General features: G+C 34.0%; 6 protein-coding genes, 1 long non-coding RNA gene and 1 pseudogene across 11 annotated transcripts; 5 read left to right on the forward strand and 3 right to left on the reverse strand.

The window, feature by feature from the left end:
• Positions 1 to 9,394: 9,394 nt before the first annotated feature.
• Positions 9,395 to 13,437, reverse strand: LOC108211697 (uncharacterized). 4 transcript variants are annotated; one of them, XR_001805096.2, is made up of 8 exons: positions 13,176 to 13,436; positions 13,036 to 13,086; positions 12,136 to 12,187; positions 11,991 to 12,049; positions 11,788 to 11,833; positions 10,817 to 10,981; positions 9,963 to 10,012; positions 9,395 to 9,882 (listed from the first exon to the last, which is right to left on the reverse strand). XR_001805096.2 is itself a non-coding variant. In XM_017383368.2 (8 exons), exons 1-6 carry the CDS (start codon positions 13,299 to 13,301, stop codon positions 10,839 to 10,841), a joined length of 477 nt encoding a protein of 158 aa, XP_017238857.1. In that variant the 5' UTR covers positions 13,302 to 13,437; the 3' UTR covers positions 9,395 to 9,882; positions 9,989 to 10,012; positions 10,817 to 10,838. The 4 variants fall into 4 exon arrangements, 3 of the variants coding, with proteins under 3 accessions (XP_017238857.1, XP_063947041.1, XP_017238855.1); XM_017383368.2 differs by having other exon boundaries at positions 9,989 to 10,012; positions 13,176 to 13,437; XM_064090971.1 differs by having other exon boundaries at positions 9,395 to 9,902; positions 9,989 to 10,012; positions 13,176 to 13,437.
• A 1,324-nt stretch (positions 13,438 to 14,761) lies between these two features.
• Positions 14,762 to 17,057, forward strand: LOC108210937 (large ribosomal subunit protein eL21z/eL21y). Its single transcript, XM_017382401.2, has 2 exons — positions 14,762 to 15,121; positions 16,603 to 17,057. Exons 1-2 carry the CDS (start codon positions 14,885 to 14,887, stop codon positions 16,858 to 16,860), a joined length of 495 nt encoding a protein of 164 aa, XP_017237890.1. The 5' UTR covers positions 14,762 to 14,884; the 3' UTR covers positions 16,861 to 17,057.
• A 131-nt stretch (positions 17,058 to 17,188) lies between these two features.
• On the forward strand, positions 17,189 to 19,888 carry LOC108213841 (uncharacterized; annotated as a pseudogene).
• Positions 19,889 to 20,017: 129 nt separating this feature from the next.
• On the forward strand, positions 20,018 to 20,992 carry LOC108213887 (uclacyanin 1). The gene is made up of 2 exons (XM_017385673.2): positions 20,018 to 20,294; positions 20,394 to 20,992. Exons 1-2 carry the CDS (start codon positions 20,126 to 20,128, stop codon positions 20,882 to 20,884), a joined length of 660 nt encoding a protein of 219 aa, XP_017241162.1. The 5' UTR covers positions 20,018 to 20,125; the 3' UTR covers positions 20,885 to 20,992.
• Positions 20,993 to 21,875: 883 nt separating this feature from the next.
• Positions 21,876 to 31,606, forward strand: LOC108211499 (formin-like protein 5). The gene is made up of 7 exons (XM_017383108.2): positions 21,876 to 22,383; positions 23,814 to 24,109; positions 24,231 to 25,125; positions 25,207 to 25,409; positions 29,289 to 29,524; positions 29,836 to 30,721; positions 30,959 to 31,606. Exons 2-6 carry the CDS (start codon positions 24,037 to 24,039, stop codon positions 30,601 to 30,603), a joined length of 2,175 nt encoding a protein of 724 aa, XP_017238597.1. The 5' UTR covers positions 21,876 to 22,383; positions 23,814 to 24,036; the 3' UTR covers positions 30,604 to 30,721; positions 30,959 to 31,606.
• A 4,152-nt stretch (positions 31,607 to 35,758) lies between these two features.
• Positions 35,759 to 38,988, forward strand: LOC108214756 (STOREKEEPER protein). Of its 2 annotated transcripts, none has more exons than XM_017386927.2 (2): positions 35,759 to 37,089; positions 38,105 to 38,988. In XM_017386927.2, exon 1 carries the CDS (start codon positions 35,854 to 35,856, stop codon positions 37,057 to 37,059), a length of 1,206 nt encoding a protein of 401 aa, XP_017242416.1. In that variant the 5' UTR covers positions 35,759 to 35,853; the 3' UTR covers positions 37,060 to 37,089; positions 38,105 to 38,988. The 2 variants fall into 2 exon arrangements, with proteins under 2 accessions (XP_017242416.1, XP_017242417.1); XM_017386928.2 differs by having other exon boundaries at positions 38,569 to 38,988.
• Positions 38,989 to 40,276: 1,288 nt separating this feature from the next.
• On the reverse strand, positions 40,277 to 54,038 carry LOC108214211 (histone-lysine N-methyltransferase ATXR3). The gene is made up of 20 exons (XM_017386075.2): positions 53,747 to 54,038; positions 51,449 to 53,581; positions 51,264 to 51,320; positions 49,276 to 50,454; positions 47,772 to 48,142; positions 47,141 to 47,668; positions 46,957 to 47,057; positions 45,328 to 46,357; positions 45,158 to 45,229; positions 44,930 to 45,040; positions 44,741 to 44,841; positions 44,232 to 44,331; positions 44,029 to 44,124; positions 43,600 to 43,767; positions 43,396 to 43,521; positions 43,218 to 43,271; positions 42,159 to 42,406; positions 41,963 to 42,071; positions 41,519 to 41,818; positions 40,277 to 40,691 (listed from the first exon to the last, which is right to left on the reverse strand). Exons 2-20 carry the CDS (start codon positions 53,490 to 53,492, stop codon positions 40,515 to 40,517), a joined length of 6,972 nt encoding a protein of 2,323 aa, XP_017241564.1. The 5' UTR covers positions 53,493 to 53,581; positions 53,747 to 54,038; the 3' UTR covers positions 40,277 to 40,514.
• Positions 54,039 to 59,473: 5,435 nt separating this feature from the next.
• Positions 59,474 to 60,550, reverse strand: LOC108213198 (uncharacterized). Its single transcript, XR_010289713.1, has 2 exons — positions 60,024 to 60,550; positions 59,474 to 59,729 (listed from the first exon to the last, which is right to left on the reverse strand). It is a non-coding gene; the product is annotated as an uncharacterized LOC108213198 (long non-coding RNA).
• Positions 60,551 to 60,948: the final 398 nt, after the last annotated feature.

Below are 60,948 nucleotides of genomic sequence, written 5' to 3' on the forward strand. Positions count from 1 at the left end.
CAGGAGTCTGTGTCTTTTTCAAAGACAAGTTCATTTAAACCTTTTATGCATAGATTCAGACTCTCGTACTCAAACCAGTTTTTAATGGAAAACTTTGATTCTTTCATCGATTGTGATTGTCATTCTTTATGAAAATCATTTTTACAATCACAACTGATTCATTTTTCCTAAAAAGATTAAATGCAATTGCTTTCATTCAAAATCATAGATTTTCTAAAATGCATTTATATCTCTTTCTGTTCTTTGGAACTTAATCAGCCTCTTGGCGCTCCTAGATAGTCATAAGGTTGAAAACCAACAATCTTTATCCCCGACTATAAAACCAAATTCAGAACACATCCCAACTTTCCCCCTGGAGTAATAAGGAACTTTTCAAACAAAAAGTCAATGAGGGAGAAACTGTACTCGTTGCAGCAAATAAGGATGTGAGGGATAGTGTACCCACAGCTCTACCTCTCAAGGAGAAAAGGTGTTTTTGAACTTGAGGTAAATGTTGCTCATCTGTATTTTCTCAAAAGAATATAGAGCTGAAAAGGCAATAAAACAGTCTCTGGAATCATTCTCTCAACAGGATGAGTCCATTGAAATTCGCTCGTCAGCCAGAGCATCTTGTATTGAGTCAAGCACATCATCAGTAATCACTCTGATGAAGAGCCTAAACAGAAAATCTTATGGACACAATACAAGAGAGTGCACAGTAAGGTTAAAGGTTTTGTTCCAGAAGCAACTTCTTCATTTACCATTTTACGGTAGATAAGATGGTTGATGCCTTTACAGGTGTAAGGAGGAAACGAGGATCTCAATTGCCAAATCTTCAGGATTCTCGTCTCCCTCCCCAGATAAGAACAGATCTGGATCCAATCGGAATGGATTTCCTATTTATAGGAGATCGGCAACTCTCTGACTATGAGTCAATTTATTGATAAGTCGGTTGAGGATCGGGGATTTACGAAACCCCATTGCACCGCCAGTGACCTCTCTTGAAGGGGCTATGGTGATTTTCTCATGCAGGTACAGAAGACCATACTTTGAGTGCTGAGAGAAACACTATGAGCCAAACACTAAGAGTCAAACACTTGGTGAGATTCTGAGAAGATTCAGTGAGATATGAGAATGAGAAATATGTGAGCATGAGTGAGTGCAAACACATAGGAAATTGAGAAGAGTGAAACACTTGTGAGGTACATATTATAATATTTAGTATCGAAAACTCACATGTTGTTGAAAGAATTGACGGAAGCAACTACGGTTCATTCCATTTCACGTTGTGAACTTATGGTTGATGATTCTCTTGAATCAAGTGTCTTCACAGACATTGAGGAGGACTTAGGCCTTTGCCATAATTAAGCCTTTGTCTAACCTCCCAGAGCAAACAACTCTGGATCCTTAATTGGATAAGCCACTTAGTGGTTGGCAACTTGTGGACCATGATTCGGATTTATCTGATGAGTCTGCAGGGACTGGGAATTACGAACTCCCATTGCACCACCGGTGACCCCCTTTAAGGGTGGCTAAGGTGATTTCATTGCAGGTACTCAGCATTTTGGAAGCTCAGTATTTGTGTGGAGGGATACACTTACAGAACTCGTGAGTGACACCCCTACCTAAAAACCGAGAGAAAATTGAGTGTTGAGTGATACACCTGCAGAACATTTTAGTGAGACACCCACTAATTACCAAATTTATACCTAAAGACAAAGTGGATGTTGTTACTGGAATGTCAGTTTTTATTCCTTACTTTTCTGTTTGGAACCTATTCTTTCAGCATAGGGACCAACCCAATCAAAGTAAACCCTTCTTCTGAACTCTTTCTTCGACCCCAGCTTTAGCGTTGTTTAGTTCTCTATGGGGAGATTATCTTTTGGTACAGGAAGTATTGTACACATTCCTTGACCTATTTGATACCACATATCCTTGGAGGATTCCACAACTAAGGGGGAGAATATATTTAGGGGGAGAATATATGAAAGGGGGAAGAAAAAGTAAGTTAGCTTTCTTCTATTGTCTACAACTAAGGGGGATTAAACTACTCTTTAGCTGTGTACTACTGAGGGGGAGATTCTTCTTCAACTAAGGAGGAGGATTGATCTTTCATCTAAGGGGAGATAGCTACTTATCACCAAGGGGAACCTGATCAAGGTAACGGGAGGAGAAGTATAAAGTGATACATCTATTCTTCAGTAAGTGGTAGACAGGAACTTATTCATTACCACTGGAGAATTCAATGAAGCTGCTGATTATTCTTTGCATAATGGAATGTTTTGAATTCTCTTCAAGACAGACTATGAGGATTATCTGGCAGGTAAGCAAAAACCAGAGAAATAAAGGTGATATGCACATCTGTTATTTCTATTCATGAAATCTGGAAATGTATTATATGATCCAGAAACTTTGTAGCATTATTTACTAGTCCAGGACTTTACCTTTTCTAGTGTTAGTTGAGTTATCCTCCAGAGGATTTGCTTGTTATGATTAACAAACAAATAGGGGGAGATTGTAAGTCTAAATGTAAAGACAACCCTATCTGTTACATAGGGATGATAACTCAACAATAGAACAGGACAAGTAAATAACACTACACCTGCACCGGAATCGGAAGATACGAAGACAAAGGTTGAAGAAGCCATCTACAGTCTTGAAGGAATAAGTTCACTGGAAGAAGTTCATTAATATGTTCATGCCTCAGTGAAGAATAAAGATTGAAGCATTCAAGATTGTGGAAGCAATGAAGATGTTGTCCAAGTACTCGAAAGATTTCAGTGCAACCCCTGAAGCAAGATATGTCTATATCTTGGTTGGTTATTTATAATCAACAAACTGAAGCATAAACTAACCCGGAACCGACTGATCAATGTTTGCTGACAAAGACGGTACAATGTTTAACTTCAGTGTTTGTCGCTTGTGAACCAGACCAGTGCACTAAGCGTCAGCACGTACGGAGTTTTGCAAAGTATTTATCGATCGAAGAATTGATCCAATTATATCAAGTCATTTGTTCCACAGCTAAGCCAAGCCAAACATCAGCTATGCCAAAGTCTCTGCTCAAATCCATATGTCAAGCTTCCACACAAAGCCATCTCAGGAAGTGACCTATCTTTTATATGTGTGCACTTATATATTTGTATATGTACAAATATATTTATATATATATGTATATATGTATATTTAATTAAATATAATACATATAATATATATGTATATATGTTTTTTTTAAAAACATATGTATATGTATATTTATATGTATGTATATTTAAATAAATATATATGTATATAATATATGTATTTATATTTTACATAAGCAATTATATAATTAAGTGTATATATATATTATATTATGTGCATAAATATATGTATATTTAGAGAGAGTTATATATATCTTTATATATATATATTTATAATTATATTTACACATAGTTATATGTATATTATATATATTTAAATATATGAGAATATATTTAAATATATGTGTATATATATGTTACTATATGTTTATATAAATATTATATATATGTATATATTTATATATACTTTTCTTTATATATATTTATGTTTATATTTATATTTATAAATAACTATATATATCTCTATATATATTTATATATATTTACATTTGTATTTACATATAATTATATATTATATATATTTAAATATATGAGAATATATTTAAATATATGTACATATATTATTATATGTTCATATAAATAATATATATGTGTATATATATTTATATATACTTTTATTTATTAATATAATCACAACATAATATATTATATTATATATATTATGCATGCATGTGATGATGTCAGGTGTCTACTCTACCCTAGGGTTTGCATGTGCATGTGATGTCATGTGTCTACACCCAAACTAGGGTTTAATCGCAAGAAAGCTATACATACAAAAGATGAAAATAAAACTAAGGCACTACACAGTAGAGTCACACTGGGATGGATGGAGCGCAACTTATGAGAGGAGTGATAACAGGCACCATGGAATCTATCCTTGGCGCAAGTTGGCAACAGTGTGAATGTATACATATATGGCGCAAGTTTGTTTGGTACTTGGAATAATTTCTAAGTAAACACAAGCATCCCCTGTGGCGCAACTTCATGTGTGGCGCAACTTTTGGAGAGAGAACTGTGAAGAAGATGTCACTGTGGCGCAAGTACAAGGACTGGCAAAATATTCTAAGTTGAAGTTACTGGGGTGTACTAGCGCAAGTTCATTCTTGGCGCAAACTTTGATCGAGGAACAACCTTTGACTCTCAGATGAAGCGCAAGTTTGAGTTATATATGTGTGTATATATATACTCGGAGCAGGTTTGGCTTTATGGATTTAACCATGGTTAGTTAATGAGAAGTCTATAAATACTTGAGATGTGGGTTCATTATCAACACACACTCTTCACCACCTTTATGGTGGAATGGCTTTGTGCCTTGCACACTACTACACACAAATAAATCATAGCTTAGTTTTGTAATATATATATATTTAGAAGCTAGGGTTTGTGAGTGTACGTAGTAGTAGCCATTGTAGCCAACCTTCGGGTTTGGATTTATAGCACCCTTCGAGGTATTTATCAATATACAGATATACCTTGGAAAATATTGTGTGTTGGTTCAATATTCTCATATCCTCAGAAACCGACCAGATATATATCCGGAACACAAAACCCATTACAGAACTGCAATTTGTTTATCCGCAAGATTCGAAAGAATTTTAAATTGTAGTGAGTATCGTATTCAACCCCCCCTTCTACGATACTTTGGACCTAACACAACTTATTATTTATTTAGAAACATACCACTGAATTATAATTTTTTTTCTTTTTTGCCACTAATGTTAGGTTCGGATTTTTTTTTTGTCACTGACGCTAGGGGTGAGCATAAAAATCCGAAATCCGGATTATCCGATTTTTCGCTCCGGTATCCGATATAAAATATCAGGAAATATGGAAATCTGATCCGAATAAATCGGACCGGATATCCGATCCGGTTTTTTTTAATAAATTCGGATTCGGATCCGGATCACATATATATACAAAAGCGGATATCCGGATCCGATCCGGTTTATTATTTTTAATTAAAAAATATTTTTATAAATAATATATAATACTTTTTTTAATCTTTTAAATAGAATATTTGTTACAAAATTTTACTTTGTGCATCTATGTTCTTTTAATAACAACATTGTGTGAAATTTATTCCCAATTGATTTTAAGATGTTGAGATTTAAGTAAGCCGAGACAGAATCTACTTATATATATAATAGCACAACAGGTTCGTGTTAAGCCTCCCTCCTGAGCAAATAAATTACCTACCTCTTATATATATAATAGCACAACAGGTTCGTGTTAAGCCTCCCTCCTGAGCAAATAAATTACCTACCTCCGAACCCGAGCCTAACTCCGAACCTGCCTCCTCCTCATATATATAAAAAATTGTTTTTCATAAGACTTGAACCCAAGATCTCTCCAATACAAATACATCACTCAAACCACTTGAGCTACATAAGCTATTAGTTTTGTTATTCAAAAGCATTAACCACGTGCATTAAAACTGTTGTATTTACATTCTCTTCAATTTCTTATTTCTTTGAGATAAGTTATTATTTCAGATAAGTCTCATATATTGCTTACATGATTAATTAATATCTATAAATCAATTATTTACGTAAATAAATTTAGAATAGAAAAAGAATCTGAATGATCGGGCTCGAATCATGATTCAGATTTCTAAAAATAGATATAATTCATATTCGAATAAAAATGAAAGAATTCAAATCCAACTTAATACTCCAAACGAGTACGAATACAATATTACAGAAATTTTTAAGTCATAAATGTGAGAAATAAGCACAAACACTAAGGATTTAGTTAGCATCTTTGAAAGAAATAATTGATGTACTTTCAACATGGACAATGTCATATTAATTTATTTATTTTTTATAAAAGGCGATTTATAAAGAGATTACAATATTTTGAATAACACGAAATAATGTAACTGAAAGAATATTCTTACTTAGAATATTTTTTATGTTAAACTTATGAATTCAGAATTCGGCGTGTAACTAAATTTTTTTTTTTGAGAAAATTATAAATATAAGAATAATGACAAAGACATCAAATTTGGTGTTAGAAAATATATCTAAATGATGTAATTTTGATGATAAATGAATTTGAAATATAGTAATTTGTGATATGAAGGTGAATTTAGAAAAATTCTATATTGTTAATCAAAAGTCAACTAAATAATAATAAAAAATGTTTATGAGACCAACTAAAAAAAATTGAGTTATAAATTTTATTTGGTTAAAATAAAATAACACAGAGAAATAAGTCATATATATTAAAGTCTTAAAGCTATAATTTTAACACGCCATCAATCAATATATAACATACCAGTTAAATAAATTGATTCAAACTACAATTAAATTAATTAATCATTTACAAATTAAACTAATAAAATATAATTAATTCTGAGCCGGATAATCCGACGCGATATGATGAAAACTAATATCTTACTAAACGGGACTAGAACAAGGATAGTTTTTCCATAATCCAGAATATCGAATACCTGATCTGATCTTTAACAATTGAAAATGATATGCTACATTGCTCACCCCCAAGAAATACGAGTATAAAAATATTTAAAAAATGTGAGTTTGTACAAAACTAAAAAAAGTAATTACATTTCATGTTTTTATGAACTTGAGGCCTAACTCATATATACTCTCGTTTTGCTATTTGAAATTCCAGAAAATTATTTTGAGATCTGGTTTATAACAATTAAATGGAAAATCATTAAAAGTACTAATCAACAAGCTTAGATAACTAATGATAAAAATAAAATTTTTGTAACGAGACAGTATTATAACATATTAACAATAAAAATCTAAGATATTGAAATACCATATAATTGAGATGAAAATTAAAAGGGTAAGCCATATCAAAGGTGTCAGAATTTTTTTGGGTACAACTATAAAGTTAGTATTCAATAGACACTTTTATAATAAAATAGGGTATGAGTCTTTTTACATAGTTTAATTTCTACTTATACAAGGTGTGTGCAACAATGCTAAAAAAGAATATGTTGATGATATGTCACATCATGTATCACTTAATTATTACGCAAACTTACACTTAAAAAAGAAGAAATAAATATAAAACAATACGGACCACACATCTTCATTTAGTCATGATTTAGGATATCGTAATTCACATATCAAGAACAAGTTTAAATCAAAATCACGTTATATTAGATGAAATAATTTAATTACAGATACTTTTAATGATGTATAATAAATTTAAAATTTAAAAGTTTCAATATTAATTTCGAATATAATTTTGAATATGTAGATTGTACGGTAGTGGCCTCTATATCCTAACGACTTTGAATATAGAAAAATAAGTTCAAATGTAGTTTCTGATCCATAATTTTTTTTAAAAATATAATACTTATTATTACTATTAATGCTATTAGGTTGCAAATATTACATTTTCATATTTACATACTTTGTCAATGAATAAAATGTGATAGTTACACTCGAAATAATATTATTATTTAAAACAGAAACACAAACTAGAGCCCCGTGCCTCGCACGGGTTTTTATGCTAGTTTTAGCCTTAATGAACATTCGCAGAAAAGAGCCCCTTAATAATGCAGAAGTAGAGTGACAAAGATGTTAAAAACTGCAACTTTACGCATTAAGAGCGGTAGTGCTTAATAGTTTATTGGAGATCAACAAAGAGTTTCTGTTGAATGCTAATTGTCAAAAGATGGATAATCAGCATATTGCCTAAGCTACTGGTTTTTTTTTTTGAAATTGCCTAAGCTACTGATAACAGTTCTCCGTTTTATACTTGTGAAAAAAAAATTAAACATTACAAATTTATGGAATTAGAAAGTAATACATATTTGTTTAAAAGAAACAGGATCCGGATTATCCGTTTTCCGATCCGATTTAAGAGGATATCCGATTAAACCGGAACCGGAATGAAAATTTAGCGATCCGAAAAACCGAATATCCGATTTATAATTCATAACCGGACCGGATATCCGGTTTTGCTCACCCCTAACTAACGCTAGGTTCGGATTTAATTATCACCACTGAACTATAATTTTTTTCTTTTTTGCCACTAATGTTAGGTTCGGATTTTTTTTTGTCACTGACGCTAGGTTCGGATTTGATTATTACACTATGTTATTCTATTTTTCCGACCATCTAAACGATATTTTTCGGAAATCTATTTTTTGATAGTCTGCAATATAATAGTGATATGTGTCTATATCTTTATATGTAGTACTCCATGTGTGTCCCATGTAGTTTATCTTGGAGGACGAGAGTATGGATTTTTTTTAATCAGAAAGGAAATCTCAAAATTAACTTATGGAACTATATTTATAAAAAGTGGGAACCTTAAAATACGTGACAAGTAGTGGTAAAGAACTGTAAAGTCAATTGATATTATATTTTTGTGGAGTCCCAAAATAATTTATAAAACTAAATTTTTTACGTTCTTAAAATGCTTGTTAAACTCTCATGCTTCAAGGTAAACTAGCTAGGGGACATATAGATGACTGTATATAATGTTATAGACACATATCATATCATCATAATATTGAAAACTACCACTATGTTTTTATAATGCTAAAAAAATAACATATTGTTAATAATCAAATCAAAACATAACGTTAGTGATAAAAAAAAAATTCGACGTTTTCTTAAGGAAAAAAAAACCAACATTAAATTTTATTCAGAAAAAATAAAATAAAATAATTTTTGAAATTTTTCGGAGTCTCAAAATGTGTGTCCAACTCTCGTCCTCCAAGGTAAACTACCTAGAACACTACATATAAAAGATATAGACACATATCAGATCACCATTATATTGCAGACTAACACTATATTTTAATAATGCTAAAAAAATAACATGGTGTTAATAATCAAATCCGAACCTAACATTAGTGACAAAAAAAAGTCCAAACCTAACATTAGTGACAAAAAAGAAAAAAATTATAGTTCAGTGGTAGGTTTCTAAACAAATAATAAGTTGGGTGGCAGAAAAATCTATTTTCCCTGAAATTAACTAGGATATTTGTGACGACTTTCAAGTTTGGTATTTCAATTGATTCTTTTTAAACTCTAATATAACAAGTAATAATCAAAGTAAAAGCACACAAAGCCGCTAAAAAACATACAGTACTAGCAAACAATCCAGAATATTGTTTCCAGAAATGTAGACCTGTAACTGCTGAGCAAAACAGCTTTCTTAGTGTATGATCCTCTGAAAAATAACTTGTTCGAGAGATTAATTATACCTCCTACAAGGCTACAACCAACTATTAGAGAATCTTATCCCTTATCCAGCTACCAACAACACAAACATTGGGTAACTATTTTAAAGGACAATAATCATTCAACAAATCCCAAATGGGTTTTTACAAAACAAACATAGGATTAAATTTTTTAAAATATTATAATCCTATCCCATTTAATCAAATGAAACAATCATGGTCCTATATGACTAGGACTTTTAACTGAATTCGATATTAATCGGGAAAACTTTTTATACCCGGATATAAATATCTACATACATACAAAAAGTATCAACTAACCCATGCCTTGCACAAGCTGCCCAAACTATATGATGAAGATAACCCGAGACCTGAATTAGTATTCACCAGTGCACTTGCTAAAAACCTGAAGGAAATCCAGTTTACTGCTAGTGTGCAAAGCATGTTTGTATCCCACAAGTACAACAAGATTAAAAAAAGAATTCCTCCAGAGAACTCAGAACTGAGAGCTGTGTTTAGAAACTCATGCCATTGCATTCAGTTTTGTATGCTAGTGTTATGCAAATGAATAGTTTAGAATACATGCACCTGCACCAGGAGGCCACAGACTAAAATAAACTGATCATAATTCTCAAAATTATTGTCCAACTATAATATATAGCAGGAACCTTTAAAAAGGAGGGAGAGCTAAAACCTTCTAATGAATGCACCGCATAACCTGCAATTAACCATGATATTCTGAGTTTTGAGTACTGTGCATTTCAGGAAAACATTTTATTATTTATGTTAACAGTTACTCCCTATGTCCCATAATTTTTGGCTTGTTTGACTTTTGATGGTCAAATTGACCAAACTTTGACCACAAATTACACATATAATATGATTAAGAACAATCATAAAAATTATATCATTAAAAAATATACTTTACGTACTTTATTATGCATATTTTATATTTTTAAAATTACAAGAGAATCACATGTAATTTGTAGTCAAAGTTCGGTCAATTTTACCATAAAAAATCAAACAAGCCAAGAATTATGGGACGGAGGGAGTAATAACTACCAAGAAAGTTTATTAAAAGATGACCAGCAAAGTAAATTAACATGCAAGATATTGGACAAAATATAAACATGATGAAATCAATGAAACCACTCCCACAGGCCACAAGTAGCAATGTAGTATAAAAAAAAAAAAAAAGAACAGTAAAATAAGGTTATTTTAAGGATGAGGGGCACTAGTGGGACACTTAATGAAAAGTTAAGGCTATAACATACTTCAAACTTCCAACATGGTTTCTACGGATCAGGCATTTTTCAACCTTAGGCTGATGTAGAACCCTTTGTTGTCTTAAAAGGAAATGATATATAAGGTACTTGTTAAAGTTAGGTGTTATACCGCAATCATGGCAAAATACCCTACATGGCAAGGAAAACTACCTAGTGGTCATCTGCATCTCAAGCAAGAACACATGGGTAGATCAGATATTGTTAGCTTAATTTAAAATCGAATCTGATTTGTGCACCTGCAGGTCTGCCAGCAACTAGTCATCTAATCCTTTCATGCGGTGAATGGGACGTGTTTGCATCTTCAATGTGTCTCGTTAGCAATGAGATACCATAATGTGATGCACTTGAAGCAGCATAATATGACGTCACAGTGAGTAGAGTAAATTTGGGAAGCACATATCCTGAAATATCGGGTATATAGGTATCCTCATTTCCCTTGTCGAGTCTTTGATTCATAAACAAAGAGATAATGCATGATAAATCATATTGAGAAGTGAGAATCTACACATTCATTATTTCATTTACGAATTAATCCTATTAATCAAAGAAATGTTTAATTGCCTTGTACAAGTAATATGCAAACTAAACTAACGAGTCCAACAAAAGGGTTAAAAGCCATTCAGAAAACGATATAAATTGCCAAAAGGTTCATTTTTCTTTTAAGCTTTTAAGTATCCTCCAACTTAATAAATGGGAATAAATAGTTTTTTTTTCAGGACGGAGGGGGGAATAAACCCATTCTAATTAATTTTATTAACTACTTTACATTTAATTAGAATTTGCTATATAGACAAATTCCAAATCATTTTTACCGGAGTTGTACGGAAGAAAACAGTAATATATAACATCATAACCTTGCTCAAAATGTACATAAGCTCATCACTTTAATGAAATTTTCTTACAACATTATGTGCAACTGATGCACAGCACAGTGAGTAAGATTCCGGCTTTTTGTCTTTTCGATAGATCTCATAAATGGGCTTATTTCAACCAAAGAGTGATTCTGAGACCATCGAGTTTAAAATTTATTTTTCGATTTCACGACATTATTATAGGCGAATTCTTGTTTTTATACTTAAAAAACCAACATAGATTGTTTGGAAGATATTTATTGGATGGTTTGTCAATGAACTTTTAATTAATATACACTAATGACGAACTGGAGTGCATATGATGTTGGTTAAAATGACTAAACATATATCTTTACCTCCGAGCGCAGCACTTGCAGCAGAGAACATTAGAAGGGGTGGAACCTGCTAGGAAATTCCAGAAATAACAAGTGATATAAATCATAATGAGCAAAGAAGACACTAGAAAGACAAGTATTGTCTGTAACAACCAAGAATTTGAATGTAGGATTTCTGACATAAAATATTACTGGAAAAAGCTGCAAGTATAGTACTCATATACCCCTATAATAAAAGGAAGCCACTTAGGTCCCTTCACATGTTTCTGAACAAAGGGGATCCCTGAAACAAATCCATGTCACACAGTACAGAGCTAATTCAGAATGAAGTACTTGACCAGAGGAACACTGAACAAACATAAAGCATACCTGTGTTGAAACCATGAATTGCACTAAGCATTCCACCAATCCCACAGCCAGCCTATAGAATAGGTTGTATACAATGAAGTTAAAGGCGGCTAAAGCATACTCCCTCTGTCCCAGTCGTTACTTTTTGGCACGCGTTTTGAGGCTCCTACAAAGTATAGTTCCATAATATCTATTTTTTTTAAAATCCCTGAATAAAAGTTTGACGTTTGAACTTTTATTCAAAAAAAATAATTAAAAAATGGTTGTGGAACTATACTTTATAGGAGTCTCAAAATGCGTGCAAACAACCTGCTGGGACGGAGGGAGTATAACAGATTATTTAAATACCCGACTGAACAATTTATCCAAGTATTCTACATGACTAGGTTGCAAGGTCTATAACATATGCAGCTCCATGTATGAAGACTCGAAATTATTATTTACAAATGATAAAAAGAGCATCATTATTATAATTGATCATCAAGCAAATTACAGATGGTACTAGAAGTCTAGAAATCTGCCTGACTGCCTCCCAAGTCCCATCAGGAACAAACTTTCTTCACCCACCCAACATTCAAGCTTCAACACATGTGAAGGATCACAAATAAAATTACAGATATGTCATTTCTTTCTTTTTTTCCAATGTTAGAAGGTTTGAACAAAGACCCACCATAAATTCAGTCATTCATATACAGTACACACATACACAGGCTAATGTTTAGTGAGAAGCATAAGAACCAAAACATGGACTACTCTCATTTTAAGGGTTCAAAAAGAACATGTTAGCAAATTAAAAATCACTGAAAAGCAATCAAGTGAACATATAATCAACAAGCACAAATTCCATTAATAAACAAAAGATAAGTTTCTGAGAAAAGTATATACAACACAGCGAAAAGAAAAATAGAGAGGTACGGGTACCACAGCAGTGGCGTCATGTAGAACAGGGGTGATATTCCACTCCCCATTTTCCTGCATATATTAAAATTTTAAAACAAATTAAATCTGTAACAAGCAATATAACAAACACCTGAACTACAGGCAGAAAGATGGAGACGTACGTATTCCGGAGCGAGGAGAGACAGACAGCGAGGACAACGAGGGTTGCCGAGACCAGGATTAATGGTCGGATCGTGGTCTAGGTTTCCTCTTCTAAGTTTCTCCTCGTACACTTCTCGAGTTCCCATTTCCCTATTCAACTTCAACGATCAGAGTTCAGACCCCTGAATCTGCCAGGGTGTATTATGTATCACTAACGGTCTTTCAGCGCCGCAGGGTAACTCAAAGAATTTTTGTTTTCCTTCACGAAATACAAGTGAATTTTGGATATTCAATGATTTTAAATTTAAAACGAGGATACATATTTAATTGGAATTGTTTAAAATATGATAGTATTCAAATGTTGATAGATTTTTTTGAACTTCGTAAAATATGGATTTTGTGATAAAATTTGTGAGATTTGAAAGTATTATGCTTAAATACTAAAGAATCTGTAGCCAGATTTTTATCAAAAATCCGCACAAATCAAAATCATATTCAGTTTATTAAAATTTATAGATTAAAGATAATTATTAGAATCTCAGTTGGGTACATCCTCACAGAGGAGCTTAAACCTTGTAAAACTCTTAGCTAAAAAATAACGTGATAATAAAATAATATATTTTATATATAATAATTTGAAGGGTCCTGATCTCTGACAACTGGTTGTCATAGACAGGTTATTTAACACACACTTCCAGAGGCGTCGGATCTATATTTTAAGGGTTCAGATTAAAATCTCATTTTCTTAAGTATCCGCGGAAATTAGAAAAATTACTATCCGCGAAAAATTATAGCAGATGCTTAAAAATACATGTTTCCATATATATATATTCAACAAATACTTTTGTAAATTTTGATAAACAATCTAGTAATTTAAAATTTAAAAACACAGAATAAAAATTATTTCTCTTTGTACCAATCATCTGTTTATACTTTTTTTTGGATGTCTTATCCAATTATTTATATTTCAAAATTTATCAAATATAATAAAATTTTATAACATGTAAATAAATTATCCCACCTTTTTTTAACACGATATAATTATTTTATATATTAAATATCAGTTAATTTTTAATTTTTTTTTTTTACTCTCGTTCCACCCCCAAATGTTAAACATTTGGATAGGATGGATTACGTGTTTAGTGAAAGAAAAGAAAACACAAACTAAGAGCATCTCCAAAGGCAATCCCTATATTGATTACCTAAAAAATAATAAAATAATGATTACTTAAAATATAGGTAAGCAAAAAGTTGTTTTTCTCCAATGGTATTACCTATACCCGTTACCTATAATTTAAAAACTAGTATTTATTCAATATTTAAAAAAAATATGTGAGAAGAGGTAGAGTTGGAGTAAATATATATATATTATATTATAGGTGATATTGATGATGTGGCATTATAGGGGTTGGCTTTTTGCTCCCTCAAATAAGGGGATGAGTTTTCTCTCCCCTAAAATTTTTAGGGGATAGGGAGTTGCGTTGGAGGACTTATTTTTGATCCTAACTCCTAAATTTTGTCCACCTAGACTAAATATGAGTAAGGAGGGATTGGATTGGGGTTGCTCTAAATCCGAATTGTAACATGCACAAGCCCAAAACACATCAGTTGACATTCCACAACCACAGCCCAAGTCCAAACCAATAAAACCCCAAACGATCGATTAGGGTTTCTCTTCTCCACTCTCCCTCTATCTTGACAAAAGCATTTTGAACAGAGGAGAGCAAAAATGCCGGCGGGACATGGGCTCCGATCACGAACCAGAGATTCATTCTCACGAGCATTCAGAAAGAAAGGAACGATCCATCTTTCTACTTACTTGAGAACCTATCACATCGGCGATTACGTCGATATCAAAGTTAACGGCGCTATTCACAAAGGCATGCCTCACAAGTTCTACCACGGCCGTACTGGTCAGGTCTGGAACGTCACCAAACGCGCCATCGGTGTTGAAATCAACAAGCAGGTGACGTCACTCTCTTTCTCTTGTCATATCACATGTATCTATTTAGTTTGTGGATCTGTCGAGTGAAATGTATCTGATTGTGCTGTTTCAAGTGCAATGTTGTAATATCTTTTTATGTGCTTTGGAGTAATTTAATTGATTTATGATGACTAAGAGTGTAATTTCGTTGCGGTATCTTCTCTACAGTTGACCTATTAGAAGTAGGTTATGTTGTATTCTTCAATGCACAAGAAGTGTGTATTTATTGCTGGATAATGTGCGGATTATTTGATGTTTTTTAAAATAATATTTGTCTTAGTTGTTATATTGCTCGAGCAAGTGGGAAGAGTAGACTTCAAGTATTGGACTTAGCAGGAGCAACTTAAAATTTAATATGAGCCCAAACGATGGATTCAATAAGTTCTTGCCAATAACCACGTCCACTGAATAGAAACATTAAAGGAAAGGCCCTACGGCAAGTGTAGCTAATGCAGGCTAAGGTGCAAAAAGAAAATATCTTAAGAAATATATTAATTCTCAAGCTCTTCTCCTCAGTCGATCAGGGCGAAATTACGCGAGAGAAAGAACCACTTGGTGGAGTCCAGTTGTGGCATGGTGCTATGAATGTATTTAGTGCTGAATGCTATCTGAAATTTGATGTTTAAATAGCTTTATTCGAATAATAATTGAGTTGGGTGATTAATGAGGACAATTAGAATGCGTCTGTAATGTTATAATGTATCCCTGATTATAATATTACACAGGCTATAGATTCAATATATACTGGTAAAGTAGTTTATCCGGAAGTTGTACCCTATTTTAGTGTCTTGTTGACAGCCCAATTCCCACGAAGTCCTGAAAAGTCTTTTATTAGCCCAACTAATATCAAGCAACAAAACCTTGCAAGTGAGTGTCAGAAGCCTAGCACAACCACTAGATTCACAGATTATTCGGGGAATAATGTTTTGTTGTCTTTTCGTAGAGACAACAAGGGAGTTACTCATATCAGAGTGATGACAACGAGGGAGTTACTCTCAGGATTTGTTTGTGATCAACACCCTGTCACGTACACACAGAATATCTTGGTTTGAGTTGGGATATCTTGCATTGCATTTCTATCAAGTCGAATTGTTGAATATAGCTGTTTTTTGGTGCATTTTCCTTTTGCTTTAGAATTAAATCTATACACGCATGCTCCCCTTTACTCCAATATTAGAGTCTTAGAGGTGCATTTTTTAATGTAATTTATAAAGCATTTTATATTCCTGAGTTACATTTTCTGCTTATTATTCCAGTAATAACATGTTGAAGACTACTCTGTTTTTTGCCAACTCCATTATCTCATAACTGGTTGTTCTTCACTGTATCTGTTTTTGACGTGTGAGATAATAATGTAATAGTGCTATAAAATATGTGGTTTGCTTTTCATTTAGCTTCCTGTTGTTTTTTCGGTCGATTGTTTGTTAGACAGTTGTTAAACTACAAGAGCACTACAAATGCAGGTGGGTAATAGGATCATTAGGAAGAGGATCCATGTGCGAATTGAGCATGTCATGCCTTCACGGTGCACAGAAGAGGTGAAACTACGGAAGAAGAAGAATGACCAGTTGAAGGCCGAGGCCAAGGCCAGAGGTGAAGTCATCAGTACCAAGAGACAGCCTGAAGGGCCGAAACCTGGTTTCATGGTAGAAGGGGCAACATTGGAGACCGTTACCCCTATTCCCTATGATGTGGTTAATGATCTTAAAGGAGGGTATTAAGATGATTTGCTCTGGACTGTATTTAGCAATGGTAAATTTGCTAAAATATCCCCTATTAATGACCGGATAGTTTATGTAAACTTGAGTTTTTTGTCATTTCAAATGTTTCAAGGCATGGATTAAATTTTTTGTTAAAGCGACAATAGCAGACACCTTTGTTGAGTATTTTCAGGTGATTATTTATGTGTTTTTCGTTATTTTGCTGGCAATAGCTGTCCTGTTTCCATTGAGAATTTGAAGTTTCTTTTAAGATCAGTGACAATTATTGGAATTAACAAGAGCCCAGCGTGTTGTTAATGTGGAATATAAAGGGCTTATTTGAGAAAATAAGGTGGTGTTTGTTTAGAGCTTAAAAGCCCAGCTTCCGGTTTATAAGTTATAAGCACTTATTCGTACCGTTTGTGTAAAAAGTCAAGAAGCATTTATAAAAAGCTAGGAATGTTAGCTTTTGTTTCAGGACTTCTACTTCTTTACCAAACACTTTAATCACTTATAAGTCTTAACTTGCTTCTAACTTCTACTCCACTTTTTTATTTTAAGCAAGAAGCACTTATTTTAAGTTCACCCAAACGGCCCCTAAATATGGAGGAAACATGGATGCCAGACAAAACGACCTACTTTTATATTTAACGTGAAAGACTTCATAGTCCAAATCTTTAACACTTGTCAATTACGAAATCAATTTTTCAGACATATGACAATCTTGGCACTAAATAATTAGACCAGTTCTTAGCCATATGATATGAATCTTTGTCATGTTTCCTTATCTCTTTAGCCGTGTTTTCTCCTGGAAAAATGCTTTTTCTCCAGGAATTCGCCAGGTACCATAGCCTAAGAAGTATAATCTTAATATCTTCCATCATACTTATCCACCTCATCATTTCATTCGTCCTTGTCCCGAAATCTAATTGGAAACTCCCGCATTTCTCCTTTTCCTTTGAGGATATATCTTCCGCAACCTCTCTTGATCACATTGTTTTCGGAATTGCATCAAATAATGTCTCATGGCATATCCGAAAAAACTATCTTCGCCTTTGGTGGAAACCAAAAACAATGCGAGGCTGTGTGTTTCTTGATCACAACACAACTTCATCCGATCAAGATAATTTGCTCCCTCCTTTATGCATGTCCAGAGACACTACTAACTTCCTCTACGCGTATAAAGGAGGACCCCGGTCTGCTATCCGCGTCAGGCGTGGCACGTGTTGTGGCAGAGACGGTTGCTCTTAATCATACAAACGTTCGGTGGTTTGTGTTTGGAGACGATGACACTGTGTTTTTCCCGGAAAATCTTGTAAAAGTTCTGTCCAAGTATGATTATAAGTTATGGTACTATATAGGGAGTAACTCGGAGAGCTTTACACAAAACAGTTTCTTCTCTTTTGATATGGCTTATGGAGGTGGCGGATTCGCTATCAGCTATCCTCTCGCTACAAATTTTAGTTCATGTATAAACAGATATCCTGGTCTATATGGAAGTGATGCCAGAATCACTTCTTGTTTGGCTGAACTCGGAGTAACCTTAACTAAAGAACCTGGTTTTCATCAGGTGATGATTACATCTTTCCCTTCTGGCTAAATGAATCACTTGAGGGTGACAGTTCTACCCGATTCTGATATTTAGGCCAATTATTTGGTTTCCTTTACTCTGGTCTCATGTTAATTTTCGTTTGTGTTCGCTTGAAATTTGGATTAGGTGGATATGAGGGGAGATTTGTTTGGTTTATTGGCCGCACATCCAGTGGCACCCTTAATATCACTACATCATTTGGATATTATGAACCCGATATTTCCATATATGACATCATCGATGAAGGCCTTGGAACATCTGTACGAAGCTGCAGAACATGATCCCCAGAGGATTATGCAACAAACAGTTTGCTACGACAGATGGTTTTTGTGGACAGTGTCAGTATCATGGGGATATGCTGTTCAGGTGTACGGAGGAATGTACCTTTACCCTACTTGCTTCGTGCACAAAAGACGTTCAGGCCATTTCAGATGGATAATTATATGAACAATTATTATAACATAGATGTCAGGGAGTATGAGGCTGATAGATGTCGAAGAGCAGTTGTTTTCTACATGGATCAGGTGTCATCTTCTAAACGGGGTGAAATACAGAGTGTTTATAGAAATAATGCATTACAGAGCATGTATGCGAAACTAATACATGCTAATTGCAGTCGGAGACTTGCTTTGCCCCTGAAACTTGAAGAGATTAGAGTATTCTCCAACAAATATAATCCGAGCTTTAAACAGGTGCCCTCAGTAATTCAACATTGTAGGTTAAACGTCTTTACAAAACAGAATAGATGTGTAAATGGTAATGTGTTTTTGGTTTATCCAGTTGCTGGCACCTAGACGGCTATGCTGTGAGGTACTGCCTTCCTCACGCGGTAAAGTCATGGAAATTGCCGTTAGAGAATGCAAAGATGAAGAATGGACTTACATGCCTTCATAGCAATTCTTCTACCAACTAGTATTTTCTTACAAAAATGTCCCCATTGTCCAAATCAATTATGCGGAAGGTGGTAGCCAAGGTTGGGGGGTGTTTTACATTGTTGGCTTGTTAAGTTGCGTTTATGTTCAAATGCCACACAACAGGCAACGACCAGTAGGATATATCGGTGAAATTAGAATTAGTTAGTGAATCGATCAAGAACGATGTTAGGCATCAGATTATTTTGTATCTCTGCAAGTCGTTTTTCAAATCAGAAGAGCTTTAGAATTATCTCTGGCAAGTTCCTGCTTTCATCTAGGTAAGTTTATTTGGAATTTCTGCAATGTTGCAGGTCTTTCCCTAGAAAAGGGTATCGGCTTGGTTTTAGTTGAGTATTGCAGACCTACCTGCCCAGTCCTGGACTGCATAGAACCAAGTAACCAACCTAATAATGGTGATTTGGTTTAGGTTAACCCACCCAAATTGGTCGGTATAATTCCCTTGCATAACCACACCATAACTAACCACTCCAGTTCCAGTCTCCATATTATAATTTAATCCTTTAAGCTTTTCAACCTAACAACTAATAATACCTGTAATATGGATTGTTTTAAAAATTCCTGGACAAAGCTTATACTCATAATAACTACAGTACAAATTATCCTCATTTAAATAACACAGTTGTTTAATACTTCTGTTGTGCTACGTTCTTACTTAAATAGCTCAGCTTGGTCCAAACTAAAATCAGAACTCATACCATAATACCATCTCTTCTCCAAAAACAGACTCATACTTTCATTGCCAGAGCTCCCTCTTGAAGAAATGTCAATTGTGAAAACACTAATGTGTTTGGCTGCAGCAGCCATGATCATCAACTCAGCCATCGCAACAACTACTTTCAAGGTGGGAGGTCCAACTGGAGGGTGGGATATAGCCACCAACCTAAAAGCATGGTCATCATCCCAAGCATTTTCAGTTGGAGACAGTCTCAGTAAGTATACATATTGTGCATGTTGTATTCTTTGGCAATTGCATAAGTAGAGGTATAAATCGGCAATTTACATGCCTAACAAATTATTTTCACTTCCAGTTTTTCAGTACACGCCAAATCACAACTTGCTTGAAGTTTCCAAGGAGGACTACGAAGCATGCCAAAGCAGCAATCCAATCCAGGTGTTTCCAAGCGGTGCCACTCCCATCCCTCTCACTGCTCCAGGGAGCCGTTACTTCATCTGTGGAGTAGTTGGACACTGCAGCCTAGGAATGAAGGTTGAGATTTTAACACTTGGAGCTTCAGCCCCGTTACCGGCTGCTCAGTCCCCAGAAACCACAACTTTACCATCTGATCCCCCAATCTCCCCTGCGGCTTTCCCATCCCCTATTGAAACGCCATCCACTCAGTCACCAGCTAGCGCAGGAGGTCCTATGACGGTGCCTACTTTCCCCCTGACCGGATCTCCACAAAGCTATAATCCGGCTAACGCACTTTCCACCCTACCTCCTCCAGTTTCAGCTGCTAAAGTGAGGGCTACTTCATCTATCTTGTTTCTTATATTCATGCTTGGGGCATTGTTTCTCTAAAGCGTTTGATACTTCATTCCATCTTTAAATTGTTCTACTGCTTCTTGTACTTTTCAGTAAAACACTCTTTAATTTATCGTGTATAGTGAATGTAATATGATTCAGATTCGTTTGCAGGCAGCTATGTAATGCACTTTCTGTTTTATATTAAAAGTAGTTTTTGGACATCTGATACTTATAACATGAAATTTTTCTTCGTACTGTGGTAACACTTAAAACAGAACATCAGCAGTGGCTTTCTCCGAATCAAGAATTTCAGTAAGGACACAAGTCCATCACACAAATTAAATTGTCTGAAAACATGCACACTACTAACTTTTAGGCATTGCTTTAGCGATATAATCAAGACATGCGCCGTTTATGATCATTAAAGAGTACAAATAAAGAAAAAATATACATATTTAAAATACCTCAATATGTGTGAAAATGATAAATACAACTAATAGTGTAATATTTTCAAACAGAAGGAGTACTTAAGAACTAATATAAAAATCGAAAATCGATTAGTTAAGAATTAACTTCCTACTAACAAAAAAATCGGAAATCGAAACTAATTGATTGCTCTCCGTTTCAGAATAATTCCGGAATTTATCGCAGATTTTTCGATGAATCAAAGTGTAATCTAATAATCAGTCAAATACATATTACAATAATCATTTTTACTAAATCGATGATTTTTAGAACACGAAAAATAAAAAATATAATCATATATAGGATATATTTACCGGTGACATAGTTGAAATTGATATTTTAAAATTTTAGTCGTGTTTACAAGAAATATATTAAAAATAATCAAATCCAGATTGTAATTCGCAATCAAGCCGATAATCTGTTGATCGATCTGATTTAGCTCAGAGATCTGGTTCGAGAAAAAAATAAAAAAAAATTGAATGTCTTGACAGTTGCATGCTAATTATGGCGGGTATGAATATCAATCCAAAATAATAGTAGCAAACTAAAATTGGCTCTCTGGCCCTCCCACACGCACGCAGCACTAATTCATATAAAACAATTCAATATTCAAAGTTTTAACGGCGAATGTGATTATCCGATCATCACTTTCCGATTGGATCACATTCGGCTTTATAACATTTTCTTATTGATTATTTATCCTCCTCCTCTACTTTTTTAATTCTCCTCTTATTACCATAACATCTCATCTAGGGTTTTGTTCTCGTTGATTTTCCTGCCTTGTAGACATACAAGATATCAATAATTAAGATCAATCCTTTTTAATATTGTTTATGTGCTGATAAGGAGAAATCTATATATGGTTGTGTATTAATCTCAGGAGGGAATGATCATCTTTTATTTTTCATTTTTGGATGTTATGAGGGTTGCCTGAACATTTCCAGATTCATTTTCCGGATTTTTGAATTTGGAAGCTTTTAATCGAGTAGACTCGGGGTATGACAAGAATAGGGGTAAGGTATATCTTACCTTACCCGTACATCTGACCTTCCTCAGACCATTCTTCGGGATGAGACAAACAATATCGGGTATGTTTGGTTTGGAAGGATTTGATCATGTAACTTGTGTAATGTTATGTGAAATTGCAATTTGGCTACTTTATTAAAAATTTTAAGTTTGATATTGGAAATTTTCTATAATCTGATGTGTATGATTCGAGTAGCTTTATGATTAGGTGGGGGAACTACTCGTCAGGCCCGTTTTCTGCGGGAGTCTTGTGCAGTGAGCACAATGTTTATTAGCTATTGTATCTAGGACAATAATTTAATAGAAGTTAAGCAGAGAGACTACTTCTAGTTCACGCCAATGTAAAATATATCCGGTGGACTACCAGAGCTTGCTATTTAGTTAGGAAGGCAAGAAGCTGAGTTTTAAGGCTAGATTAGTGGTCAACAGTGTCTACGTGGGTCTTATGCATAATGTTTTTTATAAAATACATAACTTATCAGATGCCTTGTCTCCGTTGTATTCTGTTGATGTCACAGCAACATAATGGGATTTGTAGTTATTCAGATACGTGACAAAGAAAGCCTGTGAGAGTGTGAGTTATTGTCAATGTAATGTACAATGTGCATAACGATGATTTATACATTTATCTATTTATAAGCATTTGAAAAAGGCATCACCTCAATAAAATTCCTTAGCTGCTTGTGATTTGGATAATGTTAGTTGCTTAAGCTTATGTATATATTCAGTTAAGTGAATATTATTAATTTAAACTTTAAAACTTGAGCTAGTTAATTTCTTTATTGTAGCAGCTCATAAGGTGCTTTATGTTTGTTTATTGCTGTTTTTCATGCACTCTCTAGTACTTCCATTTTCTAGTGGATTTCAAGCATGATTTCTTTGTCCAAAGATGTTTGTGTAGGATTAAATTGAAAATTTTGAATAATCTACCATGTTTAGGACCAGGAAGGCTACTAAACATATCTGGTGTTTTTCAGTAAATATGCCCTTTGTCTGTTAGAATCTATAAGCAAAACTTTAGTGATTTGCATTATTTTCCCTGTCTAACATAGTTAGAAGTTTCCAAGATTAGCAAGTGAAGTCAGTTTTGTGGTATTATTGTGTTGTCTTGATACGCTCAATAGTGTTGACTGTTGAGAGAGGAAAAGTTACGGGCCTTGGGCGGGGTTCAGGGAAGAAAGAGAAAGAGAGATATATGAGAACACATATACGAGTTTTCACAAAAAAGCATGCTTAGAGCAAATCCAAGAGCCTAGCTCCTAGTGTGTTCCTTCAAATCATTATAGAAGATATGGCTCCTAGTGATCTATGATATTATATTATATCTTAACTCCCAACAACATTCCTGTTCTTTTTGCTGACCTCTGCTTGTCATTTTTACTTTACTACTGCAAGCCCTTTCTTAACGTAACACACCATTTTTACAGCTGGCAGAATAAGTCTGGCTTCATTGCGCCTTGTATAACAACATTTTGACTTGCATATACTGCAGATAACATACAGCTGCAGTACAATAAAGTTATTATATAGACACACACACTTGTGTCAAGACTCCAGAACCATCTGCTAGTTGGAAGGAAGTGATCTCCATCTCGACCTGTCAAGCGCTATACACAGTCACTTGGTCATTCACCTGAAATATTAACCCAAAGAACAACAATAGAGAGTCGAGTATTACAGTAGTTGCTGCATGTTTCGTGGAAGCATTCACCCTCATGGCCCTATTCTTATTCTGCTGTTTCAGGGGTAGGAGGAAGAAAATTCACCCCAAAGATGGACTAAGAGTTGGTAGGCTTCTTCTAAACTTCTTCTTAGATTTTTGTACATGGTATCTGTTGTGGCAATAACTTATTTATTAAAATTGCTTGTATTTGTATCTCCAAGTTACATAGACTTCCTTACCTTTCAGGTTCTCCAGTGATCCACAATTCCTTGTCCAGTGTCAACAGTTTTAGCGCCGAATCTGAAGATTCACTAGCTGTAGATTTAGAAGCAGAAGCTCTGGAAGTTTCGCAAGAGGACACTTCTACAATATTGCCAGTCCCGCCTGGAAGAGTGCGCGGTCCAACTCCAAAGTTCACTGCAGGTAAAAGATTTTTTGGTCGCTCGGCCAATGTCAACCGCTATACCATCAAACCTGATAACTCTCTTACCGAAGAAAAAGTACCAGAAGAAAAAGCAGCAGGAGAAAAAGCAGAAGAAGAGAAAGCATCTGAAGAAGAAGTATCAGAAGAAAAAGTATCTGAAGAAAAAGTGTCAGAAGAAGAAGAAAAGGTATCAAAAGAAAAAGAATCAGAACCTACAGACGCTCCACCTCCTGACAGTCCTGCAAAATTGCCACTTCCGCCTGGAAAATTGCCACCCCCGCCTGGAAAATTGCCACCCCCACCTGGAAAATTGCCACCCCCACCTGGAAGAGTGCCCCCTCCAGCTCCAACATCTGATCCAAAATCTCCTGCAGCCCCAAAACCTGCTCCTCCAGTGCCAGGATCTGCTGCTACAACTACAGAACCTGCTAGTCGAGGCCCACAACCTGCTGCCGCCTCTCCTCCTCCACCTCCTCCTTCAAACAATCTTGCGCCTAGAGCTCCTCCACCCCCGAAGATTGGCCAAGCTCCACCTAATCCTCCAAAAGCAGGTAATATGCCAAAGCCCCCAAACGTTAAAGGTCGTTCTTCCGCGAACAAGGAAACTAGTGACTCTGGCAGTCAGAAAGCAAAATTGAAGCCGTTCTTTTGGGACAAAGTTCTTGCTAACCCTGAGCGGTCCATGGTGTGGAATGAATTAAAGGCGGGCTCATTCCAGTAAGGGCTTTCGTTTGTGATTCTTGAACATAAATGTTGCAGAATATAAAATTCTTCCTGAAATTTATTTCGTGTGTACAGGTTCAATGAGGAGATGATGGAAGACCTATTTGGTTATAACAAAGTGGAGAACAAAAAAAATGACCATGACAGCAAGAAACAACCGGCCAAGGCCGCTCCAAAATTTATTCAAATAATTGATCCTAAGAAAGCTCAAAACTTATCAATACTGTTGAAAGCATTAAATGTGACAACCGAAGAAGTCTGTGACGCCATCCAGGAAGGTGACTCATTCTAACTTTAATTACCAGCCAAAAAAAAAGAAGATATTATTTAGTATGCCAAACACACTAAGTTTTACCGAGTATGAATGTGGACTTTGAATTCTTTTCCTTCCCATTCTTCCTTTCTTACGCTTCTAAGGAAAATGAAAGAGTTTGTTTTTTTTCAATTTATGTGCTACCAAATTATTGTTTTGTTCGTGAGCATCGTAATAGCTTTACTGTAATTAAGGTATGTTTCCCGGGGGCTATAAAAGCCTGCATTGGCTTTCTGTAAATTGACATGATTAAGTAGGATTTTCAATGGATCAGAGATCCGATTTGACTGATGGCTAATGGATCGGATATGGATCACTCTAAAAAAACCTATCCATTAACGATTTGATCAGACAACGATCTGATCTACCAAGTATCAAATAAGGATCAAATACAATCCAATCCATTGACAACCTAATCCTACTATTTATAATTATATATATATATATATATATATATATATATATATATATATTATATAACTCTATATAAGAATAAACTATTTATAGTAATCAAAAGTTACAGTCCCAGCTCGAGACTAGTTATAATTAGAAATAATTTTAACATTGTAATATTCTATACTTAAGCACACCTTTTGTATATTTTTGTAAAAGATAAAATTGTTTAGTATTTTAAATGTATATTCAAAATATTTAAGCATGTTACATCATTTTTTTTTAAAAGAAACTTAAAATATTTGTTTATTTGTTTCAAAGTTGGTAAGTTATAATGGCTTGATTGTTTGTGTTATACAGTTTCCTTTAACTTGCGCATCCATAATAACTAATGTATTCTTGAATCTTATGGTATATATTTCAAATTCATGTATTTATTACACAAGTAAAAGAAGGTATTATTTGGTACTAGCCTATAACCCGTTCGATGCACGAGTGTAATTTAATAATTAATAATCTTGTATATGTGTTTAAATTGATAATTGATTTTAGTATGTTGTTGGCGGGATTCGAAACTTAGAGTTCTAGTAGCATCTTAGTGAAATATAAAAAATTTAGTAACGGTTCTCATCAATTTAATTTAAGTGATCCAACGATTATAATGCATTGTACCGGACTCCAAACCAACGACCAAATTTTTGCATGTTTGACTTTAATAATATAGTATAGATGCCAAACGCACTAAGTTTTACCGAGTATGAATGTGGATCATGAATTCTTTTCCTTTCCATTCTTCCTTTCTTCCGCTTGGAAGGGAAATGAAAGTGTTTCTTTTTCAGTTGATGTGCTTCCAAATTATTGTATTGTTCGTGAGCATCGTAATAGCTCCTTAGTTCTATTGCAATTAAGGTATGTTTCACGGGGGCTACAAAAGCCCGCACGGGCTCTCTATAAATTGACATGATGAGGTAGGCTTGTCAATAGACCATAGATCTGATTTCACCGATGGTTAATGGATCCAATATGGACCATGCGAAAAAATGGATCAATTAACGAGTCGATTTGACAACGATCTGGCTCAATAAGTATGAGTACACCCTCCGTCCCCCTGAATTGTATTTCTGAATAAAAATTTAATATATTTTATGAAAGCATTAAAGTGTGTGTCAAATAGTGAACGTATAGAATTAAATGGGACAGAGGGAGTATATATATAGGCTAGTATTTAAATACAAATTAAAACCAGTACAATTTAGTGATATATACTTTTATACATAGTGATTTGTGTTGCAAATTTTAGCGATTTTTTTTAAATATAGTGATCAGGCAAAAATGGAGTAAAATGGGGTGAGATGGTTGTGGTGAGTGAGGTTGTGCGAGAGAGGGGTTGGGGATAGCGCGTGTATTATGAACAAATGTTGTGCAAAGGGGGATGGCGGCTTGGTGGCATCGACTAGGATGGGGTTCCGTCGGCGGTCACCAATCCGGCGAGTGAGAGGTCGAAGGCACATAGGTGCAGGTGCAGGGAAGTCACCGAAGCGGAGTGGAGGTGGTGTTGACGGGCAGCAGCGTTGACATCAATTGAGGTGGTGAAGATGTGTTGATGGCTATGGGGTTAAAGGTGGTTGATTGATGGTGGGTGATTTACAGTAATGGTGGACAGTAGTTGAAAAAGAAAGAGAAGGAGAGGCAGTAGTGAGGAAAATGAGGGAAGCAGTGGTGGAGGTTGGGGTGGATTGGTGGTGGTAGAGATAGTGGAGGTGAACATGGAGGTGGTGGACACGGAGGGGGCGGGGGGGCATGGAGGTTGTGAGGGTGGAGATGGCAGAGCTGGAGGCAGTTGTGGGGTTGGTGGAGGTTTCAGTGGTACTTGCTTTAGAAATAAGTGATATTCAGGCTGGGTTTGTAGTTTATAGAATAAGGGAGTTTGTAGTAGAATAAGACTCTCTATATATAATAAATTATATACATGTACAGTAGAAACTATTTATTCTATATTCTTTATAGTAATGAAAAGTTACAGTCCCAGCTCGGGACCGGTTATTATATAAAATAACTTTAACGCTATAATATTCTATACTTTATTAAGTACATCTTCTGTAAATATAAAATATATATATGTATATATATATATATATATATAATTGCTAAAAATTTGTAAATATATAATCATGGTACATAAATATTTAAGATAAACTAGAAATATTTGTTTATTTGTTTCAAAGTTGTATGTTGTAGTGATTTGATTGTTTGTGTTAATACGCTTTCCTTTACTTGTGCATTCATAGTAACTAATGTATTCTTGAATCCTATGGTATTTATTTCAATGTCATGTATTTATTACAAAAGTAAATATTTGTTGCTTATTTTGTAAAACTAATAATAAATCTTTTAAATTCATATATTTAATATTTAAAGAATTTCTTTATTAATTATTTATTATAATTATAATTTTTTTACGTCAACCTCTAGTTAAAGAAAAACCCTCCATAATAATAAATTTTTCGGTCCCAATAATATTACTTTATAAAGATTTTTCTGTATATCAAAAGTCATACTTGTGAATATATTCTTGAGGATATTATTGATGAGCACCTTTCACTTTCGAGGGCAAATAAATACTGCAATTTCCACTTCATCTTTTAAGTTCATTTAAGTGTTTGAAAATTTTGTTTAAAGTTTAAACATTGTCAAATGGTTGTATTAATATATTTGTTGACAACTAATTTATTATTGTGTGTTTTTTAATTTCCAAATTTTGTTAAATCATTTAGTTCACTCTTAAATATAAGTAATTTTTTAAAATATTCCGATCTGACATGATCCGTACGGATCCGGATATTGATCAGGCTATAAACCGAGTTGATCCGATCTGAATTTATATCCGAAAAGGTAAATGTTTCTGGATATGGATTTGGCCTGATCCGATCTGAACCGATGGATATGGATTTGGCCGAATCCAATCTGAACTGATCCATTGACAAACATATGATGAGGTAATGAAGTCGAATGAGAAGTCATGTATTCTGTCTAGATTTACATATTGACTTTAAATTAAGATATAGCATTTCTTTGGTTTTAAATAGCAGAAGAAATAGTAAGTAAAATTTGATATTTTGTTCAATTACTGGTCAATAGAAGTCTGGAGATTCAGTTGGGGAACCTTACACGTCTAAATTCTTGCTTAATTATGTTTAAGATGGTCAAATAATCTTATACAGATTTATTAACTATGGGAAGTCACTTAGATTTCACTTATTAGGGATAATGATACTTGAGTAGTAGGGTCTAAGCATCCTGAACTTAAAAGTACTATATATAGGTTCAGTGTATATGCATTGAACATCACCAGAGGCATACAATAATTTAAATAGCTGGTAATTTCATAGTCTTACTATAAAATGCATATACCAAATACATTAATTCTATAGTTTTTTTTTGCAATAACTAGGTAACGAGCTTCCTCCAGAGCTCATTGAGACTCTGTTAAAGATGGCACCAACATCACAAGAAGAGCTACAGCTCAGGTTATACAGCGATGACATCTCTAAACTTGGACCTGCTGACCGCTTCATCAAAATTTTGGTTGACATCCCATTTGCTTACCAGCGTCTGGAGGCTTTGTTGTTTATGTGTACTCTTCAGAATGAGTCATTTTCAATAAAAGAGTATTTTGCAGTATTGGAGGTACCTTATTGAACTTAATAAAAAAAATGTTCTGTTTTACAACTTCAGTGCAACCCTAAATTTTACTTCTGCAGTTACATACATAAGTTTACCGCTCCTCATAGCTTTTGCACTTGCACATGCACAATGATTAATGTCGAGTTTCAAATCCAGATGCTATATTATTGCAATTTGCCATCGAAATATGAAGGAATATATAAGTTCTTTGGGTGACAGAACTATTTGAATCTTGAAGTGAGCTATACAGATATTAATTATTTTCAGTGTTATGAATGAGATTTTGTTGGTCATTAGCCCAGTTGAACATGCAGGTAGCATGCAAGGAGCTTAAGAACAGCAGACTTTTTCTAAAACTCCTAGAAGCAGTTCTTAAAACTGGCAATCGTATGAACGATGGTACTTTCCGTGGTGGCGCAAAGGCATTCAAGCTTGATACACTTCTAAAATTATCAGATGTTAAAGGAGCTGATGGCAAGACTACGCTCCTCCACTTTGTTGTTCTAGAAATAATTAGAACTGAAGGTAAACGCGCGGCACGCATAGTAAGAGAGAATGGTATCATGAATGGCATCAAAGCAGAAGACCTTATTGAGGAAACACCGGAAAACCTTTTTAATCTTGGTCTTGATGTAGTCTCGAATTTAAGTGATGAGCTTGCACATGTTAAAAAGGCTGCAGTATTGGATGTTGATATGGTGACAAGCACAGTCGCCAAGCTTGCTCTCTCGCTAAATCAATCCAAGAAACTTCTGAACAATGAACTGAGTGGCTTAGAAGAAGAATGTGAGTTCCGTCAAACGCTTGCTGAATTTATTGAGCAGGCAGATGGTGATATCCTGTGGATGCTAGAAGAAGAAAAAAAGATGACTGCTCTTGTCAAGAGCACAGCTGATTACTTTCATGGGACTCCAGGAAAAGATGAGGGAATGCGATTATTTTTAGTTGTTCGTGACTTTTTAGTTATGGTAGATAAGGTATGTCAAGAGGTAAAAAAATCAGGACTAGATCAACTGAAGACTCCCAAGAAAGAGGCTCAAAGTGCATCAACTTCTCAAGCTCAGCAAAAGCAACAGAAGTAGCAGAAGCAAACTTCTCCGCATGTTCCTAAAAACCTGTTTCATGCTATTAAGGAGCAACAGAAGCATGATTTCAGTTCAGATGACGAAAGCTGATGCATATAAGTTTCGGCCCTGACAGGTATTAATATTTTACCTCTAAAATAATATGACATTTTGTTTTTCTTGTTTTTCTCTTGTGAAAAGAGTTCCTAGGGCAGGTTAATTAAAAAGTTGGAACTTAAAAAATAATTATGTTCATTTTTCTTAGAATTTGGTTAATGCCTGCACACAAGAAATCAGATAAACTAACACTGGAAGTCTAGAACCATTACTCGAATTTCTCATTCGTCTTTTCTATTTACTGATATTTGTGCAGGTGGTTTTTGATTATCACACAAATGAGGAACTGCAGAATGATGCAAGTTGCAAAACAATGTATAGTTCCCCAGCAGCCCAGCTCAGTAATGACTTCCTTGTACATAAATCCACAAAGTTTCTATGATGTCTCCTGCTGGGCTGCCTCACGTCAAGCTATACATTGCATTGGTCCCCTACCTGTGATAGGAGATATCATGGTGGCTTGGGTTTGGGGTGGTTTCTCCGTGGTGTAATTAGGAGATTCCTGCGGCGGAAGTAGCACTCTCGAAAGGAAGTCTGGTAGAATCTTTGGCCCAAGCTCTTCCTAGCTCCAGAAAAAGAAAAGAATATAGAAAGAAAGGTGCCTAACTATACAACTAACTCTCCAGTAGAGTTTTTGTTTTGGACTGTTAGAAAGTGAATGCAAATTGGTTAAGTCCATGGCTTTAGTTTCAAGGTCTATAAATTAAAGTATTGTACCAACTATTAAGGGGGGGATGATGCATAGACTTTGTCATATATTTCTATCCTGTTGCCTTTAGTTATTATGTGTAGCTTTAGTCTCTCTTTTCTACTGTAAGACTGTTTATGTTTATGATCATTTCCTATTCTTTGGAAAGTATTGGTCAAAGTTTATCGAAAATTAAACATAAATGCTTAAAACCCATGCAAACGGCTTATTGTGAAATAATTTATTTTCTATGTGATTTTTAATTATTATAATATTAAAATAGAATATAGTATAATTGTTAGAAATTTTATATTCATTTATATTTTTAGTGGAAATTGAGCCCTAGAAATGAATTTTAGGGGTTTTTTCATATATATCCATATCTAGAAGATATTTTTACAAAAATAAATACTTTCATTTTTCTAAACAAATTGCAAAAATACTATTTTTCAAATTTTTTTATAGAAATACGGTGTTTGCATCTGCAAGCATATATGCAACCGCTAGCAATCCTGTATGCAACCACAAATGCAACTTTGCAGGTCGCAAATAAGGTGCCCCTGCAGGGTCAATATTAATTAATATAACAAAAGCAACCACAAAATCAACTCAAAACAACCATTATCCCTAATTTTTAACAAAAGCAACCACAAAATTAACTCAAAACAACCATTATGCCTAATTTTTACATACTTGTACAACCTCTTACTTACCACTCACTAAGCCTCCACCAAACACGAGCTCTACCACCCACCGCTACTCACCATCACCACAGCCGCACCCACACAATTTTCCCACCTCCCCATAAATCAATTCTTTTATAATTGAGAGAACTAGTGTTGGCATTGTGACGATGAGAGACACAAAAGTAACCAACTAGATCCAAAGCAATCGACTTGTCGGCCTCATCCCTGGTGAGCTTCGCGGCGAAGAGATTCTTACTGAATCGAGATTTTGCGAGGAGTTGAGTGTCGACGACGAAGTGACGGTGAGCTTCAACGTTCGATTTATTTCGTGAACGGCGCTTAGAGAAGTAATATTGAGGGAGCTTGTAAAGCAGTACAAAGATACCTAGCACGATAATGATAGTAATGTCTTGGATTAGAAACTCGGTGATGAAAGCCGACCTTGATGAAAAAGAAAGAAAAATGTGCAAGAGAGAAGATGAAGATGTGCAAGATCGAACAAGCCCCGTATGCATGCAAACTTCTTAATTAAAGTTACAAAAGAAACGTATTTTGGGAAGGTAGTAGTTGTGCAAATAATATGATTAAAAAGGATATTTTTGTGAAATTTTCATGAATTTTATTAAACTTTTTTGTGAAACAGCAATGTGCTCTTATTTATCGAGGTTGGATGCCGTAAAGTAACTGTAATATCCAATTGTTGAATTGTTAAGTTATTTGGTTGAACTTAAATAAATGCTCACAATAAGATTGTGAATTTAGAAATACAAAATTTGGTAAGAATTTATAATATAAATTCAGACAAAAATTATTCACCAAATTATTTAAAGTCCAAAATAGTTATGAATTTCTTAATTGTGAAGTTTTATCCTGATTTGAAAATCTCCTTTTAATTATGATAATTTATCATTATTTTTATTTTTAAATTTTAAGATATACAATAGAATATCCACTTTTAAGGTGGGAACACATTATATATGACATATTGTACAACGAAAGAAGAAATTACAACGATTATCGAAGACGTTTAGTGAAATATATTTATTCACATTTTTGTTTAGAATTCTCTTCCTAGCTTTTTGTATAACGAATATGTGTTTATTATTCTTGTATGATTTTGTGATAAATATTAGCTCTTTATATCGTGAATATGGACTTTTTATTCTTGTATGATTTTGAGATTACTATTATGAACCAATTTTATAGATTTGGATTTTCTAGGTGTTCTGTTTAAGAGTATTTTATGCAATTTTAATCAAGTATTTTTATGCTAATATCTACAATTGTCTAATCAATTCTAGTGGGTTAAAGACTTAACTGAAGCAGAATTTAAATGGTTCATGATAATATCATTGATTATAGTACTATTGGGGTGTAAACATATGCGATCATGAATAGGTTATTCTTGTATGATTTTGAGATTAATATTATGAACCAATTTTATAAGTTCGGGATTTTATAAGTGTTCTTTTAAAGAATATTGTATGCAATTCTAATCAAGTGTTTTCATGCTAATTTCTATCAATTCTAGTACGGGTTAAAGACTTAATTGAAGCATAATTTAAATAGTGCATAATAATATCATTGATTATAATACTATTACACTGTAGACGTATGTGATCATGAATAGATTTTTGAATTTATATTTGATTAGATCATGAAAATTATATTAACATAAACATATTATAAGCTATTTGTAGGGATTATGCCATAGAGATTTCGTGAATAATTTATGATTATCAAATTCTAATTTGTAAATTGAGAGTTTGTTACAATATTACATCACTCTCTTACCAATTTTTATGTGTTAGGGAAGAAATAATTATTTTAATCATCATCTCAATTTTGAAACATCATATAATCTCATTACTAGTACAAGTTTAGCTAGAAAATATAGTTTTATATGATATAATTTCGTGACTAAAAAATTATAAATTAATTCTTGTATTCAATAATCAAATTGTTGACATTATTATACACACCTTGAATAATAAAGATTATACAACCCCAATTCTCAAATACTGATACACAATATGTATAATTTTTAAACCCTATTTTATTCTAACCAATTATCAATCTCATCGGTCCACTAATATGAGTAAGAGAAAAAATAAAAATCAAATCATATTTCCAATCAGAAAAGAAGCAATAGCAATTTATTTGTGAAAATGAAACACAACCTAAATTTATTGTTATCTCAATTTTAGTTAGTGAAGATTGAGATGGAATTGGACGCTTTTTGGTGGAACTACTTGCAATTCTGAGCAACCTAATAATTATGAGATTCTTAACGAAGATATTGATTATGAGAATATTGATGAATGAATCGATTTCAATTCGTTAATACGTGATCCTAAGTTTATCCCTTAGGTGCATAATATTATTCTCGTAGATTTCAAAAATATTGGTTTGAGAAATTTCCTTGACTAAAGTACTCCCTCAAAAAAGATTTGGCATATTATATTTATTGTGTTTATTTGTTAGAAATCTATTGAGAAGGTGTCTTTTCAATACATTTCAAAATGTTGGTTTGGAATATTTTTTACTTGTCTTGACTTATCTTGCATTATTGCAACATCTCAACTAACTGTTTGGCTATGAAAAATCTGAAAACAAACCTTCAAAATCGAATGGAAATAGTATTAATTCAAGTTTTTAATAAAATACCATGTAAGTTGTGTTATTATAGTCTAATATATTTGGTTGTCGTGCATTTATTTTATATTTTTAAAATGTATTATAATTTATTTGTAACTGAAATAATGGCCTATTTAACATATTATAATTATAATAGAGTATAGAGATATGATATGTCATCCTACAAATTACTTTATAGAAAAAAATATTATAGAATTGTTGGGCATACAAATATATTTTTTGTTTTAGAGATTGATATTAAATATGAAGATTAAAAAATTATTAATCTTTAGCACACACTTAAATTACGCAATCCTTTCTGAGATAAGATTAACTTTTTGAAAAGATCACGTTTTGTAATAATAAATAACATATAAATATTAAACCTTTTCAAAAATATTAAAGTTGTAATTTTTCTTAAATATATGATGCAAACTTTTATGCAATTTGAATTGCGATTATTATGGTCTGAAAAACAACTTATGTTTCAACTAGCGTGGCAACTTCATAACAACTCCAGTTACAATTTCGAATATAAGTTTCAACACATAAATGTTTTTACAAATTTTCTTGAAATATTTGAAAATAATATATATACGCGCATGTGTGTATTATTGTAAATATTAATATATTATATCAGTTAATATAATAAAATTGAAATTGAAATCATCTCAAATTAATATTATTTTAGGTAAAATATTTTAATATAAATTTCGGTTTTGTTCTCTAAAATGTGAATATGGCTAATTAAATGATATGTGCACGTGTTCTCTTTTTGTTTAACTAATACTTTTTCAGTTCTTCTCATTTTTTTAACATTTTTTATAACAACTTGACATGCATAATATGCATTAAAAATTTAAATTTGATCTCTGACTGATCCTAAAATAAATGGTGACGAAGTATTATCGTCCTAGACGATGTTAGTACTTTCAGAATTAATTCCCTTTTTACCCGGTGACCACTCAATTTCCAAAATTAAGTCAACAAAATTAGTAGAAAAAAAGGAAAAGGTAAACATAAGTTATCGAATATCGAGGGGTCTCTCAGTGTGCCTATATATACACTCTTAAAATCTCTTTTATTAAAACCCTAATAAACACTATTTTACTCTTATTTTATTCTAAAACCCTAGAAATAATGGCAAGAAAGAGATCGTCTCCTCCCCCCGAAAATCCCGCCGATGATTCCGACCACGTCGACGCCGCCTCTGACGACGACGAGCAGCCGATTGAATCAGACCCCCAAAACGACGTCGCTGAAGAACAAAACGACGGAGAACAAGAGTCTCAGGAGGAAGATGATGCCGAGTCTGAAGGTGAAGGGGAAGATGAAGCGCCTGCTGATGCGAATGATCAATCTGGTGAAAAGCAGGTTTCTTCTCAAGGGTCCGAATCGATTGGGAAAGAATCCGGGTCGGATCCGGATCAGGGTTCGGGTTCTGAGTCCGAGAAGTCTTCTCCTTCTCCTGTTCCTGTTAAGCCGATTAGGTCGAAGCCCATGAAGGTTTTGGCTAAGAAACCCGACCCGAAATCTGACCCGAAACCGAAGAGGAAGAGGGCTTCTGTGAAACGTGGAGGGGAAGCTGAAAAGAGTGGAAAGGGTGGGAATAAGAGGGCTAGGGTTTCGAATGGGGATGAAAAGAGGTCTGGGATTCATAGGCTTTGGAGTGAGGATGATGAGATTGTTATTTTGCAGGGGCTGATTGATTATCAGTTGGCAAATGACGAGGACCCTTATTCTGATTTAGAGGCTTTTTACAAGTTTGTGAAGGATTCACTTCATGTGAGTGTGTCGATGAAGCAATTGAGTGATAAGATTAGGAGGTTGAAGAAGAAGTATTCGGTTAATGCTGAGAAGGGTGATGATGTTGTGTTTGTGAAACCACACGAGGATAAGTCGTTTGAGCTGTCAAAGAAGATTTGGGGCGGTGGAAATGGAGCGGAGGAAGGTGGTAAGGGTAAGAGTGGTAGGAAGAAAAAGGATAAAGATGTTGGGAAAACAGTGAATAATGGAGTGAAAGTCAATGGGAAGGATGATGTTGCTGTCGAAGATGATATCGAGAATGGAGTTGAGGCTGATGAGGAGGATGAAGAAGGTTTGGATTTTAAGGGAATGTATCCATACATGAGTAAGGCGTGGGAGTCAGATTTCAGTTGTTCGCAGCCATTGAAAGAGATTAGTATGGGGAATTTTCGGTTGGTTTCAAGTGAAAAGATGAGGGGCATGGAGAAGGAATGGAAGGATACTTATGTGAAGGAAATGCAGTTCTATGTCAATAAGCTGGATTTGAAGTCGAAGCATGCTAAAGTGGTGTTGGATCAGATGATTAATTCAGACCCTTGATCTCTTTTCCAGTGCAATGCTCATTAGAAGGTCTTAATATATTATATCGTATATTAGTTATATATTGCATTGCAAGTTCTAGTAGGATTATCATGCCAGGACCTTTTGTCTATCATTTTGTGGGGAATTTTTGTGACTTTTGAGTTATTTTGGCACATTCGAATCCTGGTCAGAACAGTTTTTGCTTTAGATATTATCAGAACAGTTTTTGCTTTAGATATTATTATTGTTGTTGGATTCTAGCCCTAGTGTTATTATTATAATTGTTGATTAATTTATTTATATCTGAAATTGCTAAGAGATCTACATACAGAGAGCTTAATCATCATGCTTGAATCTCGCTAATGAAGTAAAAAAAAATCTATTTGTTATGTTGTTTAGTTCTTCAGAAAAATGAGGATTAATTCACCTTGTTGACAGATTGGAGATTTGGAGTTGCTGTTTTGCCTACTAGATAGCTTTTGGTTTTTGATGTTATATCGCTTTTGCATTTTGCTTTTGTGTAGGCATGTTAATAACTTAATATACTATCTTCATATCTGAATTAAAAGCTGCTCAGTGTTGTTCATATTTGATTTACAAGTTGCTCAATGTTTTAATTGTGTAAACCCTCGAATAGTGAGGGTTGACCATTAAATGCTGGAGTGGGATTATGCACATGCTTTTTGGCAACAAGTAGAGGAAAAGCATTTTTAAACTTCATTGTAGAATAACATATTCTAATTTTTTTTTAGATAATTAATTGTAATAGATGTTAATTTGTTGACGAAAATGATATTGCATATACGTTTATAATTAATAGTTATTTAGAGTACTGGGGTATAAATAATGTGATAATATTTTTATATTTCTTAATTGATACAACTTTTTTGTTAAATCTATGTTATGGCAAGTAACTATTTCTTAACTTATTTTTGTAAATTTCTATCTTTTACGGGAACTACCTTGCTAGGCCCCTGCTAAGTACTGTTTAATCATTTTACGAGAATACTGGGCCACTGCAGTCTACATTTACTGATATATTTGTCTTTGCCATAAATTTCAGAACAAGTTAATAAAATTTTAAGAAGAGAAACATAGAAGTGGATCAAAGAGATGAGCGAATAGGCTTTTAAGAAACCTCTTATGGAGACCTTGAGTTGTAAAGCATGCAGAATTTACGGAAATTGATGGAGCTTAAAATTGAGGTTCTGTTTTGTTGTTCAAATTGAAACAGATGCCATTAAGTTTTCCCCTTCATTATGGCAAATTTGTCTTTCCAAATAAATTCGCTAATATTTGTTACTTTGGTGTAATGTTTTTTACACAGCATTTGTCAATTTGAAACAGAAGGAAAAACTGCTGCTAATTAATCTTGCACAAATGCCATGAAAAGTCACAGTACTATTGACTATACTTGATGGCATGGAAATTGGTTAATCTATGCATGTTTTAAATCATTTGGTAGCTGTTGGCAGTTGCTAATTACTAAACATTTTCTTGGCTGCCTCTTTCTGTCGAGTTTATTAGTGAGTTACGCAATTGGCCATCATCTCGGCTGGCAAATCATCTTCAAGCACCAAGTCTTCTCTATGAACCTATCTTCTCGGCTGGCAAATCATCTTCAAGCACCAAGTCTTCTCTATGAACCTATCTTCTCGGCTGGCAAATCATCTTCAAGCACCAATTCTTCTCTATGAACCTGTGACTTCCCTGTTGGGAAGCTCCTTTGCAGCTGTCCCATCTCTGTTAAGACACATCCCTCTGACAAATGAAAAGTTTGTTTCGCAAAACACTGCCAGAACAAGGGAACAGAGGCTGTCGTCATGTTGAAATTCAATTGAAAATATTTTCATTGTATTTAATGCTTCTTGCGAAAATTTATTGGTTCATTCACAGGCCTCGTGAACTATTTTGTCTCAGTATGAGAGAGAACTATTATTATTTTTTTTTTTTGTCATAAGACGGTTGTATTATACCAAGATTGAAAATTACAAAATCCGGATGGACAGAGTTTCCTTCATTCAAGAAGGTATATCATCTAACCGAAAGTATGTAAATACTCCGGAAGCTTAGACAACATAGCTTTTCAAGTCAGAAGAGATAATCCACAAAAAAAGGGTCTCGTTAAAACCCCTCAAGAATAAAACCCGGTGCGAAAAAAACTCAAGGGGGAAAAAGAGTGTCCTACAAAAATTACATCGATTACAATTACAAGACAGACTGAAATGATGTCTTCTTTATTCCTTTATATCCATATTTGTAGCTCAATTGTCTAGGACACCAAATTCCCGTCTCTTTCAAACATCCTGAAAATAAGACAAAACCGAATGAAAGTGATATAAGCAAATTTGAAATTTATTAAAATAAAGACATAAATGAGCCAACATTATGGCACTTAAATGCCTTTATAGGCCAAAAATGCCCCAATCATGGTCGCCATAAATGGTACAAAAACCTTAATTAAGAATAATGAATATCCTTAATTAAGGTCCAATTATCGCCCAATTTACGCCCTTCTTTTCCGCCCCTTCCTCTTCTTGAATATTATTCGATCTCATTTTTAACAGTATTTTTTGAAAATTTCATATTATTCGATTAAATATGATGTTTGTTTTCTCATTTTTATAAATATAAAATTTTATAATAGCATTAATTGTACAATAATAATGTTAAATTTTTATCCATTTTACTAAATTTCATATACATTTGCATGATAATTTTTTTTAAAGTTATATGAGTTTATGATAAAGTTGTGTGAGTTAATGATAGTTAAAATAGAAATTTGTATAAAATTTGTATCGTGTCAAAAGAGAACATATATTGTGAGTGTTTTTTATGAGTTAATGGTATAACGGAACGCTTTAGTATCGATCAAAGGCATTTTATTATTTATACTGTCAATTTTGTTATTAATTTGAATGAAATATTTTATTTCATTTTCTAAATACCCAATTATCAAAAAATTTGAGCATGAAGTGCATTCGGTAATACGGGATTATTGGAGTGTGTGTTTACACACTAGTAGCGCATCGACTTTGAAAATATTTTCTGCCACATTATCATCTTTCATAAACCACAGCCATATTTTCAGTTAATTTTATAAAATTTAATTACCAACCAATCATTCTCTAATTTTTCATTTTAGTCCTGCCTCATTCCATTTCTACCCAAAACCAATCAGCACACGGGTTTGTGGAATGTAAAAGAAAAAGAGATAATGGCTAAAAGTCGGAAATGCAAAAGAAATACGAAAACTAGACAAAATAATACTCCACAAAAGAGAAGCTAAAACTAAGCCCTGTTAATGAGTGCAAAGAACTGTACACAAGAATATAAAAGAAACAGCTGCTTACAGGAATGCTGCTTTGAAATAATAGGCAGCCCTCCCAGTTATTGCTACAAAGCCTATATTACTGATCAAAATTACATTCCAAAAACAATTGGAAAATCACTACTGTCAGCTACTGCTAAAACTATCTATCCCACCTGGCATGAAAAATTGAAGGTCTGTGCTTTAACCAATGCAGCAACTCCTTGTCCAGTGGAGCCCTGTGTAAAACAGCATCCAGCATCGGGCTGCCGACAACTTTTACCGAATTTTCAAATGACCAAATTTGCTCATTCGGCCACGGTCTTTGAGGGTGTTTCTCCTGGCAGAGATAATATTCAGGATCAAAATCATACAACCATTTTCAGGTCAAAAAAATGTAATCAAATACCAAAGAAAATACTTCACCAATAACAAAAAAACCCAATCTCGTGCGTTATAATGCTTCAAGCACAAGCCACTTTACCATAATTAGGCACCACTTAGTTACTGCATAGAGTGAAGTTGAGTATAATGCAAGTTTTATGAAGGTTGTAACCAATCATAGCTTGGGGCCATTGAACTATGAATATTACTAAGGAGTCTGATTGATGGTAAATGAACCCTGTTAATCAAAATCAGAACCTTACGCTTGTGTGTTGCCATTTACACGTGTAATTTGATTAATAGTAATAAAACCTCATTCCCATGGTACATCATCCCTACATACTCCTTGGGATTCCAAATCATTCCTATTCCCATGTACCCCCATTCCCTTCCCAATTTCCACCAACAAACCAAACAGACCCTAATTAACAGCTCGTGGACTGCACTCTTCATCCATATGTGTATCAACTAGTACTCCATGGCCGAGAAAATGATAAAAACGTCCCATTATGACACCAGAGCAATTCTACTCCACAGTTTAATTTCACAAAAATTTTCATTTCCATGTTACGGTGTGGAAAAATATACATATGACAAGCTCAAAGACAATTTAATAAATTACCAAAAGCAAGCAAAAGACTGCTAGAAAAGTCAACACTTAAGTTGTCTGGAGATAACCAATAACCAAAGAGAACCCACATGCATGTATGTCTGTATAATAAAGCAATAAAGTTTATTCATCTCGTATCCAATGTAATGAAATAGATAAACAATTTTACTCACCATTCTTGCCAGCATGTGTTTTAGAGTTCTGGGGCCGTAAATTCTCTGTCTTGATGGTTTATTAATCTTGGCATAAAATGAGCTAATATCGGGTAGAGACAAACAACCCCTGCTCGCTTCGGCTAGACTACAATCCGGCTCTGCATTTTGGTTATGCCAGAACATTAGCTGCCCTAAGCAGTAATGCTCACCATACGTCTTACAATATTCGTGACGATCTGAACCCAGTTTATCAGTGTACTTGGGACCCAGGTCAAGGGGAGTGATATAAACAGGAGGAGACGTTACAGATTTATATTCCTGGAAAATAAGAAAGTCAATTAATATGGCCCATAAAGACAATATGCAGGTACCACAGCATTGTAAACCCCAGACAGACGCACAAAAGGGTGAACAAAAGAAGAGATAGAACTCTACAGAAAGAACCAGCAACACATGACTTGCCTGTTTCCTAAAAAAACACTTTGTATAAGCATAAAGATGGATCAAGTCAGCAGCAGCATCATGCCGACACTTGTATGAACATTGTAGATTCCGGACTTCATCCCTCAGCCTGAGATGGTAGGAAAGCAAAATTAAAATGCATAATCGCAAGAATTAGAATTTTTTTTTTTTTTTAGGAAGAGTTTGAGCATCTCACCATAGCAAAGATTCACGTAGCGCCCCCTGAATGTCATCAGAACCAGATGGGTCATGAGCACGTATACTGGACTTAAGAATGTTGAGTTCTTTATCATCCATATAAGGAGCCATACAATGCAGTAGTTCATCAACAAGTGATCCTTCTCCTTTCCATATATGGGAGACTGCTTCTACAGGACTGAGCCTCACAAGTGGACATGGCGCTTTTAATGGATCACCAAAAACACATCTCAGAACATATCTTACCTGTTAAATTTTTTAAATTAGTTACCAGTAGTTGCTGAGTTTGATGGCTTCAAGGTTAACAAGCCTGATTAGCAAACATTTTTAATAGAACACGATGTCTAGATCTAGTAATAGAAAAAAAATTCCATTTATCTAGAGATAATTACCAACACGATGTAAAACAGGTCTCCACTCATATCTAGTGTTACTTGATTAAATTGTAACAAACTATTCTGTTCCCCCCATTAAAAAAACTTAGTTGGCCTCTCAATAACCCCGTTTCACACCGTAGGACCTCCCCCCCCCCCCCCCAAAAAAAAAAAAAAACCAAAACAAAAAAACAAAAAAAACCCTTTTTCACAGTAGGCAAAAATAAAATAAAGAAACTAATTAGAAGAAAGGAGAGTTAAAAGTATGATATCCAATTCTAATTTATTTCTAAATTTGAACAATTTATTATGTAGCCGCCAACATCATCGTCATCATTATGATAATAATAATAATTTAATAATAATAATAATTATTATTATTATTATAGTTATTTAATTATTTTTATTATTATTATTATTTTATTTTTTGATATATTATATATATATATCCTCACTAAATTGTGACTACTAGATCCCCCACTCCTTTCACTTTTCTATTTTTGGCAAGACTGCAAGTAATAAGAACAAGGAGGCTAGTTCTAGTCCAAACATCACAAATACAATTAGTTGAGTAAAGGCTGTCATGCACAACCAATTGTTAGATACTTAGATCCGCAGGTTTTACAAAGGGCATCTTCACTTCACATAAAAAGAAGAGAACTAGAGAAGTGAAGTGAGGATACCTTGTCCAGAGTAAGAGCCAAATTCTGAAGCCGCTGGTTGTAGACACCCTCAGCCTGTACCCAATCAAGAAGAATATAATGTAAACAAACAGCAAACACATACTCTAGTCTTAAACAGGCTACAGGAGCAAGAACATGCTTAGCTTATAATCTACAGCATGCTGTCAACCATGCTCACCTGCACTTCGGCATCAGTTTTCTCAACATCCAAACAAATCTCAGCAAAATATTTTTTCTTCTCTTCCATATTATGCCTTAAAATTTCATCTGGAAGCTTGACTCTCTCAAAATTGATAAACCTCACCTTCAAGGTACAGAAGAAAATAAGTATTAAGAAAACAATGTGTACAGAACTCCTAGTAGGCGGGGGACAGATTGATACCAAACGAGCAGAATATGCTATTAGCCAATCAGGAAGCCCGCCAAGCAAACAACTGCCAAGTCCAGCCTTTCCCAAATCAATGTAATCATCTTCAGATACTGAATTCACTTCACAAGCCTCGAGCAGCAATTGATGTCGATCAAGAATTCCATGGGACTCTTTAAGTACCTGGTCAAAATTCAATCAGATAGATGTAATAAAAATTTAAAGGCAGGTCGACTTTATATCTTTCTTAACTATCAGTTTTGTTTTACATAGTTTTGCACAAGGCAACAAAATCTGCATAAAAGAAGAATGAAATAATCTGCAAGGATCCACGTATGTGGGAGTCAAAAATACTTAGAACAGATGGGACTTCACCATTTATCAGCAAAGGAAACTAGCAACCAACCAATCGGATATTGAATGTAATTTGAGTTATACTTGTACCTTCTGAAAGGCTCCTTCCCCAGTCAGATTCAAATAGCTTCCACGACAAACTTGACTTCCGCACAGGCAAACAGATGCTTCATATTCTTCCTTACTCTGACGCAATTACAACAAATATGAGTATCAAAACACAACATATTATCACAAAGTATATTCTCAAGACAATCCTCAGTAAAATAACTATGAAACGCCAAGTGACTTGCCTCTGTAACAGAGTTATAATCAAATGTAACTTCTTCTCCATATCCAATTGGGCGTACAGTATATATACCAATTTGGTATTTACCCTCAACAGCAGTAACTCTGCAACCATCAACAAGACTGTGAGCATAGTTTTAAGACAGCCAAGGTGCTTCATTCATGTTAGGTCTAACAAGAAAAAAAGGGGGAAACAAATTATGATGCTAGTAAAATATTATTGGCATCAAACATATATGGCGATCATGAAAAAGGATATAATGCCGACGTAGTTTTAGGAATCAAGTAAAATATACAATCCTGGATAACCAAGTATAGGCAACAACTAAAAGTCAATGCTGGTAAAATAAAGACATTTTCCTCTTCAGATCTAGCACTAGCCAAGTATTACAACAGCAGTTTGAGCTGAAGTGGCAATACTAAGATATACTTTCGTCATATAACTTAGTAGGAGGGAAAAATTAATGTTCACAAGAGTATAAATTTTACTAAGATCAAGGAATGAAAAACTAACTTTGCTTCACAATTAGGTCTACAAGAATGACAAATGCGGCTTGCATAATTAGCCTTGTGCATTGCATCAATAACTACTAAATCATAACCATCAGCATCACCCTGCCACAAAAATGCACGATCAGGTAATTGTTGAATAGAATTAAGACGATTAAACTATAATATAACTATATAAGTAACTTCAAGATACCTTTGGTCTCTCAAGGTAAATATTGTAGAACTCTGGTGCTGGATCTTCACTGTTTTTCTGTAAAGAACGAATACCATCTTGCTTCTCAAACCATTTCCAGGCGGGGTAAATCTGTCATTAAAGATATAAAGTCAAACTTCGACTCCTTTACAAACCAAAATCTGACAGGTGGGATTGGCTTGTAAATCTAAATCTACACAATCAAGAATACATCATTAGATTCATTACCTCTCCCATAAACTCCACAACAAAATCGTCCTTAACAAAGCCACCTTCTTTGTTGCATACAACACCAAGCCCCTGGTCAAAATATCACAGCACAATTAATGATACAATTGACATTCTTACAGAATAAATGATTGGTAACTGATGCAAATAAGTACGTGGTTGCATGTTACCTTCCTGTAAGCAACATAGCTGTCCTCGGGACGACTTCTGATGGAATTAAGGATATATTGGCATACTCTTACAGTTCGTGTATCATGGCCTTCCTCGGAAGTTTTAAGGATGTCCGCGATAACAGGCTCCAATGAGTACTTCATTGGAGTGTGTTCAGTGCCTGTGAAGCTCCTAGCCTGCTTATTCAAAGTACGGAGGAGCACATCTTCGATAAAGATGTGTTTATCAGAAAGAGGCCAATCCGATTCGTCAGGCATTGAATCAAGTAGCAGATTATGCGTGTATGGATCAATGCCATACACTTCTTGTTCCAAAACCTCATCTCCAAGCTGCTTTCGAGGTTTATAGTCTTTAACTTCAGGAATTTCCATATCAGACTCCTCACTTCTTTGGGCATCGAGCTTCTCTTTATATTCATCAGGTAAGGACACTTGCATCTTTCTTTCCACTTCCTCCTGATCTGCTACAATGACATAGTGATCAAGCACTTCATATTTCCTAGTAACAGGAGGAACAAGACTTGCTTTTGTCATACGGGCCCCCCATTCACGATCATCTGCAACGTCGTCAAATCTATCATCTGCATTAGAGTAGTCATCCCATCTTGACTCCTTTCCTCTGCATTCCGACTCAAAATCCAATTCACTTTCGGAAGAAGTGTTATCATCTGTTTGTGTTCTTTCAGATGATCCCTCAGATGTTTCACTTCCGGAATCCATGGATCTTTTATTCAACTTGGATAAATGTCGCTTAATTTCTTCATCAGAAGCATACTCTTCATTATCAGGCACACCATTGATAAAGGATGATCCATTACCCCTCATCACATGTCTCCTATCACTTAGTTTATTAGTTTTCTTATACTTTGAGGAAGCAAAACAGAACCCCGGAGGTGAGTCATCTCTCCAAGTCTTCATCAACTCATCTCTCTCACGGAAAGATTTTGAGCCACCATCCAAACTCGTGGCAAGACGAATGAATAAGGTAATGATGTGATTCATGCTTCTGGTATCACCCCGTTTTTTCCTTCTGTTTAAAAATCAAAGTAAAACAGCATGGTCATTTAACTAATAAGTAATAATTGCACATAACCATAATGCACAAAAGATCGCGAATGATTACACTTCATGCCCCAAACAAAAGAAAACATACATGTTGTAATTTAAAGTCTAGAAGACATTCCTTCGTCTACCACAGCATCAGATTCTAATATAGTGGAATACATTTGAGGGACAATTTCAGGAGCAAAATTAGAGAGCGGGGGGGGGGGGGGGGGGGGGGGGGGGGGGGGGGGGGTAACTCAAAATATTTTTATATAAAAATATATAGTAATACTAAAATTCATAAGGACCAGAAACCGGTATTTATATGCAACCTTACCTACTTCCTAACTTAATTCAACTTCCAAAACTATCATCCAGAGACCACAAGTCATTTGATAGATAATACAACATATGAAACAAAACAGCTAACATTCAAAACATTCTACATCTCAATATGGGCACCCAAAGCCAATTGTACTGATCAATCTATGTCTTGCAAGTTTTCTGTACATCATATAGACACCTAAAAATCTATTGACAAGGGCAAGTGAAGAAATTTTGAGAAGAAAAGGAAGCATAATTTACTTCATTGCATCTCTGCACATACGCCTTATATCTTCCTTAATGGAGCTCAGCCCATGACTGGCATAATAACCATTCACCATTCTGCGTGTAATCTCTGCAACCTGGTGAATTTAAAAAGAATATAAGTTGCAATAACATAAGAAGATATATATTTAGCTAACTATCAGAATAAAGTAATTTGTACCTTTGGCTCAAAAAAATCACAAGTATTCTCCTTCATGATAATTTTCAAACTTGATGTGAGAAATTCCTCCATCTTCTTATATTCATTTTCTGATTTTTTGACGGCCGGGCGCCTTAAATGGGCACTTCTAGACAGGATGGATGATGACCTCCTTGCATCAAAAAGTTTTGAACGTTTATACAAGCTTCTGCGGAACATATTATTTGCAGTGTTTCTCACACTTAAATTTTCCAAATAATCTCTCAGTCCACTGGAATCCTCATTTTGACTGCTACCATTAGAAATCTTAAACACTGATGTTCTCTCATATATGTGTTCAAAAGTCCTCGTTCTTGAATGTAAAACATGGCCACCAACCCAGATGATATTTGGGAACCTGAGTGTCAGGTCTTCAAACTGGCTGCAACCTCTAATATCTACAGATGATATAGAAGGTAGCAACTGAAGAACTCCTTCAAGTGTACCTGAAGTAATATCTGTGCAACCACGTAAAACCAGTGAAGTAATCCTTTTTTTATTATAACCTTCCTGCAAGAAAGGTTACCATCAGAGTTCAAAGATATAGACTTATTTGTAGAAGCAGACATGCTAAACCTCTCAAATGATAAAATGATGATATAATGAAACTTACCAAGATGCTATATATCATCGAATCAGTACAATAGGGACCAACAGAGGACAAGTCGGCCTGTACGCAGATATTCTTGTACATTTTTGACACAGATCTCCAGTGCTTACAGGCCGATGCAGCATGAACAAGAGATTTTAGGTCAGCTCTGAGAGAGTGAAATACTCGTGCAAGCACAAGGCTGTTAAGAAGACCCCAGCACTCAATTTCAACTTCAGAACCTGCTCCGTCTTCTTCAGAAAAGGTGACATCCTTGCATAGATCTTCAAACAAGCACTCATCATTCTGGACTGCCGTTATGTCTGCATCTAGTTCATAATTTTCTTCACTTCCATCAGCCAGAAGTCTGGCTCTTTTGACAACACGATCTTGATCTGCATCCATCAATTATAATTCATATGTTTTTAATAATCCAAAGGTAAAAAACACAACAGTACGTAAGTAAGAAAAGAGAGAATAGTGAACCTCTGATTTTGCAAGTTTAAAAGAACACTAAAAGTAAATAGCAAGTCATCTTAATTAACATGCAAAATGAAGTATTTGAAGTACTTTAAAAGAAGGCATGACAGTAAAAATTCACCCAGGCGTGAAGAGGGAAAAGAAAGGATAGTGAGATTACTAATGAGAAGAACAAGTTATAACATTAAAAGTTTTCATAGGCAAAAAAATAAAAGTTCACCAAAAACTTCATAGCTTATGAATAAAGTATTTGCTCGAATTCGATTCAATTGAATGGGTCATGTTCCACATAGAACCATTAGGCATAGAGCCCTTAGAACCCTTACCTTATTTCTAGTATTAGTTAGAGCTCTGCAGCAGAACTGCACATGAAAAAAATGTCTTATTTATGTATTATATTTTGAATTTACTTTTGAACACACACGACAAAGGATGCAAAAAAACGTTTATTTAGATTTAGATCCTGAAAATCTATGTAAAATATAGGGTTCTGCAGCAGAACCTTAGTGATTCTATGGTTCTATTTTAAGCATTAGTTCTCTCCTGAGCGCGACCCTCAATTGAAATTCGCATAAGACGTGAAAGGTTCAGGTCAATTGTGCAACAATATAATATATTTCTGTTTATACCTTTTAGCAGGTGCAATACAACTTGCTAGTAACCATATTTTTAGGCTTCAAAAAATGACTACTCTCTAAAGCTCAGCTAATCATGCTTTTTTAGTGTTTGCATGCATCTATATTTCTAATTATTTGCTCAAGAGGAAACCACAGAGTAATGCAATCACACAAGAATGCCTGGCATATTAATATTTATTGTCTATATACCAACACTATGGAATGAACAATAGCTGACAGCCAGTTTTGTTTTTGACACATCAGGTAGAGGTCAAATTCAAAATCTATACAAAAGAGATTGATTCCACCTAGGCTTGTATCTCTACTAATTGGAGAAAATTAAAGAATTATATAACAGATAATTCCAAAACACACTTCTCCCATTGCTACAGAGTAACACCACACAAATGTTACAATAGATTCGAGTATACCTGATTTTAGGAATCTACAATTGACGGGCGTGTTATTCGTGTAGTTTTCCATTTCTTTTCTCGGCTGTTGCGCGCTGATCCATGGATCAAGAACCTCATTTATAGCTGCAGCAAATTCCCGACTCTTGTACGACTTCATTACCAGTTCATGGAGCTTGCCTCGAGTATAGCCAATATAGTGTGGATGCAAACTGTCAAATGAATTGAAAGGAAGGGTTTCATAAAGGGCATTACACTTGGATTCTGAATTATATGCTCTAGAATTATCACTAGTCATACAACTGGTCTCTCTTTTAATTTTTTCAGCAGCTTGAGAAGCCCGTGCAACTGAGATAACCGGAACCCAGATGTTATCAACTTTTCTGAAAACACTGGCAAGTTTCTGAATGATACCTTGCTCTGCCAATACCTGAATCTCTGAAGATAATAATGGCCCTTTTTCATGTCCAGTACCATTAAGGTAATACCAGTCACCCATGTGTAATTGAAGATCATCCACTGTGCAAAGACGGTCTTTCGGTACATCAATGGATAATAAGCTCTTCTGACTTCCCTCGGGATTTTGATCATGCACGTTCTTCATGTTCGAACCCCCTTCCTCTGAAGGTCTAGTTACATCAGTCATTAAAGAATGGTGTCTGCTACTGCTTATAAAGTACTTATCCTTCACTTTAGCTTTTGCACAAGGTTCAGATACAAAGGAATGATGGTCCTTAACAACACAAGTGTTTATTCGGATGACTGGAAGCATTGTTCCTCTCACTCCCCTAACAGCGATTGATTTACTTTGACTTAATCTGATAATACTAGTGAAATGATTAAATTCATCTGGCAAGGAAAATGCCCAAAGTGGGAGGTAAAGTCTCCCGCTAGAAGGATTATACAATTCATCTTTCTGATGACACCGGGGGTCCTCATGCCCCAATCTTGGCATCAAACACAGGGGGTAACCACCATTTAGAACATATTTCTTTCTATATGATTTACCATGGAAAGCTTCAACATTCATCTTCCAATCCCCACCCTTGCACGACCATCTGCCAGAGAACCAATCACCAAAGGAAGACAAATAATCACTTTCAACCAATGGTGCCGCACTTATACTTGATTCTCTTCCTTTTAAAAAGACATCAAGGTGAAGTGATGAATCTCTTTCTCCCCTTTGATCAAAATGTTCCTCTGCATGATGTAGACTACAAGTTAGGCCTGTTCTTTATGAATAATAATATCCAGAAAATTGCGTAGTGACAAAAGCCTTTTGCAAAACTAATGCCATCAATCATAGACGAATAAGACACGTAGATTACAACTTGCAAAATCTACTACCATAGCATTTCAAATAAATCATATCTATCTTAAGCTTAAAAAATAAAATTATCACTTTCAACCAATGGTGCGGTACTTATACTTGCTCTTACATTCTTTTCTCAAATCTAGTTGTTTCCATATACTAATAGAGTTAATCTGGACACAGCTGTATTCAGATGCAGGACATAAGAGCATTTAAAATATTATCTGAAGCAAAAGGAGGATGTATAAAAAATGAGCAAAAGATAGTAGATAGAGACAAGTACAAGGAACCTAAAGTAGATGGTTTTAAGATTTTATCTGTAAGTCCATTATATACCAAATTATGACAATAGTTCAGGTGTAAATTGTAATATCCAAATTCTTTAAAACTATATCCTGTCAACGGTAGATCCCTTTTCTCATGCTGAGTTAATTATAAACATCACCACATGACAAAAGTACCAACACTTCTAATGTATGTACATTACTGCATGAGTACATTTCCATGTGTTATACAAGCATATGTTGGAGTAGAATGCAATACCATTCACACTCCAATAATTTCAAACTGCAGAGCAAAAACCTTATGGTAATATTACTTGATGCCTTTACAGAAACATGCCTTAATGCTAATCACAAATATAAAAATAAAAAATAAAAATCTCCACATGCATAGTAGCAAGTATAACTTGTATTACCTTCACAATTTCCCAAATTCTCCCACTCCATTTTGCTAAAATTCATTTGCAGCACTTCTGAAAGAAGACAAAATTGCAACATGTGAACAGGTTAAACTACATGTGAAAACTATGATGAGAAAGAAGAAATATCACGCAAAATAGAAGACAATGGACATGAGAGAGAGAGAGAGAGTTTTACTTACTGCCTAATGTCTCGAGTTCCCTGCCTGGAATGATGGCACAACCCTCTAAAAGCGCACCAACTCGCTCATCAAGATGAAAATTAGGTGCTGCCACTGATGCAGATATATTGCTGATTGTCGGCTCTGAAGAAGCTGCCACCTTCTTGTCACTTATCTGACTACCATACCACATCACACCTCCTACATTTAATTCCTTACTAGGAGCTTCGGGGGGAGTTACTGGCTGGCTTAAAGTGTATGAAAGACTGGACGAAAAATTGTAAGTTGCTAATGGAGAAACTGCATTTTCAACAGTCACCCACCTGTCACTGTCTATGTGCTTAATTAAGTGGTCTGAAACTAGAATCCCGTCGTCAACAAGCATCCTCAGGTCACACAATCTAGATGGGCCCTGATTGACGCCATGATGATCCAAGTAGAACCATTTCGCTGGTTTTAAATCCGCCACAACAGGGTCATGAGGTGGTGTATTACATATATCCATGTCCTCTTCCATAGAAAGCAGTTCCTCAGTAGTTCCATTAACCTGAGGAAAATCATTCTTATTCAAACAGGGATTAGAAGATATCTCTTCCCTGTGATATTGAAGATTAGTTATTTTCTCTTGTGATTTATAGCCAGAATCAAGATTGCTTTTGTTTTCAGACTCCTTTGCTGGAAATTCTGAATATCTTTCATCAGGTTTGATAACACTCTGCACCTTTTCCTGTAGTTTCTTACTACGCTGACACTGCCTCTTTTCACGTGATCCACTTTTCTTATTTGGTTTCTTATACTTGGTAGATCTTGCCTGAATAGGTGGGGAATGCTCCCGGTTGATTGGAGTTCTACCTGTCTGATGTGGTGACCAGTCTGAATAACTTGGACTTCTAGTTCTGTTTTCTTGATAATGGCTCCGAACATAATCAGATCTTTCATGTCGAGCTGGAGGACTCCCGTCACCATGATCAAGGCATGCCTGTTCACGTGGGGACCACTCATGTCGATGTGGACTATTATCATGCCTGTCATAACTGACTTTAGATGACAAAGAATATTCATATTGTCTAGAAGAATACCTGTCAGACGGCATGTCTCTGGATGACGTAGAACACCGATACGGTCTCTCCACAGATGAACTTTGATGGTGCCCTGAGTATGCAGAACGAGTACCATTATCGGAAAGTCTCCTACTCTTAGACATTGTACTTTCATCATACTCACTGTCTGAATCGGTGCCATGCCTCTTCAATCTATTTCCTGATGAGTATTCTCTATCATGGCTCTTGCTTATGTGATGGTCATTTTTAGAGAAGTCTTCCTCACCCTCAATTTTCGAAATTCTGAGTTTTCTGTCCTGCTTAGCTTCCAATCTCGAAGAACTCTTTCTTAATTGGCTACTTCTACTGCCAAAATCTTCTACCCCTGTATACTTGGCTAAAGGTGGTGTCCGTTCTAAATCACCTTTCCATACCTTGTTTCCCGAAGCATACCCATGCGTTCTTGAGTAAATGTTTTCTTCTTTTGTCATGACACTGTTATGCCAATTTTCAGGAACACACTCTCCGTTTTCCAGTTCATCTTTCCGCTCTCTCCAGGGCCCAGATTCGTTCTTCTTAAGCTCCCCATTTTCACAATTTTTCAAACTAAACTCGCCACAATCCCCTTTCCATGATAAAGACTCACCCTTTTCCACGTCCCTTTTCCTTGAACAATCAACAAATAAACTCTCTCCCTTTTGCATCCCACCATCAAATTCTCGCGTATTTTCTGCAACAAATTCCCTATTCTCAACCTCTTCCCCTTCTGACCACCTAAATTCACCCTCTTCAACTTCATCATCAATCTCCCCATTCTCAACCTCTTTACCACCACCAATATTATTATTACCCTGACCAAAACACCCCGTGTCACCCGTCTTCATATTCGTTTCCATTTCATCAAATTTGACCAACTTGGAATCAAATTTAGCATCCTTTCCACCGCGAAAACCCAAACTCTCGGAAGCAGAAAATTGGTTCATAATAGGCTGCAACTGAACACATGCAACACCACCATCACCCATTTAACTTGCAAAAAACTCCAACTTGAACCCTAATTCACCACTCCACCAGGGCTATGAATGCACATACCGCAAATTCTTGAATCAAAACCCTAATTCCACGCACAAAAAACACAGCAATTATACAAATGAAGCAATGTAAGGCATGTAAACATAAAGAATCAAACAAACAAATAATGGGTTAGTGTAAATATATTGCAAAAACAAAAAGAACAATTCAGCAAATTGCAATGGATGAATATTAAATATAAACTTACAAATATTTGGATATGAATCTTCTTTTGGTTTTCAAATATTACCACGGAGGTAATAGAACGACAAGATCGATGACGAGTGAGAATAGCTGAAGACAAGAATCTCTCTCTCTTTCTCTCTATCTCTCTCTGTGTGTCTGTATATGTATATTTTGTTTGCTGTGTAGGAGTATGTATGTATATTCTGTGATTTATAAAATCCGTGCTGTGTTGCAAGCGCCTGGGTTTTGTTGGGCCTGAGATTCAACTATCAAGCCTCACTTTGGACCTTCTTCGCCTTCTTATTTATAAAGCTTCACTGCTAGCAAAATCGGATATCGAATTGCATACAAGGGAAATTTATCTGTTTTGACTTTTGATTATACTTTTTTTTTAATCAAATGTCTATAAATTGATATTCGTTTAAATCAGAAAATTTCTGAACCGTGACATTTTGAGTATTGTTAATTTATAGATTAAACTAATATCATTTTAAAATATTTATTTTCAAAATATTAAATTTTATTTAAGTCATAAATAATAATTCAAATTCTTAAAATCTTCTACTGTGAACTTTTTAAATAACCCATATCTCGTTAAATTTAAGTTAAAAATATATTCAAAATAAGAATATAAGAATATGTTCAATCTATTTTCAATGGTCTCTAGTATTGAAATCTGTTAAAATATTATTTTCAATGGAATTTAAGTATTGAAATCTGTTCAAATATTATTTTTTGAAAGATGACAAATGACTAAGATGAGATTACTTACTGAATAATACAATATATTATATTATATTAATTAATAATATTTCTAAAATCAAAATATTTGAAGAACAAAAAGTGAAATGATTTTGAATATATGATTTTATAAAGTTTGTGATATGGATCTAGATTTATATATAAAAACTCATATCAGAAAAATTTAAATTTTCGAATCGAATATTTAGATTTTTGAATATTACGTTCACCTCTAGATACAAATATTTTGTTATATACTCCCTCTGTCCCATTTTAACTCATGTTTGACTTTTTAACACGTATTTTGAGGTGTAAAAAAACTATATTTACACCCAATAAAAAAATTAAATTCTTATATCAAATAAAAGTATAGGTTCTAAACTTTTATTTGATATAAATTTTATAAAGAATAATTATGTGTAGATGTGATTTTTTTAATATCTTAAAATACGTGTAAAAAAGTCAAAAGCAGTTAAAATGGGACGGAGGGAGTACCTTTTGTCCTTATACGTGAAATCTATACCAATATACATCAGAGGGGCAAAAAGGACAATTAACTATTTGATATATACCATTATACACATTAGTCGCAGTATAATGGTCCAAATATATATTATATATTCATATCCTAGCTCGAACACAAGAGTCAAAAGAAAGTCACAAATTTTTTCTCATTCCAATCAAGAAAGTAGATTCGTATGCAAGCACAAAAATCAACCTTATTTCGTACATCACAACATTTGAAGAAGAGTGTCAAAAAAACAGGTAAGAAAAGTATTGCTAGAACATTCATCTTTTTTGTTGTATTTAGCATCTTTTCCTGCTAAATATAAATTGATTGATTACAAAGCTCATATTCATATGATTGATTATGAATCTCTTCATATATAAATCACGAAAGTAATAGTTAATCACGTATACTAAGACTCGAGAATATATTATACAACGATCTTAAAATTCAATTTAGACGTAGGCAATATATAAGTTTAGAAGCCAATCAAGCAAATATATACATTCTCTTAACATGCATAATTATGGTTTTAATCGAAATCTAAAGAATGCTCTAAGAGGCCGTTTGTAAACATGCATTTTATTTCAAATGATGGATTCTAAATGACATGATTTAATTTGTCATTTCAAATCCTAATATTTCTGCTAATATTTGAATGCGTGAATTTCAAATGAGATCCAAATTCAAATTCTCAAACAGATTATTTGATGAAATCCAGGATTTCAGATGAAATGAAATCCATGTCCCCAAACACCAAACATGCCATAACTGATTCTATTACATGCAAACAAGATTAGTGTTTCGAATTTGGAAAAATTAAACATTACAATTTCTAATATGAAAGTAATAATTATTGAGATTATCTATCTTCCATCTTTAAGATATTTTATTTAATGAAAATTATGTTAAAGTATAAAATTTTGACGCACCGTAACATGATGCAATGGTTACCGTGTGGGTGTGATTGAGCCGGAGATCACTTCTCTGAATTTCGTTATGAGCAAAATTTTATTAAAACAATAAATCTTATTATTAATGTATCCACTCCACCAAAATCAATTGATTACGAAACTTATATCAAATCAAATAATGTGTGATCAAGTATTGTTCTTGATAATTAGGCTTCTTAGCACTCGAGTGAAAGGGTTGAGATACATAAAACTAAGGTTGTAATAAAATAAATAATTTCAAACAAGTTATAACAAAATTTTAAAAACTTCCAACTTTACAAGATTGAATCAACTCTCATCTAATTTAAGCATCATTCTTGTAAGTGTAAAGATATAATTACAGAGTCGATTTAACAGAAACCCAGTTCTTAAAATTAGACCATAGCACGACTAAGATTCTGTTATGGAATCTCAAATTTTAAATAGTTTTTTAGATTTTAAATCTAAATATATGTTTTCTTGCATCATTGTGGGTGTTCGAAAATAATTTTAAAATATAATATATAAACACGACACTTTTTTCATTTGCAATTCTGCTGCAAAATCCTTATTAATACTAGAAGGTTGTTCTTAGGCTTATGGTTCTAAGAGGAACATGACCCTATCACAATGACTATTTATAATCTACTAATATAAATTTTTATAATTTTAGTGGATAAAATTAAATATAAAAATCACATATATCTAATGTTCCAAGTTCTTGATATTTTTATGTATATAAGTGAATGTTTTATGTTGATTTGGCGGGGTATAGTTATATATTGACCTACAATAACGATATAGATCATGTGTTATGACATGCAGTTTATTACGTAATGACTTGATTTAGGGTCTTAATCAGTCTTGTAAAAAGCGCAAATCGACCTAAGCGGTGAGGTGACCTTCTAGCGCTTAAGCGGATAAGCGGACGCTTAAGCGGAATTTTAAGCGGGTGATTAAGCGGATTAACAATATATATTTAAAATTTTATATATAATAATATTATATATAATTAAAATTATAAAATAATTAAGTAATAAGAATTTAAACATAAAATATTTTTGATAAAAAAAGATATTTTTAATATTTTATTATATTTTCATAATATTTATAAAAAAATATTTATATTTAAATATAAAAAATTAGTAAGTCACCATCATTCTGACCGCTTAATCCGCTTAATGTCCGCTTAATCCGCTTAACAGGCCGCTTAATGTTAAGAAACGCTTAATCTCCCGCTTAATGTAAAATCGAAGCGTTTTACCCTCCGATTCCGCTTAAGCGCCCGCTTAGACGGCCGCTTAATGCGGTTTTTAGTTACTGGTCTTAATTTACATATTGCAACTCTGGTAGACTTTTATCCTAACAATATTTTAGTATATACTTTTTAAATTATAAAATTATGTTTTTTATGTTTAATCTTGTATTTTGAATTTTACACATTACAGAACTTATAATATAAAATTTTCTATATATAATGTTTTAAATGGACAAATCTTCATAAATAGTTTTTAGTCATAAAAGAAGGGTCAAGTTCAATGTTGTACACCAAAACATTACAGTATTGGAGTATAAAATTGAATAAAATATACTCTAATCACTTAATTTTTAATTTTTTTTGTTTTAATAGTATTTCTAAATATCCGACAACTTGCAGATTATGTTTACCAATATAAACATTGTAATCAAAAAATAGAATAGTTATTTTTATAAATTATAGGACACTATGTTCTACAATATAACTCATAATCAGAACAATATTCTTAACGATTGTTAAAGTTAAAAGATATTAATGATTAATTAAAAATTATATTTAAGACTACTTATGAATAATAAATTATATCTAAATTTGGATAATCAGATTAAACCAAAAAATTATGATTGGTACTTCAATGCTTCAATATTTTTTTCCTACATTGGACTTGATCCAAAAAGGGTCAAGAGATTGAATTCATGGCGAAAATGGTCCAATTTATTATTCATATCAGGCCTACATACAAAATTTTTGAGAATAGATAAAAAAAATCACAAAAAAACTTATAACTAAATGAGCAATCTTAAATTCACTTTTCCAAACCTCTCAACAATACAAAACGCTGATGTGCCAGGTAATTTAACTCTGGAAAGTGTGTAAAAAGGTATGACTCTCTCTTTTATTTGTGCATCTCTCCCAAATTATGTATATTTCTTTGTATGTTTAGATAAAAAATTTAGTATAACGTGTTTTGATCTCTTTTACTCTCTTATTCACACTATTTGATCCATCCGATTTGCGTTTTCAACTGAATCAAATATTGGGATCTCGATCTACTCACCGACACCTGCAAGGACATCTTTGAAAACGACTCATTTTGGGTGAATATACTCCACAAAATTAAGGTGTACTTTTTCTAATTCACACTCTTAATTGTTTATGTGATCTGTTGATAATGTAGATATGTTCATCAATTCTTAATATTATTACGTAAAATATATCTTTTGCATTTTGATATTTGCTTGCGTAAAAATAAGCTCTTTGCAATCTTGAGTCTTGACCAAATATAGATTTTTGATTTAGTGTTAATATGTTGTTCTTACGAGATATTAGATTCCGGGAAGATGATGGTGGTCTGCGGTGGTGGTTATATTATCTTTGACTAAATTTTTGGCATAACTTATGATTTCAGTTTTATAAAATTGTATTTAATTTTCGGGTTTAATTGTCTGCATTAAATTTCTAATTTTTTTGGTGACAATAGAGACAAATTTTATCATGCAATATTATTTCCTTTTATAGTGATCGACTTGTGTGTTTATTTTTTAAATTTTGATATTAACCTTTTTAGTAATTGCTATAGTAAATTTAGTGATTGATGTTTTACTTAGATTCCAAGTACATTGTATAAAAATTTGAATTTCTTTAATTAGAATTTCTTTTATCATGTTAAAGTTGATTTTTTTGTGCAAATGGAAATTATTTGAATTTTTTTGAAAATGTCTTGATTCTCATTTAATCGGTTAGTATGTTAATTGTGCCTCTGGTTAATTTTGTACCATTTATGGGTGGTCATGATTGATGGCATATTATTGGCTTGTAAGGGGCAATTATGTGCCACTTTGTTGGCTGCAATTATGTATCATTTTGTTGGCTTGTTAATAATTGTTATTTTATATTTTTGGTATATTATTTTTTCGTGTCTCACCAAAGATCCATCTTTGGTTGGGACTTTAATTAATTTCCTTTTCACTACTTGAAATGATATACACATGATTTTAATAATTATTATTTATTGGATATATTATCCTTTATTTTATAATAATAATATTATATATAATCGGTCATATATATGGACTTATATTCTCCCTGTTTCATTTGTTTATATTTTCAGGATGCTTTGAAGAAGATGGATTTTTCTTTTCGGACATTAAAGTTTTATTATCTAAATTTCCCCGGTCATCTTGCATGTCCGATGGTTAGATGATAAGCTTTTTTGAATGAAAGAATTATCACGGTGAATTGGCGAATCATATCGGTTAAGATTCATTCTCATTTTCAAAAAAAAATAAATTAAATAAATAATGAGCAATCTTAATGAAATTCCAATTCATAAAGAATAAGAACCGTAAACAGTTATAGTCTTAAAGCACCATACATTAAGGTACATACATTTTATGACGAACCAATAAGTTCGAAAATCAACGATAATATGATACAGATGAATAATCCATTTGGATTATTTGAAGAGAAAGTATGAGCCATTCATAATTTGAACATGCAACGCCTGGCTTAAAATACATACGGGGTGGGGGAGAATGCTGGGAGCGAAGCTGGGTCCGTTGATTTCCTGAAAGTCCATCATCCAATCGCTTAGACAAAGAATTCTCATACTTGAAATTTTTTATTTATTTATCGAAAAACTATAAATTACGAACTTTCATAACTCGTAATCTAAAACGCTTTCATGCATAATCATCAATTTAATAGACTAAATCAATCACACCTGCTCTTGAATTTTGATTGTATTTTATCAATTTAACAAATTAATATATCTCAATACAATTTACTCACAAAGCAAGTATAATTTGTTAAAATAATTAAGCACTTAATTAGCAATGCAAAGAGTTCATGCAATATTCACCTGTATTTATCACTATAAAAAGAAGCCGACGAGCCTGCAGATTTACGCTTGCCGGACGCTTTAACCTCCGATCTTACCACGGTCGTCTGTTTACGAGTTCTCGGGAAAGCAACATCGGAGACGATGACATTATTCTCCAAAATATCCGAAAGAACGGGCTTCCAGTTTGCAGCCGAGTGCAACTTCTTCAAACGCCTGCTAATCTTTCCAGAGCTTGCATAAGTATCAATCTCCTTCTTGCCGGTTGCATAATAAATGGACAGAGGCACCACCTTCTCTGGTTGCGGCAGAGTCATGGTGGTATCCTCCGCTGTTGAATCGGTATTGCTGCCACCACCGTAACATAATTTTAGTTCGGAGAAAAATTTCTTCATGTAATTAATCTCGAATTGCGGTGTACACACACAGAGTGTATGGTAGTAGCAAGATAAATTTAACGTGAACTGAGATTTTGCCAACCAATTTATGATTATGTGCAAAAGATTGTCAAACGGAGTTAACGTGAGCGAGTCCTTTGAGTGACCGCTGAGAAATGGCACTCCTTTGCTTAGTATTTATAGGCACAAAAAATATATATGTAGAATTAGTAGATATTGAAGTGTTATAGGCCAGGTTAATTAAGACCTATTCGTGATAGATGCGTCACAATAGATTGAAAGTTTGAGAAATAAAAAAAAATAAAATTGAAATATAACATAAGATTCATCGAGTTCTCCTCTAACACTTTAAAGTTTTATATAAACCAGTTCTCAACACGATGGTATAAGAGCTCATATTTGTCAGGATCTCAAATTCGAGTAAAAAGTGATTCACTCTTTAACATAAAAAATGGAATTTGAAGTGCGAAGGAGTGTTGAAATATAAAATAAGATTCATTGTTGTAAACAAAAATTGTGTGGCTTCCGATGGAGTCACTTTCGAAATT

The sequence above is a fragment of the Daucus carota genome, chromosome 3 (genome assembly GCF_001625215.2).
Source record: "Daucus carota subsp. sativus chromosome 3, DH1 v3.0, whole genome shotgun sequence".
Lineage (NCBI taxonomy): Eukaryota > Viridiplantae > Streptophyta > Magnoliopsida > Apiales > Apiaceae > Daucus > Daucus carota.

What these genes read in the sequence shown, in the direction of transcription:
- LOC108214211 (XM_017386075.2), bottom strand. Translation starts at nt 53,492, where the DNA reads ATGGGTGATGGTGGTGTTGCATGTGTTCAGTTGCAGCCTATTATGAAC. An exon ending in GAATTTGGGAAATTGTGAAG is followed by an intron (nt 50,455 to 51,263) that starts GTAATACAAGTT and finishes TACATCATGCAG; the next exon opens with AGGAACATTTTGATCAAAGG. An exon ending in AGTGTTTTTTTAGGAAACAG is followed by an intron (nt 41,819 to 41,962) that starts GCAAGTCATGTG and finishes CTTATTTTCCAG; the next exon opens with GAATATAAATCTGTAACGTC.
- LOC108211499 (XM_017383108.2), top strand. Translation starts at nt 24,037, where the DNA reads ATGGCCCTATTCTTATTCTGCTGTTTCAGGGGTAGGAGGAAGAAAATT. An exon ending in CAAAGATGGACTAAGAGTTG is followed by an intron (nt 24,110 to 24,230) that starts GTAGGCTTCTTC and finishes CTTACCTTTCAG; the next exon opens with GTTCTCCAGTGATCCACAAT. An exon ending in TTAAAGGCGGGCTCATTCCA is followed by an intron (nt 25,126 to 25,206) that starts GTAAGGGCTTTC and finishes TCGTGTGTACAG; the next exon opens with GTTCAATGAGGAGATGATGG.
- LOC108210937 (XM_017382401.2), top strand. Translation starts at nt 14,885, where the DNA reads ATGCCGGCGGGACATGGGCTCCGATCACGAACCAGAGATTCATTCTCA. An exon ending in GTGTTGAAATCAACAAGCAG is followed by an intron (nt 15,122 to 16,602) that starts GTGACGTCACTC and finishes CTACAAATGCAG; the next exon opens with GTGGGTAATAGGATCATTAG.
- LOC108211697 (XM_017383368.2), bottom strand. Translation starts at nt 13,301, where the DNA reads ATGGGAACTCGAGAAGTGTACGAGGAGAAACTTAGAAGAGGAAACCTA. An exon ending in AATTCATGGTTTCAACACAG is followed by an intron (nt 12,050 to 12,135) that starts GTATGCTTTATG and finishes GATTTGTTTCAG; the next exon opens with GGATCCCCTTTGTTCAGAAA. An exon ending in GGCTTCCTTTTATTATAGGG is followed by an intron (nt 11,834 to 11,990) that starts GTATATGAGTAC and finishes ATTTCCTAGCAG; the next exon opens with GTTCCACCCCTTCTAATGTT.
- LOC108213887 (XM_017385673.2), top strand. Translation starts at nt 20,126, where the DNA reads ATGTCAATTGTGAAAACACTAATGTGTTTGGCTGCAGCAGCCATGATC. An exon ending in TTCAGTTGGAGACAGTCTCA is followed by an intron (nt 20,295 to 20,393) that starts GTAAGTATACAT and finishes TTTCACTTCCAG; the next exon opens with TTTTTCAGTACACGCCAAAT.
- LOC108214756 (XM_017386927.2), top strand. Translation starts at nt 35,854, where the DNA reads ATGGCAAGAAAGAGATCGTCTCCTCCCCCCGAAAATCCCGCCGATGAT.